The sequence below is a fragment of the Dermacentor albipictus genome, chromosome 8 (genome assembly GCF_038994185.2).
Source record: "Dermacentor albipictus isolate Rhodes 1998 colony chromosome 8, USDA_Dalb.pri_finalv2, whole genome shotgun sequence".
Taxonomy (NCBI): Eukaryota; Metazoa; Arthropoda; class Arachnida; order Ixodida; family Ixodidae; genus Dermacentor; species Dermacentor albipictus.
Window position 1 is genome coordinate 44,583,314 of NC_091828.1, and position 72,089 is coordinate 44,655,402.

General features: G+C 46.5%; 1 protein-coding gene across 1 annotated transcript; it reads left to right on the forward strand.

Annotated features, from left to right (window-relative positions):
- Positions 1-282: 282 nt before the first annotated feature.
- On the forward strand, positions 283-46,530 carry LOC139049237 (uncharacterized). The gene is made up of 5 exons (XM_070524606.1): positions 283-339; positions 7,104-7,361; positions 15,692-15,804; positions 21,192-21,430; positions 46,367-46,530. The coding sequence occupies exons 1-5, from the start codon at positions 283-285 to the stop codon at positions 46,528-46,530; spliced, it is 831 nt and encodes a 276-aa protein (XP_070380707.1).
- Positions 46,531-72,089: the final 25,559 nt, after the last annotated feature.

A 72,089-nucleotide genomic window follows, 5' to 3' on the forward strand; every position in this document is an offset into this window, starting at 1 on the left:
AATTTCTTAACAAAACGTCGTTTCATACTGAAGCAAACAACTGGAACGCCAATATATTTCTCCGAAAAGTTCGGGACTATATATCTCGAAACTGGTGTCGTCCTGAGAATGCTTTCCAAGGCGTACGGGTGTGGACTAAGTGGCTACACCTCGCGGACGTTTTCGAACCCGGCGCGCCAAATGGGCAAGGCAAAGTGTAGTCGCGACGCCCAGCGGATCATCGCGGGATTCACCCAACGTCCTAGGTAGAGAATCGCGGTAGTCCTACCTGACGTCCCGACCATGATCGCCATGCGTCGTCTGCAGGAGCTCGGCCGCGCCGTGCGGCTCTTCAGGCCGGTCCGTTGCACCTCGTCGGCGGGCGCAAGGCGTGAAATAAAGGAAAGTGCAGAGCGTTCAACTGAAACCCGGTGCACGTGTTCATGACTGCTCCCTCACATGGCTCCTCTTTCATCAGGAGGGCTATTTAGAGACCATGTATTCCGAGCAGACAAGTGAAAAGGCGTCGTGGTGGTCATACCAGACGTACCGACAATGATTGCCTCGCGTCGTCACAGGAGCTCGGCCGCGCCGTGCGGCTCTTCAGGCCGGTCCGTTGCACCTCGTCGGCGGGCGCAAGGCGCGAAATAAATGAAAGTGTAGAGAGTTGAACTGAAACCCGGTGCACGTGTTCATGACTGCTCCCTCACATGGCTCCTCTTTCATCAGGAGGGCTATTTAGAGACCATGTATTCCGAGCAGACAAGTGAAAAGGCGTCGTGGTGGTCATACCAGACGTACCGACAATGATTGCCTATCGTCGTCACAGGAGCTGGGCCGCGCCGTGCGGCTCTTCAGGCCGGTCCGTTGCACCTCGTCGGCGGGCGCAAGGCGCGAAATAAATGAAAGTGTAGAGAGTTGAACTGAAACCCGGTGCACGTGTTCATCCCTCTCATGGCTCCTCTTTCATCAGGAGTGCTATTTAGAGACCATGTATTCCGAGCAGACAAGTGAAAAGGCGTCGTGGTGGTCATACCAGACGTACCGACAATGATTGCCTCGCGTCGTCACAGGAGCTCGGCCGCGCCGTGCGGATCTTCAGACCAGTCCGTCGCACCTCGTCGGCGGGCGCAAGGCGCGAAATAAATGAAAGTGTAGAGAGTTGAACTGAAACCCGGTGCACGTGTTCATGACTGCTCCCTCACATGGCTCCTCTTTCATCAGGAGGGCTATTTAGAGACCATGTATTCCGAGCAGACAAGTGAAAAGGCGTCGTGGTGGTCATACCAGACGTACCGACAATGATTGCCTCGCGTCGTCACAGGAGCTCGGCCGCGCCGTGCGGCTCTTCAGGCCGGTCCGTTGCACCTCGTCGGCGGGCGCAAGGCGCGAAATAAATGAAAGTGTAGAGAGTTGAACTGAAACCCGGTGCACGTGTTCATGACTGCTCCCTCACATGGCTCCTCTTTCATCAGGAGTGCTATTTAGAGACCATGTATTCCGAGCAGACAAGTGAAAAGGCGTCGTGGTGGTCATACCAGACGTACCGACAATGATTGCCTCGCGTCGTCACAGGAGCTCGGCCGCGCCGTGCGGCTCTTCAGGCCGGTCCGTTGCACCTCGTCGGCGGGCGCAAGGCGCGAAATAAATGAAAGTGTAGAGAGTTGAACTGAAACCCGGTGCACGTGTTCATGACTGCTCCCTCACATGGCTCCTCTTTCATCAGGAGGGCTATTTAGAGACCATGTATTCCGAGCAGACAAGTGAAAAGGCGTCGTGGTGGTCATACCAGACGTACCGACAATGATTGCCTCGCGTCGTCACAGGAGCTCGGCCGCGCCGTGCGGCTCTCCAGGCCGGTCCGTTGCACCTCGTCGGCGGGCGCAAGGCGCGAAATAAATGAAAGTGTAGAGAGTTGAACTGAAACCCGGTGCACGTGTTCATGACTGCTCCCTCACATGGCTCCTCTTTCATCAGGGGTGCTATTTAGAGACCATGTATTCCGAGCAGACAAGTGAAAAGGCGTCGTGGTGGTCATACCAGACGTACCGACAATGATTGCCTCGCGTCGTCACAGGAGCTCGGCCGCGCCGTGCGGCTCTTCAGGCCGGTCCGTTGCACCTCGTCGGCGGGCGCAAGGCGCGAAATAAATGAAAGTGTAGAGAGTTGAACTGAAACCCGGTGCACGTGTTCATGACTGCTCCCTCACATGGCTCCTCTTTCATCAGGGGTGCTATTTAGAGACCATGTATTCCGAGCAGACAAGTGAAAAGGCGTCGTGGTGGTCATACCAGACGTACCGACAATGATTGCTTCGCGTCGTCACAGGAGCTCGGCCGCGCCGTGCGGCTCTTCAGGCCGGTCCGTTGCACCTCGTCGGCGGGCGCAAGGCGCGAAATAAAGGAAAGTGCAGAGCGTTCATCTGAAATCCGGTGCACGTGTTCATGACTGCTCCCTCACATGGTTCCTCTTTCATCAGGAGTGCTATTTAGAGACCATGTATTCCGAGCAGACAAGTGAAAAGGCGTCTGGTGGTCATACCAGACGTACCGACAATGATTGCCTCGCGTCGTCACAGGAGCTCGGCCGCGCCGTGCGGCTCTTCAGGCCGGTCCGTTGCACCTCGTCGGCGGGCGCAAGGCGCGAAATAAATGAAAGTGTAGAGCGTTGAACTGAAACCCGGTGCACGTTCTCATGACTGCTGCCTCACATGGCTCCTCTTTCATCAGGGGTGCTATTTAGGGACCATGTATTCCGAGGAGACAAACGAAAAGGCGTCGCGGTGGATCCCCAGGATCCACGTTTCCCCGGACACTCCTAAGCCGCGCACGGCTACACGCGGGATGTTCCAACCCTCGTGTGCTCGGGTACGTGGTGTCGCAACACACACTTGTTGATGTGTACTGAGGAACAGTTTGAGGAAGCATCTCCACAGTGGTGATAAAGTTACTTCCTGGAAGGACATCGCCCTACCGTAGACCCCTTTAAGATGCTTCCTGAAGCCACATTTAAACATTATATGAATCAAATCATCACCCGATACTAAAATACCAACGCAAACTGACTGATAAGCACGCATATAATAGTGCATGCGACATGAAAACTGACTGGACTGTTCAGGTGCTAGCAGCAGCGCATATCTAGCAGCAGAAACATAGCCTCTGACGTCCGTCCACCAGAAGCCGCTTGCAGTGCCGAGTTGGGCGGAAAATAATGGACCAATTGTTCGATTCATTAAATAGTTGCGCAGAGATTATAGAGCGAATAGTTAGGTCTACAATTAGTATTTCTACACAGTATAACATACTTCATAAATTCATGTATCGCCTCAATGAATCTTGCCAACTCCATGCACTGAGGCAGCGGATGATTAAATAAACAGCTTCGACAGAGCACATGTAGGCTTTAAATTGATTCTATCAACGAAATTTTGGAACTACCAAGCGGCAAGACAGTCCATAACAATACGATATCTCCAGGCAACATAGAAAGCGATTTGTATGTTGCGTACAGATCTGCAGGAACCCTTGAACTTCAAATTTGTTCTCAATAGTCCAAATAAGGCCCTTTACAGAACCTCTTTAGGATACTTAGGCAGCAGCATGGCACTAATGAGACTCCCAAATAATTTCAGTTCACTGCTGCTATCAAGAATATTTTCGGAGCGTTCTAACAATTTAGGTTGCAGCAATCGGGAAGCAGACAACGCCACTCTTTTAATTGAGCTAAAGAAAGTAAGACTTGACCAAAACCACCCTTCCGCGACGGAGCTTTACCGGAAACGTTTTAGATTATTTTTCTTTAAGCACCGGCAAACCAGCGGAAGCGGAAATCTTGAATCTTCACTAAGCCAAATATACATAATATCCAAAGCCCAGGGTGTGTAGAACCAGCCGGCAGAATTTAGCCCTTTGAGACGCTGTATACACAATTGTGTCGGAGAGTGCATAAATCACAAAAGCACTGATGAAAGTAATAGTATGTAAAATGTGTTTTCTACAGCTTGAAACACTTATTGAAGCTGTGCTGCAATGTTGGATAACGTGCTGAATGTTTTAGCAAAATGAGTGGGAAGGTAGACGGCTGGGTGTTTATAATATTTCAGTACGTTGTATGTAGCGGGTTCACTTCTTTCATTGGTTTTCACAATGTCATGGACCAGGCATAATTCTCAAGTGGCTGGATAGGTGCTTTGAAAGCTTTTCAAAACACGAGATAGTATAGTTTTCCCATGAAGTCGAAATTTTGTAATGACACAACTCGCTTAACAATTGAAAATGGTTAATCTTTTCTCCAGCTGTACACTTTCTATGATTCTGAAGATGCAAGAGATGTGGTGAAAGGAACGTTTCAATCAACGCGACAAAGTCTCGTATGAAAGGGTTGACAGTACCTACAGAAGCAGCTTAGAATTTTGTAAGAAAATCAGGAAAATTATCTTCTGCGCGTGTAGGTGCTATAGTACACTTTGAAAGGGTGTCAGATAAATGGCTTTACTTGGTGATAAAGGCGACAGATGGCCCATTTTACAGTGCAGATTGTCACAAATCGTCCCTGCGAATGTTTGCCCAGGTTAAGATTCCCTGGTATTGCAAATTTAAAAATAAAGAATTGCGAGTGAAGGACTTGGAAGTCTGCTGCAAAGAGAAAGCGACAAAAATTCTATTAACCGAACTGGTCTACGCTTTATTAGCTTCAATAATTCGATGATTTTGAGCGATAAGAATAAGGGATTCAGTTCTTGTTTCTGTGCTTTGTATCACGGTACTATTACTCTTGAATTTTTTTTCGTGCATGTTGGTTTAGGGCGTACTAACGCAGAGAAAGATTAAATCATATATTTCATTGTTGCCACTTGCCGCGCTGTCAAGCGGACTCTTTGCAAAACAAGATGGGACACTTCCTAGCCCATTTGTCTGGTTATAGTCTGCGGCGGTGCTCAGCAGTTGTGAAACACTGATTATCATCATTATCATCATCATCATCATCATCATCATCATCATCATCTGTACTTTATTTCTCGGCCGAGCGAGGGGAGACTGGGACTAAAGGCACGCAGGCCTGACAGAGGTCCCAGACCCCACGGCTACAACATTATGCAGATGTTCAGGAGCTAGCGCTGTCATTACAGCGGCGACAGTGTTTTCGAGCGCCTTTGCTGGCAACTGCTGACATTTTTAAGCAAAGGTTTACGTAAAAAATGATTTCAACTAAAACCATCAAATTCGGCGAGCGGCAAGCAAACGGCACATGCACTAGAAAGTAGCAGGATCTCCGTTGCCAGTAGCACTCAAACCTGCCACAAACCGAGAAACATATGGCGTCCTGTTCACCATGTGCGCATTTTGTACTATTCCACGAGTGCGAGCTCTTAGAGAATTGTGTAGTAGAAAGTGTGAAGGTGGCTTTTTGTCGCGTTCCCTTCTAATATTTGCTTTTCCTCCATACCTGAAAACAACACTAGTTGTGAAAGTCGCCACACTGTAGGGATGCAGACTTCATATTGATCATCTTAGCCTAGTTAGCGTGTGCATAAATCAAGGCATAGAAGTGCTTTTGCAGCCCATGTTGAATAGAAAGTCGCTGCTTTAGCAGTGAGTCGAACCCGCAACCTTGTGCTCTGCAACAAATCACAATAATCACGGTTGCAGGTTATGTTTCACCTTACTTCACTGCATACTCGTTGAGACGTGTTTGTACTTACGCTACACGGTGGCTTTTCCATTTGAGCGTTCATTCATTACTTTGTGGCCCTTCATTAGTATGCTAATGAGAAGAGTTTGTGAGAAAGTAGAGATGGGGCACAACCTGTAATCAAGCTGTGCTCTCTAAAGATGCCACCGTATTGGGGCACGGCCTAGCCTCGAACACTGCGCACATTTGGAGGATTTCGGAGGCTTAAAATGGATGGTTGCAGTCAAAATATGGTATTCCGCACTTTCTAACGAAACCCCATTTCTACGTCTGTTTCCTTCGCTTCATTGTCACTTGGCTTGAGAGAGATTGTTACTAAAATGTCTTACCCTCGCTCATTCATACAATCATGTATGACATAGCTTAATTACGACGAAGTAAAAGCACAGCGATCATCAGCTGAAGCAGTCCTCTGCAAAAAGTGAAAGAATGCTTGCAATGTAGAACTTCGCATACATGATGTGAAGAAGTTGTGGGTTCATCTCCCACCGGTTGCAAATTTGCTTTCTTCTGCTTGGATTTCGCTTCAATAATGCGATTTTATTTGTTTCATCGTCAAAATTAACCCACACTTGCGAATAAATATATAGACTAGTTTCAAAAATTCGGCAGAGAGACTTAAGACTGCTTAGGTGGGGGATGTGAAAGCACTATAGTCCTTTTGCTGTAATGTTTTTCTGCACTTCCCTTGTCCACGCAAGCTCTCGCCTGCGTTTTACCTGCTCCTCAGCAAGACCAGATAAAGCGTCTCAACGCGCTCGCTTGCCAGCGAGGAATTGCTAACTCGGAGCGCCTCTCAGCGGCATTCAACTGCACATCAATGCCTTTCATGTTGTAAACACATTCTATACAATCACGACGTGGTGCGACCTCGTAGCCATTGGCTGCACTGTTGCGTGCCCAACGACGCACGCACTAGCTCACACGTGTGAGCATCCAGATGGCAGCAACGTGACGTGCGCAAGGCTCTCGTTTAGGAAATCAGAACCGTAGAGCCGCCGTGGCGTCGGGAGTCGCGTGTGCATCTCGCACCCCAGAGACCTTTGCAATTATAGCAGAATGCGGTTAATTCGACTTGCGACTCGCACGAAGGAGAACAGTGCAGAAGAGCAGTTAAATCAGCATGTCAGGTTTATCAATGCCGGAGCTGTTTAACTGCAGGTATTATGTCACCACTGAATTCCTCTGAACAGGACGCTCGACTTTCGGCAATTCTTGTGGAGTTGAAACGCTTAAACAGTTCTGGCAAAAGTTATCTCGAGGCATAGCGAGACAGTGGGAACCTCTACGCTTGCTCCACCTGGGGCCGCCAGTTTCGGCAGAACACTGCTCTCTGGCGCCACCTGTGGAGGCACAACCTGGACACACCGAACCAGCGCTACCCTTACCCCCAGTGTGGCAAAGAATTTGCCAGACTCGACTACCTCTAGGAGTACCTGGCGTCGCAGAACGAGTCGCACAAAGGCCGCTTTGTGTTCGACATCTGCAGCGTTCTTCAGAACTCAGATCTCAGCCCCCACCGGCTTACGCACAACAGTGAGGGGTACTTCCGAGTGCAGCATCTGCAAGCGAGGGTCAATTTTTCAAGCCTGAAGCAGCACAAAAAAGAGCACGATGCAGGGCGGATGACATCCTCTCCCGAGTGCGGAGCAACGTTCAAGCGCCCCTGCCAGCTAAAGGAGCACTTAGTGATACACCATGTTGATGCGACGCTTTTCAAGCCGCTCGCACAGGAAGAGCCTAATTCAGAGTGCAAGGGCACTTGGAATGGACAGAACGCAACCACCAAAAGCACTGTTACATCATACCAGCGTACTACAAAAAAGGTCATGACACTATAGGTGGTGTGAAGAGTCGAGTCGAAGCTGAAAATGATTGTCTCCTGAGGGAAAGGTTGACAGCTCGCGTTGATGTAGCACCCGCAAGTGAGCCGCATATATGCGAGAGGCCAGAAATAAACGGAAACACAAGTTGGCTTCAAGAACAGCATATGATCTGTGGCAAGACGATGGTGTCTAGTTGTAGCGGTGTACCTCTGAGAGACGGTACAACACAATCCGCGAAGCCCACCGAACAGACGCCGACAGCTGTTGGAAGTAATCAAGCTAGCTTGCCAACGCTTCAAGACAACGGCTGTAGAAAAACAGGCTGTATACGAAGCAGACATCGTTCAGCGTTCACTCAGGGTACTGCCGATAGAATGCATAGAAGGTGATCTGATCAATGATCTAGGCACGAAGCCTGAAACGATTGTGAGCCACCCTGACTTTGGAAGCCAGGTTTACTATGAATGGCTGTCGGGATGCACGCCTGCCTGCAGCCTTCTTACGCTGTCGCTCGACACGGAGATGTTCACAGAAGTCACCAAGTACGCAAGACAATGAGTGAAGTTTTCACGACAGTGTGCCGCGAGTGTATGGAAGTCTTTCTTGACATTTTTGAGGGTTCTCAAAGAGCAGTTGAAAGGCATATCAACTTTGCGCTTGAAACACTGCAACCATCGTAGTGTACATAAGTGTCACCCATAGTGCTTGTGCATCGAAACTGGCAGAGTTGCGTTATTAAGGTCTGTATATGTGCATTTCAAAGGAGAATTTGCAATGGTGCTTAAAAAACTGTTCTTGGCTATTCATATTCACTGTTACAAGCAGGGCAGATCTAATGCTGCCTTTATTTTAAAGCGAAGCTTTCTTTGCTGTTCCTTAGACTTTCCCACTGCTGCTGCTGGGGCTGCTACTGTGGCTGTTGCTCTCCGGCACACGACTTGGGGGGGGGGGGTGTCCAGAGAGTGTATATACATAAAAAAAGCGTGGCAGCGAAGAGACGCAAGGAACTCCTCTGGACAGCACCACGTCGAATGTGCACAACGCCCTCTTGAGCTCCCGTGTCGTCGCACTTCAGGAGCTTGACAGCTGAAGTGTTCCGCAACACCCGCAAGCGCTTACCTCTTTACCAACGTGCTAGTCCAGAGGCAAGTTAGAAAGGAAGAAAGGAGGAGGAGGGGGGCATTGAATGGACAGAACTGACGCAGTCGCAAAACGAGTGAACAGCCTCGTCTTTCTTCGCTCAGTTGCCACACAAATACAAGGGGGGGGGGATATGGAAGAGGTTGCGTGAAAAGGCAAGGAAACGTTGGATAAACTGAAGTTCAAGGAAGGGTTAGGCGGATTTCTGCCACTTCTGGCAGAAACTTACGCAGGGCGTGCAGGAGAGCCGCATTATTTAAAGCGCACCGTGGGGTCTAGGCGACACAACGGAAGCGGTCGCACGTCAAATCAACACTTCAGTCCACACCGTGATAGCTTTGCGGCTATGGCTTTGCTCGAGGTCGCGGATTTGACCGATGCAGCCGCATTTTGATGGGGGCGAAAGAAAAAAAAACGGTTATGCACTTTATTTAGGGACACCGTAAAGAAACACCACGGTGCCATAGTTAATCCGCAGTGCGCCACTTCGGCCTGCCTAATAAACCGGTTTTAGTTTTTGCACGTAACGCCCAATACTCCAATTCAAGTGTAATGCTTCTGCCACGATGCCATGTCAGGCAATGACACTGACCCTCTCAGAGGTTATCAAATATGGCGCAGAAAAACGCATCAAGCAAACACCTCTCCCTTTGTGTACTACGCGAACAAACACTTATGGTGCGCGCAAGGTAACGTTTAACATCAACTCACCCCTCTTGTGTTGGAGAAAATGTTGCAGAAATTAAACATTCACCGTCAAAATCATCGCTAATTGTCGCAAGTCAAAGCAAACGGCACAAAGAGCTTCGCTTACATTGATTCCAACAGTGCGTGAGATACTCATTTTCCAAACGCTTACACTCATCCTATAAGCTGAAATCCCAACATGCGCCCTTCAAGCTTCGATTATGCCTTTGTATCTGTAAAATAGGTCTTCGCGCATCTACCGCTTTATCAATGCCACACAGAGCAAAATGTACAGACTTTGGAAGAGAGCTTTCATTCCTTTGACCTCATGATGCAAGCAAAAACGAAATCGAAAATTTATTAGTTGTGAGATGCCAACCTAGCAAGTGTGATCTGTCGTTCGTGTGGTAGCTATGCGCTGCTATAAATGGCATTGACAGCTCAGGAGTCTGCCGGTCTATTCATGTTCGTGTATGGTAAATTGTATATAATTGGCGAAAACGTGACATCATAGGACAGCTAATTTCTTAACAAAACGTCGTTTCATACTGAAGCAAACAACTGGAACGCCAATATATTTCTCCGAAACGTTCGGGACTATATATCTCGAAACTGGTGTCGTCCTGAGAATGCTTTCCAAGGCGTACGGGTGTGGACTAAGTGGCTACACCTCGCGGACGTTTTCGAACCCGGCGCGCCAAATGGGCAAGGCAAAGTGTAGTCGCGACGCCCAGCGGATCATCGCGGGATTCACCCAGCGTCCTAGGTAGAGAATCGCGGTAGTCCTACCTGACGTCCCGACCATGATCGCCATGCGTCGTCTGCAGGAGCTCGGCCGCGCCGTGCGGCTCTTCAGGCCGGTCCGTTGCACCTCGTCGGCGGGCGCAAGGCGCGAAATAAATGAAAGTGCAGAGAGTTGAACTGAAACCCGGTGCACGTGTTCATGACTGCTCCCTCACATGGCTCCTCTTTCATCAGGGGTGCTATTTAGAGACCATGTATTCCGAGCAGACAAGTGAAAAGGCGTCGTGGTGGTCATCCCAGACGTACCGACAATGATTGCCTCGCGTCGTCACAGGAGCTCGGCCGCGCCGTGCGGCTCTTCAGGCCGGTCCGTTGCACCTCGTCGGCGGGCGCAAGGCGCGAAATAAATGAAAGTGCAGAGAGTTGAACTGAAACCCGGTGCACGTGTTCATGACTGCTCCCTCACATGGCTCCTCTTTCATCAGGGGTGCTATTTAGAGACCATGTATTCCGAGCAGACAAGTGAAAAGGCGTCGTGGTGGTCATCCCAGACGTACCGACAATGATTGCCTCGCGTCGTCACAGGAGCTCGGCCGCGCCGTGCGGCTCTTCAGGCCGGTCCGTTGCACCTCGTCGGCGGGCGCAAGGCGCGAAATAAATGAAAGTGTAGAGCGTTGAAATGAAACCCGGTGCACGTGTTCATGACTGCTCCCTCACATGGCTCCTCTTTCATCAGGGGTGCTATTTAGAGACCATGTATTCCGAGCAGACAAGTGAAAAGGCGTCGTGGTGGTCATACCAGACGTACCGACAATGATTGCCTCGCGTCGTCACAGGAGCTCGGCCGCGCCGTGCGGCTCTTCAGGCCGGTCCGTTGCACCTCGTCGGCGGGCGCAAGGCGCGAAATAAATGAAAGTGTAGAGCGTTGAAATGAAACCCGGTGCACGTGTTCATGACTGCTCCCTCACATGGCTCCTCTTTCATCAGGGGTGCTATTTAGAGACCATGTATTCCGAGCAGACAAGTGAAAAGGCGTCGTGGTGGTCATCCCAGACGTACCGACAATGATTGCCTCGCGTCGTCACAGGAGCTCGGCCGCGCCGTGCGGCTCTTCAGGCCGGTCCGTTGCACCTCGTCGGCGGGCGCAAGGCGCGAAATAAATGAAAGTGTAGAGCGTTGAACTGAAACCCGGTGCACGTGTTCATGACTGCTCCCTCACATGGCTCCTCTTTCATCAGGGGTGCTATTTAGGGACCATGTATTCCGAGGAGACAAACGAAAAGGCGTCGCGGTGGATCCCCAGGATCCACGTTTCCCCGGACACTCCTAAGCCGCGCACGGCTACACGCGGGATGTTCCAACCCTCGTGTGCTCGGGTACATGGTGTCGCAACACACACTTGTTGATGTGTACTGAGGAACAGTTTGAGGAAGCATCTCCACAGTGGTGATAAAGTTACTTCCTGGAAGGACATCGCCCTACCGTAGATCCCTTTAAGATGCTTCCTGAAGCCACATTTAAACATTATATGAATCAAATCATCACCCGATACTAAAATACCAACGCAAACTGACTGATAAGCACGCATATAATAGTGCATGCGACATGAAAACTGACTGGACTGTTCAGGTGCTAGCAGCAGCGCATATCTAGCAGCAGAAACATAGCCTCTGACGTCCGTCCACCAGAAGCCGCTTGCAGTGCCGAGTTGGGTGGAAAATAATGGACCAATTGTTCGATTCATTAAATAGTTGCGCAGAGATTATAGAGCGAATAGTTAGGTCTACAATTAGTATTTCTACACAGTATAACATACTTCATAAATTCATGTATCGCCTCAATGAATCTTGCCAACTCCATGCACTGAGGCAGCGGATGATTAAATAAACAGCTTCGACAGAGCACATGTAGGCTTTAAATTGATTCTATCAACGAAATTTTGGAACTACCAAGCGGCAAGACAGTCCATAACAATACGATATCTCCAGGCAACATAGAAAGCGATTTGTATGTTGCGTACAGATCTGCAGGAACCCTTGAACTTCAAATTTGTTCTCAATAGTCCAAATAAGGCCCTTTACAGAACCTCTTTAGGATACTTAGGCAGCAGCATGGCACTAATGAGACTCCCAAATAATTTCAGTTCACTGCTGCTATCAAGAATATTTTCGGAGCGTTCTAACAATTTAGGTTGCAGCAATCGGGAAGCAGACAACGCCACTCTTTTAATTGAGCTAAAGAAAGTAAGACTTGACCAAAACCACCCTTCCGCGACGGAGCTTTACCGGAAACGTTTTAGATTATTTTTCTTTAAGCACCGGCAAACCAGCGGAAGCGGAAATCTTGAATCTTCACTAAGCCAAATATACATAATATCCAAAGCCCAGGGTGTGTAGAACCAGCCGGCAGAATTTAGCCCTTTGAGACGCTGTATACACAATTGTGTCGGAGAGTGCATAAATCACAAAAGCACTGATGAAAGTAATAGTATGTAAAATGTGTTTTCTACAGCTTGAAACACTTATTGAAGCTGTGCTGCAATGTTGGATAACGTGCTGAATGTTTTAGCAAAATGAGTGGGAAGGTAGACGGCTGGGTGTTTATAATATTTCAGTACGTTGTATGTAGCGGGTTCACTTCTTTCATTGGTTTTCACAATGTCATGGACCAGGCATAATTCTCAAGTGGCTGGATAGGTGCTTTGAAAGCTTTTCAAAACACGAGATAGTATAGTTTTCCCATGAAGTCGAAATTTTGTAATGACACAACTCGCTTAACAATTGAAAATGGTTAATCTTTTCTCCAGCTGTACACTTTCTATGATTCTGAAGATGCAAGAGATGTGGTGAAAGGAACGTTTCAATCAACGCGACAAAGTCTCGTATGAAAGGGTTGACAGTACCTACAGAAGCAGCTTAGAATTTTGTAAGAAAATCAGGAAAATTATCTTCTGCGCGTATAGGTGCTATAGTACACTTTGAAAGGGTGTCAGATAAATGGCTTTACATGGTGATAAAGACGACAGATGGCCCATTTTACAGTGCAGATTGTCACAAATTGTCCCTGCGAATGTTTGCCCAGGTTAAGATTCCCTGGTATTGCAAATTTAAAAATAAAGAATTGCGAGTGAAGGACTTGGAAGTCTGCTGCAAAGCGAAAGCGACAAAAATTCTATTAACCGAACTGGTCTACGCTTTATTAGCTTCAATAATTCAATGATTTTGAGCGATAAGAATAAGGGATTCAGTTCTTGTTTCTGTGCTTTGTATCACGGTACTATTACTCTTGAATTTTTTTTCGTGCATGTTGGTTTAGGGCGTACTAACGCAGAGAAAGATTAAATCATATATTTCATTGTTGCCACTTGCCGCGCTGTCAAGCGGACTCTTTGCAAAACAAGATGGGACACTTCCTAGCCCATTTGTCTGGTTATAGTCTGCGGCGGTGCTCAGCAGTTGTGAAACACTGATTATCATCATTATCATCATCATCATCATCATCATCTGTACTTTATTTCTCGTCCGAGCGAGGGGAGACTGGGACTAAAGGCACGCAGGCCTGACAGAGGTCCCAGACCCCACGGCTACAACATTATGCAGATGTTCAGGAGCTAGCGCTGTCATTACAGCGGCGACAGTGTTTTCGAGCGCCTTTGCTGGCAACTGCTGACATTTTTAAGCAAAGGTTTACGTAAAAAATGATTTCAACTAAAACCATCAAATTCGGCGAGCGGCAAGCAAACGGCACATGCACTAGAAAGTAGCAGGATCTCCGTTGCCAGTAGCACTCAAACCTGCCACAAACCGAGAAACATATGGCGTCCTGTTCACCATGTGCGCATTTTGTACTATTCCACGAGTGCGAGCTCTTAGAGAATTGTGTAGTAGAAAGTGTGAAGGTGGCTTTTTGTCGCGTTCCCTTCTAATATTTGCTTTTCCTCCATACCTGAAAACAACACTAGTTGTGAAAGTCGCCACACTGTAGGGATGCAGACTTCATATTGATCATCTTAGCCTAGTTAGCGTGTGCATAAATCAAGGCATAGAAGTGCTTTTGCAGCCCATGTTGAATAGAAAGTCGCTGCTTTAGCAGTGAGTCGAACCCGCAACCTTGTGCTCTGCAACAAATCACAATAATCACGGTTGCAGGTTATGTTTCACCTTACTTCACTGCATACTCGTTGAGACGTGTTTGTACTTACGTTACACGGTGGCTTTTCCATTTGAGCGTTCATTCATTACTTTGTGGCCCTTCATTAGTATGCTAATGAGAAGAGTTTGTGAGAAAGTAGAGATGGGGCACAACCTGTAATCAAGCTGTGCTCTCTAAAGATGCCACCGTATTGGGGCACGGCCTAGCCTCGAACACTGCGCACATTTGGAGGATTTCGGAGGCTTAAAATGGATGGTTGCAGTCAAAATATGGTATTCCGCACTTTCTAACGAAACCCCATTTCTACGTCTGTTTCCTTCGCTTCATTGTCACTTGGCTTGAGAGAGATTGTTACTAAAATGTCTTACCCTCGCTCATTCATACAATCATGTATGACATAGCTTAATTACGACGAAGTAAAAGCACAGCGATCATCAGCTGAAGCAGTCCTCTGCAAAAAGTGAAAGAATGCTTGCAATGTAGAACTTCGCATACATGATGTGAAGAAGTTGTGGGTTCATCTCCCACCGGTTGCAAATTTGCTTTCTTCTGCTTGGATTTCGCTTCAATAATGCGATTTTATTTGTTTCATCGTCAAAATTAACCCACACTTGCGAATAAATATATAGACTAGTTTCAAAAATTCGGCAGAGAGACTTAAGACTGCTTAGGTGGGGGATGTGAAAGCACTATAGTCCTTTTGCTGTAATGTTTTTCTGCACTTCCCTTGTCCACGCAAGCTCTCGCCTGCGTTTTACCTGCTCCTCAGCAAGACCAGATAAAGCGTCTCAACGCGCTCGCTTGCCAGCGAGGAATTGCTAACTCGGAGCGCCTCTCAGCGGCATTCAACTGCACATCAATGCCTTTCATGTTGTAAACACATTCTATACAATCACGACGTGGTGCGACCTCGTAGCCATTGGCTGCACTGTTGCGTGCCCAACGACGCACGCACTAGCTCACACGTGTGAGCATCCAGATGGCAGCAACGTGACGTGCGCAAGGCTCTCGTTTAGGAAATCAGAACCGTAGAGCCGCCGTGGCGTCGGGAGTCGCGTGTGCATCTCGCACCCCAGAGACCTTTGCAATTATAGCAGAATGCGGTTAATTCGACTTGCGACTCGCACGAAGGAGAACAGTGCAGAAGAGCAGTTAAATCAGCATGTCAGGTTTATCAATGCCGGAGCTGTTTAACTGCAGGTATTATGTCACCACTGAATTCCTCTGAACAGGACGCTCGACTTTCGGCAATTCTTGTGGAGTTGAAACGCTTAAACAGTTCTGGCAAAAGTTATCTCGAGGCATAGCGAGACAGTGGGAACCTCTACGCTTGCTCCACCTGGGGCCGCCAGTTTCGGCAGAACACTGCTCTCTGGCGCCACCTGTGGAGGCACAACCTGGACACACCGAACCAGCGCTACCCTTACCCCCAGTGTGGCAAAGAATTTGCCAGACTCGACTACCTCTAGGAGTACCTGGCGTCGCAGAACGAGTCGCACAAAGGCCGCTTTGTGTTCGACATCTGCAGCGTTCTTCAGAACTCAGATCTCAGCCCCCACCGGCTTACGCACAACAGTGAGGGGTACTTCCGAGTGCAGCATCTGCAAGCGAGGGTCAATTTTTCAAGCCTGAAGCAGCACAAAAAAGAGCACGATGCAGGGCGGATGACATCCTCTCCCGAGTGCGGAGCAACGTTCAAGCGCCCCTGCCAGCTAAAGGAGCACTTAGTGATACACCATGTTGATGCGACGCTTTTCAAGCCGCTCGCACAGGAAGAGCCTAATTCAGAGTGCAAGGGCACTTGGAATGGACAGAACGCAAGCATCAAAAGCACTGTTACATCATACCAGCGTACTACAAAAAAGGTCATGACACTATAGGTGGTGTGAAGAGTCGAGTCGAAGCTGAAAATGATTGTCTCCTGAGGGAAAGGTTGACAGCTCGCGTTGATGTAGCACCCGCAAGTGAGCCGCATATATGCGAGAGGCCAGAAATAAACGGAAACACAAGTTGGCTTCAAGAACAGCATATGATCTGTGGCAAGACGATGGTGTCTAGTTGTAGCGGTGTACCTCTGAGAGACGGTACAACACAATCTGCGAAGCCCACCGAACAGACGCCGACAGCTGTTGGAAGTAATCAAGCTAGCTTGCCAACGCTTCAAGACAACGGCTGTAGAAAAACAGGCTGTATACGAAGCAGACATCGTTCAGCGTTCACTCAGGGTACTGCCGATAGAATGCATAGAAGGTGATCTGATCAATGATCTAGGCACGAAGCCTGAAACGATTGTGAGCCACCCTGACTTTGGAAGCCAGGTTTACTATGAATGGCTGTCGGGATGCACGCCTGCCTGCAGCCTTCTTACGCTGTCGCTCGACACGGAGATGTTCACAGAAGTCACCAAGTACGCAAGACAATGAGTGAAGTTTTCACGACAGTGTGCCGCGAGTGTATGGAAGTCTTTCTTGACATTTTTGAGGGTTCTCAAAGAGCAGTTGAAAGGCATATCAACTTTGCGCTTGAAACACTGCAACCATCGTAGTGTACATAAGTGTCACCCATAGTGCTTGTGCATCGAAACTGGCAGAGTTGCGTTATTAAGGTCTGTATATGTGCATTTCAAAGGAGAATTTGCAATGGTGCTTAAAAAACTGTTCTTGGCTATTCATATTCACTGTTACAAGCAGGGCAGATCTAATGCTGCCTTTATTTTAAAGCGAAGCTTTCTTTGCTGTTCCTTAGACTTTCCCACTGCTGCTGCTGGGGCTGCTACTGTGGCTGTTGCTCTCCGGCACACGACTTGGGGGGGGGGGGGGGTGTCCAGAGAGTGTATATACATAAAAAAAGCGTGGCAGCGAAGAGACGCAAGGAACTCCTCTGGACAGCACCACGTCGAATGTGCACAACGCCCTCTTGAGCTCCCGTGTCGTCGCACTTCAGGAGCTTGACAGCTGAAGTGTTCCGCAACACCCGCAAGCGCTTACCTCTTTACCAACGTGCTAGTCCAGAGGCAAGTTAGAAAGGAAGGAAGGAGGAGGAGGGGGGCATTGAATGGACAGAACTGACGCAGTCGCAAAACGAGTGAACAGCCTCGCCTTTCTTCGCTCAGTTGCCACACAAATACAAGGGGGGGGGGATATGGAAGAGGTTGCGTGAAAAGGCAAGGAAACGTTGGATAAACTGAAGTTCAAGGAAGGGTTAGGCGGATTTCTGCCACTTCTGGCAGAAACTTACGCAGGGCGTGCAGGAGAGCCGCATTATTTAAAGCGCACCGTGGGGTCTAGGCGACACAACGGAAGCGGTCGCACGTCAAATCAACTCTTCAGTCCACACCGTGATAGCTTTGCGGCTATGGCTTTGCTCGAGGCCGCGGATTTGACCGATGCAGCCGCATTTTGATGGGGGCGAAAGAAAAAAAAACGGTTATGCACTTTATTTAGGGACACCGTAAAGAAACACCACGGTGCCATAGTTAATCCGCAGTGCGCCACTTCGGCCTGCCTAATAAACCGGTTTTAGTTTTTGCACGTAACGCCCAATACTCCAATTCAAGTGTAATGCTTCTGCCACGATGCCATGTCAGGCAATGACACTGACCCTCTCAGAGGTTATCAAATATGGCGCAGAAAAACGCATCAAGCAAACACCTCTCCCTTTGTATACTACGCGAACAAACACTTATGGTGCACGCAAGGTAACGTTTAACATCAACTCACCCCTCTTGTGTTGGACAAAATGTTGCAGAAATTAAACATTCACCGTCAAAATCATCGCTAATTGTCGCAAGTCAAAGCAAACGGCACAAAGAGCTTCGCTTACATCGATTCCAACAGTGCGTGAGATACTCATTTTCCAAACGCTTACACTCATCCTATAAGCTGAAATCCCAACATGCGCCCTTCAAGCTTCGATTATGCCTTTGTATCTGTAAAATAGGTCTTCGCGCATCTACCGCTTTATCAATGCCACACAGAGCAAAATGTACAGACTTTGGAAGAGAGCTTTCATTCCTTTGACCTCATGATGCAAGCAAAAATGAAATCGAAAATTTATTAGCTGTGAGATGCCAACCTAGCAAGTGTGATCTGTCGTTCGTGTGGTAGCTATGCGCTGCTATAAATGGCATTGACAGCTCAGGAGTCTGCCGGTCTATTCATGTTCGTGTATGGTAAATTGTATATAATTGGCGAAATCGTGACATCATAGGACAGCTAATTTCTTAACAAAACGTCGTTTCATACTGAAGCAAACAACTGGAACGCCAATATATTTCTCCGAAAAGTTCGGGACTATATATCTCGAAACTGGTGTCGTCCTGAGAATGCTTTCCAAGGCGTACGGGTGTGGACTAAGTGGCTACACCTCGCGGACGTTTTCGAACCCGGCGCGCCAAATGGGCAAGGCAAAGTGTAGTCGCGACGCCCAGCGGATCATCGCGGGATTCACCCAACGTCCTAGGTAGAGAATCGCGGTAGTCCTACCAGACGTACCGACAATGATTGCCTCGCGTCGTCACAGGAGCTCGGCCGCGCCGTGCGGCTCTTCAGGCCGGTCCGTTGCACCTCGTCGGCGGGCGCAAGGCGTGAAATAAAGGAAAGTGCAGAGAGTTGAACTGAAACCCGGTGCACGTGTTCATGACTGCTCCCTCACATGGCTCCTCTTTCATCAGGAGGGCTATTTAGAGACCATGTATTCCGAGCAGACAAGTGAAAAGGCGTCGTGGTGGTCATACCAGACGTACCGACAATGATTGCCTCGCGTCGTCACAGGAGCTCGGCCGCGCCGTGCGGCTCTTCAGGCCGGTCCGTTGCACCTCGTCGGCGGGCGCAAGGCGCGAAATAAATGAAAGTGTAGAGAGTTGAACTGAAACCCGGTGCACGTGTTCATGACTGCTCCCTCACATGGCTCCTCTTTCATCAGGAGGGCTATTTAGAGACCATGTATTCCGAGCAGACAAGTGAAAAGGCGTCGTGGTGGTCATACCAGACGTACCGACAATGATTGCCTCGCGTCGTCACAGGAGCTCGGCCGCGCCGTGCGGCTCTTCAGGCCGGTCCGTTGCACCTCGTCGGCGGGCGCAAGGCGTGAAATAAAGGAAAGTGCAGAGCGTTGAACTGAAACCCGGTGCACGTGTTCATGACTGCTCCCTCACATGGCTCCTCTTTCATCAGGAGGGCTATTTAGAGACCATGTATTCCGAGCAGACAAGTGAAAAGGCGTCGTGGTGGTCATCCCAGACGTACCGACAATGATTGCTTCGCGTCGTCACAGGAGCTCGGCCGCGCCGTGCGGCTCTTCAGGCCGGTCCGTTGCACCTCGTCGGCGGGCGCAAGGCGCGAAATAAATGAAAGTGTAGAGCGTTGAACTGAAACCCGGTGCACGTGTTCATGACTGCTCCCTCACATGGCTCCTCTTTCATCAGGGGTGCTATTTAGGGACCATGTATTCCGAGGAGACAAACGAAAAGGCGTCGCGGTGGTCATACCGGCAATCATTGCCGTGCGTCGTCTGCAGGAGCTCTGCCGCGCCGTGCGGTACTTCAGGCCGGTTCGTCGTCTGGTCCGTCGTTGCCGCCCAAATAACGTGGTCGGGCTAGTTCCCGCGCGGGAAAGTGGCATTTACGCCGTTTTCCTAATTCACCCTTTCTTTTTATCCTTTCGTTCTATGTATAGCTAGCACACAGACTGGGTGCAACACCGCCTGAGTGCTTGCAGTCTTGTCCGTTCTTGTCAGCGCACTTATATTGTGAAAAATGCTCGCTTGCGGCCGCCACTCCGGCTCAACAGCCTACATCTTGAAATACGCAACAAAGTGTCCACGAGTTTGCGTGAGTTAGAATTATTATAGGCGAAAAAACAAGTGGAAAGTCGGCGCTGGTGGCCACCGTCTTCGATGTGGGATGAACGCGGATACACACAAGCGTTGATCTTACAATGTTGAGTGTATTATGGTGAGTGCAATGGGAGTGAATTATGAAACCACGCATTAAGTTGTTGGTTTTACAAGGAAGGTTATTTGGAAAGGCTAAATTTCAATATATTCTTGCCTTATAATTATATCTAGTTGCTCAACGCTTTTTTTTCTCTTTTCAGTTCCATGATTTGTGTGTATATTACTGTTGAAATTGTAACATTTTTAATGGTCTCGCTGCGTCGTTAACGCTGAATTTTTTCCGATTCATGCTCAGCAATGCATGAATTTTGGACAGCATAAAGAACAATGCGTGGTGGTGATTGCAACTTTATATTGCGCTAGATCGTTGTCGAGGTCCCTCTAGTGACGGAACGCAATTATTCAATAATATCAGGAATAAGCAGGCAATCTAAAATGATATAGTGGCCTTCACAGCTGGACAATGCTGCTATCGCAGCAAGTTAGCGCACAGCCGAAAGAATCACTGAAATATGCTTTGCACATATTTGCTTTGCACAAATTATGCACATTGTTCAGTATTTAACTTCTCATAATCTACTGTCACACTGTCAGCACGGCTTCCGATCTGGTTTTTCCATTGTCACTCAGCTCACTGAATTTACTCTCGACATCGCTCCCGTCTTATATAGCCTCAATCATCGATGCAATATTTATAGATTATTGCAACGCATTTGACATGGTCTGTCATATGCAGCTTCATAAATTGCATATTATATTTAACAGCAATAAGTTACTTCACTGGATAACCTACTACTTATACTTAAGATCCGAGTTCGTCAGTTTCAACCATGCCCAGTCATCGTCAGCCTATAACTTCAGGTATGCCCCAAGGATCGGTGCTTGGGCCTCTATTATTTATAATTTTTTTAATGATGTAGAAAATGTTATTGTCCCCGCAGCGACGTTACGCCTATATGCTGATGACTGCGTGCTTTATCGTAACGGTGGCATTCGCTCCACCTGGATAACGGGGGCCAGCGTGTGGGTGTTGCGTTTTAGCCTTTTCACCCCCCTGCTGTGCCTCCCTGACAGTGAGGACCAAGATGGAGCCTTTGCTGTTGACGACGGGCACCCGGCAAGACCGCTCGAGTGTCGCAGGGCGGAAGACGATAACGTTGAATACGACGATGAGGACGACGATGACAAGGAGCTGTGCCCCGACGACTTCCCTACACCCGTCGGGTGGAGCACGCACGTGTCAGCAGTGTGGTCACCCCTACCAAAGGTGTCGATGCTCCCATGCCGCTGCTCCAAGTGCTTTCGCAGAGCCTGTGGGTTTGTGACTTGGTTACATATTTCACACACAACTAAATAGAAATCATCCCACGCTAGACAAAATCCGAAAAGTCCCATATCATTTTCTTAATTTCATGGCATCGCTTTCTCTTTTCGCTATCTCTGCCTCTGTATCGGTTTCTTCCTTTTCTGGACTCTCGAAGCAGATAGTTTCGGCCCAAAAATTCCACGACTGTCCTTGGGTAGCCGACACACTATTGGTGGCTGCCAGTCTGAAGATCTTTCAATAGATTGGCAGTAGAAGGGTATTTGTCTTCTACTAGTTGGAAGCGGTGTCGCAGAGTTGCAGCAAGGAGAAAGACTGCTGCAGGCACCAAAAGGAACCCTTGTGATACGCAGTTCTCCAATATTGGAAGATCCTTCAAACCAGAAGTAACGAAACGCGTCTCGGTCTTGTTCAGCCAGCGATATTTGAAGAAACGCTTTTTCGATATCGGCGGAAATTATAATCTTGAAGCTGCGAAACTTCAGCCGTAAGTCGATGATGTTGGGTTTCAAATTCGGTCCTGTCCACAAGACGTCGTTGAGTGAAGGTGACTCCGGAGCATGAGAAGAGGCGTCGGATACCACCCGTACTTCAGTCGTAGTTCTGTCGCGTCGCACTACTGCTCGGTGTGGCATATAGTACGTGACATGTTCACTCGTACTGTCCATTGGGACCTTCTCAGCGTAGTCTTTGTTATAGTAGCTCCTAATGGCAAAGTCATATTCCTTCTGAAACTCTGGTTCTCGATGTAGTGTTCTCTCCAAGGACTCTAGCCTCTTTAACGTGATATCCCGGTTATTTTTAGGCTGGGAACAATTGCTGCGCCACGGCAGTTCAACTTTATCGCAACCATTGTTTCTAATAGTTGTTTCCACAAAGTTCTTCAGGACGTGTTCGTCATCTTTCGAAAGTCTGCCTTCGTTGTGTCAGTCCCAGATGTTCTATTTCCCAGAAAGACCTCAGTTGCTGGGAAACATTGTCTTCCGTTAGGCATATGTTGAAGTTCCTTGCGGTTTCCGGCTTGTAGAACTTAGGTGGACTTCTGGTATCTCCATGAATTGTCCATCCTATGACAGTTTCGATGGCGGTCAAGGAGTCGTCCAGTCGATGAATTCTTCCGCTGACAAGTAGCCAGTAATAGTCGGCACCTATAAGGATGCTTATTCCAGGCTCAGGCGATACCTGAACTGCGTTGGCGTCAGCCAAACGTAAGTTCTTGCTTTTCAACTTTGCAAGTACATTTGTATCTGGCAATGCTGACAAGGCATTGCATATTTCGGGAACTTCTATCGCCTCTACTTCAAGTGTGTTTGAGTCGTACTGGCTATGCAGCGTGACTCGTACTCTCCAATAATATTTACATGGTGCTGAAACGTTTCCAAATCCCGAGACTGTGAGCTGCTCTTCAGCTAACACAGTGGCTTTCAGCTGCCTAGATAATTCTTCCGTGATGAAGCTGCGTTGACTGCCACCATCAATCAACATTCTTACAAAGAATTTGCTTCCAGTGCCCAGAGCCCAAACTTGGGCGGTCTGCAGAAGAACTGTGCACTTTGGCGAATCTATTGACGAGCTGGAAACAGTTGTCTGTGTTTCCGTTTTCTTCTGCTTCCATTTCGGGTCGCACATTGTGGTGATATGTCGCCCCTTGCATTTCGCACAGCTTAGTCTCTTCCAGTTTCGGCATTCCTTAGCTTTGTGAAATTGTCTAGCGCAGCGGGAACAGCATCCTAATTTCCGTAGTTTCTGCTTTTTCTCGTCTAATGTTAGTTCCGTTGGGCAGACATCCGCCGAGTGATCTTTGTCTCCGCATAATATACAACTCTCTGGAGTCAGTTTCACGGTTAGCATAGATGCAGAACCTTGGAAATGCTCATTAGATTGTCGTTTTGCTGTTGAGGCTTGTTCTCTCTTGTCAGAAGTCATCATTACAGTCTGTTCCCGGCTTCTTACTTCAAGACTGAAGAAGTCTAGAAGAACAGACATTTCATTTAGCCTGTCACTAGTAACGCCTGTATTTGTCGAAGACAGGATGCGCTGATTATAACGGAGTACCATTTCTTGCGGAAGATTTTGTATTATAGCAGTTTTCAGAAGCACTCCATATTCTTTTTCTTCGACGGAACTAACAGTGAACAGGAACTAACGGAACTAACAGGAACTAACAGGAACTAACAGGAACTAACGGGAACTAACGGGAACTAACGGGAACTAACGGGAACTAAACAGTGTTTTCACTGTTTCGTGAATGGAGTAACACATGGCAAATGAAAAGTAATTTCACTAAAACAGTTGCAATGACCTACGGTAATAAAAAGAATCTGCTGCATTTCTCTTACAGTAATAACAGTAACTACTTGACCCATGTCAGCAAGTCAGATACCTGGGGTTATTTTTTCATATAACTTAAGATGGAATGCCCATAATAATAACATTTCTGGGAAAGCACTTCGCAAACTTGGCTATCTCAAATCAACCTTAAAGAATGCCATGAACTGCTTATAAATCACTAGCTCGACCGATCATGGTGTACGCCGAAATTGCTTGGTCCCCTCATCAAGCGCGCGGCATTGAACGTTTAGAATCAGCCCTCCGAAAAAAGCAGTACGATTCATCTTCAGCCGGTACGATCGCAAGTTTTCGAGTTCTTCACATATGCACACTTTATCTTCGCAAATGTTATAACATATGCAGCATGAAGATACGTTCATGTGTGTGCCTAAGATCGTTCAAACGTCATCTTGTCAAACGTCATTTTTTTGTCCAATTCATTGGACAAGAAAGACACTAACCTGGCAAAGCATTGCAGTATTTGTAAATCCGTACCTTTCTTTGACGATACACTATTGTTATTGTTTCATAGTGACAAGACTACCAGAGAAGTCGCTGAAGCATGCCGTAACATCAGAAAATCTAATGGTGGCGTTAGCAAAACATCGTTGATCTTGTCAGCGAAAGAAATGGCATTGCTGCATAAAGGGTAGATTGCAAGACAGGTACATCGCGTGCGTACATTGACTGTCCGGAGTTTGTATCTGATTGTCGATGTATGACCAGGCGCATACGTGCCCAGTTTTGTACGTCTAAGTTGACTTCTTAGTTCAAATAAATCAGTTGTAAGTTCAGCGCCATGTTTGTCTCCTCTTTCTGGTCCTGTGGTCTAGCGCTGTTTGAATTTTATTGTTACCATGGAACACCAACTCGCCCAATACGCTGCCCTTCTGTTATCTGGCATTCAGGCACCCTACTCCCTTGTGCCCTCAAGCGCACGCGCAACCCGATGGAACCACCCATTAAACATTGTTCCTTTCAAACCACCATATTGACTGCCTTAAATTTTCTTTTTTCCCGCTAACCGTTGAAAGTTGGGATCGATTGGACGGCACATTTAGCGCATTGCCAATTGAAAAGTTCGTTGTTCAGTTGCCTAACAATTTCATCTGTTGATCTGTTTTTAATACTTCTGTGTTATCTATTTCTATGCTGCCCATGTTTGTGTTTAATAATGCATGTACCCACTCCTGCAATGTCTCCCTTAAGAGACAGCAGTATTTGTAAATGAAATAAAATATAGGGAAATTCGAGAATGCGAGCCATCGCCGTCAGTTTCAAGAGCTGCCACCCAATGACATCGAGGGCTGCGGAGTTGCATTGCATTTCGTCTCGTCAGCCAAGAAGAATCTCAAAGATTGTCAATTTTCAGTGACTCGAAGATAGCACTTCAGCCGTTGCAATCAGGCCTGAGGCGCGAAGCACAGGAACAACTATTCCAGATCAGAGAACTAATTCATACCTTCACCATAAAAGGAAACGACGTCGCATTTCAGGGGCTTCTAAGTCATTGCGGCGTCATAGGTAACGAACACGCTAATAACGCTCCTCGGTCCGCTCTTCAGGGCCACAGAGTGGATACCATTGTCAAAGACGCATGCTGTCAGAAACTGGCGAATGCTGCTATGAGATGTCGCGTTCTAATGGGGCCCACTGAGTTTTCTAGGCAACGGGCTGGACCACGTGGACTGTTATGTCCGCCTTTACGTCAAGCCACGATTCTGCCGACGAGTGGTTACCTTGCCTTATTGGGTAGGACTGCTGGCAATACACAAGTCACGTACCATTCTGCAACATTTAGGAATTCGTTTGCTTTCCGAATAAAATCGGCCAAATGCGCATCGGGTATGAGGACTGTGGTAGCGAGGAGACAAACATGTTCTGCGTGACCATCCTTGTTACAATTTACAGAAACAAGGCGGGATCCCGTCGGATGACTGCGAAAATGCATGCTGCTGGCAAAGCGCTGCCGATGAGATTAAGAAAAACGTCCCGCAGCTTCCTCGTCGCCAGTTAACATGCAGCCGACCTTGCTCACCGAACGCACGCTTGAGAGCAGCACAGTACCACTGCGAAAACGCTGCGTCCTGTGGAGTGTTTCATATTTCGCCGACTTTCTTTGCAACCCGGAAAAAAACACTACGTGAGACCTATCATAAAGGTAAAGTCGATCGGTGGTTTCTGAAAGTTCTCTACAAATGAAGGTGCTCTACAGTCAAGGACGGCACAAAACTAGGGGGGGGGGGGTTATTAAATTAGGAAATTCGCAGGCATAAGTGAGAATTGGTTGGCACAGGACAGGGGTTTTTTGGAGATCGCAGGGAGAGGCCTTCATCCTGCAGTCAACATAAAATGGGCTGCTACTGCTGATGAATATAGTGCGCTCTTAAGTGTGGTGTCGTTAGCTTTGCGAGAGGTAGGAGCCATTATATTCACAAAGAAAACGTAATTTCCAGCTCCCAAAATATTATAAAATTATTCGCACAATTCTCATAAATTTGAGGGTATGTGAATGGTGCCCTGGCAACATTCTCATGCTTCGATGTGAGAGAGAGACATAGCAAAGAGAGTAAAGGCATGGAGGTCAACCAGACAAGCGTCCGGTTTGCTACCCTACATTGGGGGAAGGGAAAGGGGGAACAGAAAGAGGAAAGCGGTATAGAGGGAACACTGCCTGTGCACGGGCAAATTACTTGGAAATTAGTCAAATCAAAGCAAGTGCTCCGTCGATACGTTAGGCTGCCGTCAATCTTGGTGGTTCATAGCTGGTGATGCACGTTGAAGTTACCAGTGAAGACCAATGATCCGGTGGGCGTCAGCAGTACGTCGCAGTGCATGGCAGTATATTTTTAAGCTAAACCTAAGCCGTTCTGACTTCAGTGCCAATATAATGAGGCGGGTGAGCCATGATGCTTACTCGATAGTTGCAAGTACTGAATTGAGAGCACCCAGCACTTGCATTGCACTTGACGCTGACGCAGTGTGCAGACTATTTAAGAGCATTCGAGGGGTATTCATCAGAGACCGGAGCATCATAACGACTTGCCGGCCTTCTTCGGGTAATTTGTCAGGAACCCGCGCTGTTCGCTCTACAGCCGTGCGCAGCTGTATCACTTGACGTGGCTCCGGCATCAGCTGTGGCATCGCCTCCGGTTGTGGCATCGGCTGCGGTATCACCTCCGGCTATGACATCTCCTGCGGCTGTGGCATCGGCTGTACCAACGACTGTGGCACCAGCTGCGGCATCAGCTGTGGCTTCGGTTGCGACTTCCGCTGTTCTGGCTTTGGCTGTTGCTTTAGTAGTGAGGACCAAGTTTTATTGTTCTCCACCATGGCCTTGTCAGATTTAGATTGAATTGCGCCCGGCCTAGGGGGCAGAGGAGGAGGTGTATTCTTCATAGAGGTATCAGCGTTCCTTGAAGTCCGGTGGCGACGGGAGCGTCATTTTCTAACGGCCGCAACAGCTTCCCGACGACACGAATGGTCTCTCGCCATCTGCTTCAAGATCGCCTTTTCCTTCTTCATTTTGGGGTAGTCCTTCGAGAAAGAGTCATGGGACCAAGGAAATTGGTGCATTTGAGAACCGTGGGTACAGAAGAGTCTGCAGCGTGGGGCTCGCTGCAGCGTGAGCAAACTCTCGTGTTCTCGCACACGGCACTCAGATGCCCCAGCCTCATACAATTGCGGCATTGCAGTGGCCTTGGGATGAATGGTCGCACAGGGTGCCTAAAGTGGCCCACCTTGACGTGCGAAGGGAGAGTCTCGCACTTGAATATAATTTTCACACAGCGGGATATGCCGAGGCGATACACATGTGTTATGGCGACGCCATCAACGAATGGCTGGCTTCACTAGAATTGGCAAGTCAGCGCTGGAGATGTCCACTTCGTAGATGACACCAGTAATTGAACCACTGTTCTGGGAGGTGCGTACCAGCGGAGCTTAATGCCACCTAGTTCTGTAACTTTAGTCAAATTTCTTAGCGCTGTTTCATGTGTGACGTCGATAGCCAACACATTTTTTTCATGTGTTGTCTAACGTGTGCTATCTGATTTGGCACCACCGCTCCAAGTTGCACTGATACGGACTGTTTGTTGAGTCGCCTCAGGTTGTCGGTAGCAAGTTCTGGTACAAATAGAATTGTACAGACTGAAGTATTTGGAGTTGGTCCTACCGTTGGCGTGCTCGAATACATGGATGCCCTGGTGGTGTGTATTCATTTCGCCTTGCGGCTCCGCACAAGCTCGAAGGCGTCATCGGAGCAGTCCTCACTGCTGAGCGAGTAGACGCTGGTGTCATAGCCGTCGGTGTCGCTCTGGAGGCCGGTGCACTTCCTAGACGCAGCCGCCGCTGGAGTCGCCATTCCCAGCAGAAGCACGGGGACGTCAACTTGCATCCGGGCCTCGAACCATGCCGGCTCTCCAAAGATGTACGCAGAAATAAGGAAAAAAAACTGTTCAGCTAGAGAAATAGCGTTGTGGCTCGCAGACACTTCGTCTTCGTTTTCCAATGCTTTGATGTAATGTAATCATGCAAGACACCCTTGTGATAAAATGCTGTTCTTTCTGTTTCCATGAAAAAAGAAAGCGCGTGTGTAACCACACGGCAATCCTGCCCCTTGGTTGTCATTCATAGTTGCGTACCTTGTTTTACTGAAATTAGTCACTAGCTTGCATTTGACAGACAATCGAAGAAGAAGCAGAAAGCTCATATGTATGCGTTCAATCGGTGAAGCCACACGCATCACAAGCTACAACAACAAGAACAACAACAACAATCGGTGAATTAGCGTCATAATAACTAGCTGCTTTAAGTTCACTGGACCGCCACACACGCACTTTTGTATCCAGTTCTAGAACCGCCGCTGCGTACATGTGAAGGTGCGCCGCCTACCGGCTATCCACATTTACACGGCGACGCAGCTGCCAGATATAGCGCGATGTGACGGCCCATATTACAACCAGCGGTAATGGCACCAATGTTTCGCGTTGGCATGGAGGATGGCTGTTGCTATGCAAACACGTGAAGCATGCCCGGAGAGCAGTGGTGGCGGATGTGCTTTTGCTCGTTCCCGTGCCGCAACAGGGCTCTCTTTTCGTGTGCACTGCCACCGTGCGATCTGCTGTCAGCTGCTTCTCTACTAAGGGCTTCACCACGGGCTTCGCTTCATGCGCAATTCTGTTTCTGAGGAATGCTGCTGAAATTGCCGTATTTGCATGCAATTCAACCAAGTTTGTAGAGCGATAGCATCGTTTTGATTGGTCTGGGAAAAGTCAGATGCTGTTAGGCGCTGTCAGTTGCACTACAACAATTGCACTATGACACACAGATGCTGGTTGTCGTGGCTGGAGCCGCGGGAGAACAACTTCATGCTGTGTCTCGCTTGAACATGAACTAAGCATCGAAAGCACAGCTCATACGAAGCTACTCGCACTCAGCACATTTTCTACACTTCGCACATCGCTTTGAAGACGTGGGCGCCCACGCCACGCACGCCGCAGCCGCCGGTAGTGGCTGGCTAAATCCCAGTTTGACGTTGACCCAGCTTGAAGGTCATTTACGAAACCAGGCGTTTTGTGGGTTTTGTACCTGGAGTAGTAGCATTGTTTCTATACCGCCTTCGGTGGAAACGGAGGAGAACTATGTACATCAGGGAAATCTTGGATAAAGGCCACACTTTGGCGAGTACCACCATCTCGTGCAGGAGCATGGAGAGACGAATCCCGAGTACCACTTCTAGTACTGCAGGTAACATCACATTCCCTGGTTTCAGTTTCTGCGACTTATGTATGGCCATCAGCTGATGTGAAGCAGCTCAATTAATGGGCAACCGCGAGCTGCTACTCCCGTAGAATCAAGTGAGCCCAATGACGAACAATTGCGGTTTGCACCATCATAGTTTTCTCCCACGGGCAAGCTCCAGAAGGATGGTAATTGAGACGAAAATTCAGTCGGGAAAGCGCCCGATCCCGATAGGAAGGGCCACATGTAATAAGTTATTGCAGCTGAAGAAGGCGATGTACCTTAAGCGGTTTAACTGCGCCCGGGGCTCGTACAGGAGCATTAGGTATTTTACCCGTCCTGACAGCCTGTAAGGTGTCGCAAAATGAAGTCAGAAATACATTTTACTTTTCGTATGGCACCTTCTCAGCCGAAGAGACTTCAGGTAACAGCGGTAGACATCTATATTTTACTTTTCTTTCCCAAAAATATGTGATCGCGTGATACATACACTTAAATTGCGGTGTACATTACTTTGTACATTTCTTTATCTTAATCCGAAAGTATTTATAGTTGGCAGAACATTGCGTGCCGAAGTTATCCTATTCGTTGGCAAATATGCTGGCGCTTTTCTTTCGGGCAAAGGAGATGAAGGTGAAAAACTAACTCTGTGAGCTCTTATGCTGCCCAGTTGTGAACAGAATGGAAAAGATGCTGTAATCTCTTATTTAGGAATTATTTTTATGCAGAGTGACCACAGCGCTCTTTAGCCTATTCCTAAGCATTGTGTGCGACCACATTCTCCATGCACCTGCGCACTACAGGCCATGCTACCTAGCAGAAAGGCTTGCAGTCACACTGAGGGAACACACAAACCAACTTTCAGAATTTCTTGTGTTTCTACTAAAGGATTCAGTTCTTTTCGAGTCAGCCGAAGGTAGATTTGAAGCAGTACTATCTACGGTTCTCAAAAATTATCATACCAGATTCCTGACTTCTTGAGTAGACAAAAAACAGTTATGACCATTGTCACAGACAGCGTCTGAGCGCAAGCATTTAAAAAGAGCATAAGCAGATACCTTCTTGGTAAACAATTTTGAAATGTTTTTTTTTTCTCTTGGTGTGACAAGTGAGCACTAAATGGTGGTTTAAGTTGCGAGTTTTGTTTTTGTGGTTCCTGTTTCATTGCTTTGGTCGATTTTCATGTACTTGATGTCACAAATATCATTCGTTCTTAGTAGCGCATTTCTCGCGATACAGAACACTCTTGTTACAAACGTTTTCATTTTTATGCACTGTTACCAATGATTTCCACTGATTTATATTGAAAGGTTTGTAGACAGGCATCGTAGGAATTATTACAGTGATGTTGGGTGATATGTTTGGGGAGTGAGGGGAAGGGGGTTGACACACTGTCGGGCATTAATTGCCTTCATGTCTGCCTCCTAGGCAACCGTTTTCTGATGCCTAAATGAAATACTGACTTTGAAAGTAGCATGATCGCATGAGTCCTGAAACATACATGCAACGCCTTGTATGTTTCATCCACGTTATGTGGAAGTTGCAGTCTTTGCAGATTTTACCGCACTTATACAATTGGGCTGTATGGAGAGAACATGTACACCTGCGATGCATGTTCCCTTTAATTTGTAGACTCCTGGCACCTGGAGGCTCTATGCACGAAATTGCGATGAGCTACCGCATACATGCATCAACAGTGTCATGCATCTTAAACGAGACGCTACCAGCCATTTGGAACTGCCTCTCTCCAGTTGTTTTCAGCTCTGCCACCAAATCCCAGTGGCACAAAATAAGGAAATAATTTACCTAAATGGAACTTCCCATATGCCATAGGGGATATCAATAGAAAACATTTGCTATAATGTTCCCCATTAATAATAGATCAGCATTTTCTAATTACAAATGTTTTTTGCTCCCTAGTTTACTCACAGTAGTAGATCCTAACTATAGGTTCATTCTTTTCGACATTGGGACCGCAAAGCTGAATTTCAGATAGTTCATTTGTTGGATAGTTCATTTGTTGTTCATCAAAGGCTTTTTAGATTGCACAAACTCAAGGGCTACCTTAGCATGTCTCTAAATGCCGAGTGTGCTTATTAGGTGGTGCAGCTTTTCCACTAAAGCCATTTCTGAAACATGCTTAGCCAGGAAAGAATTGGATGAAAAAAACAATCGCCTCTCGAGGGGACGTCGTTACATGGAGAATGCTTTTACAATCTTTTTGTCCCGGTGGCGCTGTTTTCTTAGGATAATAGATGGTGATTCTGAGCTTCTCACTAACCTCCTAAAGGCATCAGCATGCCTCCAAATCTTTAAATGTCACATCATGCATACACATGCTCTGTGCATAAAAAATGAAATAGCAGATTACATCACTCAATCGCAGGGCTTCTTTCCATAACAACTAAGTGCCATCAGACGTAATTGAAGCAGTGTTTAAAACATTGAAGACTGGCCACTTGGCAGCATGTGTAGTGATGGACAATTAAAATCCAAGCGAGTTCCACAATCTTGCATGGTTTCAGCTCAGATTAATATCAGGTATATACTATTTTTAGCAATCAGCTATCACTTGCATGCATCACAACTATGTCGCAGCGCACTTTCATGAGATTCTATAACCGAGACACAGGAACAGGTGACCTGCTGTTTAATTTTGGTTCACGTTTTATTTGTCCAAGACTGTCGCTGACATGATACCTATGTAATGTTATGAGGCACTATCCATATCATATCAGATAATGGGACCCGATGTGTTCTTCGGTGACACTGCATTCGGCTCATAACACCTTTTCTAGTGTGCATACAGGTAGCGTCCGTTCCATGTTCTGTTGAGCTCTTACGTGCAAGCAACAAGCTAGCCACATACTTTGAATAAACACACGCAATTTTGACACGCGTACTTAGACGATGAAAAGCGGTTACCCGAAAAGTATAACAAATGTTTTCGCTCGGCACGGGACGCGCCGGCATGTACCGGAAGTTTCTAGAAAGTTATGGTTCTGTTGTCACGGAAGCTAGTGTAAGCTGATGGCATGTGCGACACGAATAGTGTAGAAATTTGTGAAAGACGTGCGGGCACCAGCAATTACTGTGGAACCTTCGAGGAGTCGTGTATGAAAGCCGATGCGCTTGATCGGCAGATCAGATTTTCGACGATTACCGACCGTGTTCGCCGCTATCGTTTTTTGAGTACAGCCTGTTTTTGAGGGCACAGGTTCACCCAATAAAAGATTAGTTTCGCCATTCAGCTTTGCTCCTTTCTTCACCTTCACTGCAACGCGACAATATTGTAAACAACTGTCAGGTGTGACAGTAATAAAACGTATTTTATCAGCTTCATACGTCTTCACCACATGTCACAGTCTTGTGAATGCAGCTTCTGTTTTTAACAGAGCAATAGATATGTAAATGCGTTACGAGTGACAATCAAGTTCCACCGAGACAAGAGAGTTCCACCGAGACAATCGGAGAATATCGCATTGAAAAATTGAATTTAACATAGAGTGCGAAAAATTGGCTTCAGTTGGAGCATCGCCATTTCAGGAGAGGGTATTGATGTATGCTGGAGGCATGTTTCTGAATTGTGCTGCTTACCCGCTAGATATTAACCACAAGGCACTTTGCCAGTACGAAGCACAGGAAAAACTGAAGCCTCACTTCAAAACGAATAAATTAGCGTGAAGTAACGTGAAATGTGCTTCAGGTAGATTACTAAAGTGTGCGGCTCGCACACTATAGATGAACAAGGCAGTTTTCAATATGAAGCGAAGAAAGAGAACTTCACAAATTAAATGAATAACAAATAAAATCAGCTTGATACAACATTAAATGTGTTGCTTCTGCGTTAAATAAGAACTGGCTACTATACCAAAGCAGAAACGAAATAGGAACTTTCTACAGCAGCACACTGAGGAAAATGACAACATGGTAGAATGAATTCAGGTGAGATACTATGGCTTTAGTACCTCACTTGAGCTACTAAAGACAGGCTGGTTCATAACTTATCAGCCTTTTCCTGGTGTTTTTCTCAAAATGAAGTGGAATCGCAGGTTACTTAAAATCGCAATACACGATAATGCGGTGTCTAAGGATACAGTTAAACATGGCACACAATATAATACTGTAATTGGCTGCACCAGAAAAAAATATTATAAAGATAAAAAAAGATTCGTTAGGGTACCTGCTGAGATAATGCTCTGCAGCACCAAACACGCGAAAGTCATGTGCAAGGACTGCACATCAGTAGAGCACTGTGGCTGGCTAGAGTGGGCTTGGCGGCAGCGCACCGGAAGCGATGGTCACCAACCCATTGTGCTTTGTTATCTGGGACCTCACCGGCCTGATGCAAGTGCAACCGCCTGTTTTCTGCGAGTTCCCCGGAGTGCCTGCCAATCTCAACGGTGATGCCAGCACACAGCTACAAGCACGTGCCGCCTGCACCAAAATCAGCGTAGCCATCCGGCTGTCTGCCCAAATTTCTGCGCATGCCCCTACTACCGGAACGACAGAACACGAGGAACATCAGGCGTATATAAGGAGCACTACACCGCCGATCACATGCAGTGGGCTTGGCAGCAGCACATGGGACACGATGGTCATCAACCCATCGGTGTGTTATGCAGGTGTGTTCTTACAGGCCTACTGAATGCTTTCGCAGCGATAACTGCTTTTTGGTACTGCTGCCTTGCGCAATGTGCATTGCGAACCGTCTATCAGATGTTTGTTTGTTTCCGATGAATTTTCTAATGTGCGGTGACGTTCAACCCAACCCAGGTCCAACGCAGTTCGAAATGTTGCTTCAGCTTCTTTCGTGTCAAAGCGCTGCGACTGCCCCGATGAACACATTACTAATAGAGTGCTCTCGAGTATAACATTTCCGGTTTTACTGAATGCATTAGTAACCTGGAAGCCAAATTATCATGCCTTACGACCCTAAATATTGAAGTGAGTAATCTAAAAGCAGCTGCATCTGAGCTTCAAAAAGACAAGTCATACATGCGTAAAAAGATTGATGGTCTAGAAAACAGAAGCCGCAGAAATCACTTGCTTGTTTACGGTTTGAAGGAGAAGGAAAATGAAGCGACCTTCAGTCTTCATAGTAAGGTAAAGGAACTCGTCGATGGAAAAATAACTTGAAATTATTAGTATAGAAAGGCGTCAGAGACTAGGAAAAAATAGCGAAGGACCATATAGCCCTCTAATTGTGAAATTTCAGGACTACAGAGACAAAACTGCAGTTCTACAGGCATGTTCGAAGCTTAAAGAAACTGAATTTTCGGTGCCAGAAGATTTTTCGAGCCAAATTCGTGAGATAAGGAAAAGCGCTGGCAAAGTTGTTCACATGAGAAAGCTGAAAGCGCTAAGGTTAGAATAATATTTCATAAGATGGTTGTTCTTGATGCTATGTTCGGGTGGTACGAACATAAGGAAGAGCGCTACAGTGTCATTTAGAAGAGTGAACGACCCAGTAAAGTTGCGAAGCAAATGCTCACACTGTTTAATTCCAATTGTCCAAGTCTTATGAACAAAGTTACACAACTTGAGTGTTTGCTTATGGCGCATGACGTAGAAATAGGTGCCCATATCGAAACGTGGACATCTTTGACAGTGCAGTTGTACCAGAAAACTACTGAGTGTTTCGTAAAGACCGAGAGGTAAGGGGAGCAGGAGTAGCCACGCTATTTAAATCGTTATTGACGACTTTCGAAATGCCTCACATAGACAGCGTAGAGGGCGTATTGTGTATATTTTACAAAAACAATATTCGTTACATCCTTGAAGCCGTTTATAGGCCACCTAACTCGTCCATTGAGCCGCTAATCTGAAAAATTCATGGCACCATGTGAAACTGAATGATAGGTTAATTTTGACTGGAGCTTTTGGTCTACCCAACATAGATTGGACAACTGTTTCGCATCATAACGTCATTGAACAAACTATGCTTGATATTTCCACTGCATTTGACCTAATGCAAGTAATTAAAGACTAAAAGAAGTCACAATGGATAAGGTGCAATTCGAGATTCTTTTTTTCTAAATGGTGCTACTCAAGAAAGTGGAAAGTGGTGTAACCAAAGGGATCGCTGATCACCAAGCTGTAATACTGAATAACCAATGCTGACTTTGATCGCAATGACACTATCCAGTTCTTTCCTAACTTCTCTTGCGCTCACCATAAATCCATTATTGACATGCTAGAAATTCGTTACGATACATTCAGAAAATGTAATTGCAAAGTGAATCATTTTTGGCTCCTTTTCTAAAGTATTGTTTGTGAGCGCATTAAACGCTTTGTACCTAAAATTTCTAGAGACTGCAAGATGTAATCCGTGTATCACACGACAGACGCTGCGGTCAGAGCGGTATCTAAAAAAAATGAGACAACGATTAAGAGTAGGAAGCACTTCGCGAGCTGGCATTGATGTACATTCCGAAAAACTGAAGCAGCAGATTGCCCGTGACAAAGAAAAGTGATATTCTAGGGAATTGCCCTCCTACATCAAATCATCCTCAGAGAAATTCTGCAGGCAAATAACACCACGAGCATGAACAACTGAGCCATTCACCATGGCAAATCTGAGCGGGATGATGCTTTGGTGTGCACGGCTTTTAACAATTATTTCAGATGAGTATTTACGCGAGACGACGGCTCTCTTCTGCACTATTCCACGAATCTGCCTTCAGTCCATGATGTCATTTCCGAGGCAGGTGTTCTCAATCTACTCCTGAAGATTGATGTAAACAATCTCCTGGTCCAGATGACATTCCGAATGCCTTCCTCAAATATTCTGCAGAGTGGTGTTTCAAATATTTATGCATCTTATTACATAGGTCATTAAATGAAGGCTTATTACCGGATGACTGGCGAACGGCCAGAATTAAGCCTATTCATAAAAATGAAGACAGAACATGTATTCAAAATTACCGTCCAATATCTTTCCCGTCAACCGCATGCAATATTTTGGAACGGTTTTTTAAACATATAGTTGATTTCCTTGACCAAAATAACTTTCTAACTGATGCACAGCATGGCTATAGACGTGGATGTTCTAGCAACACCCAGCTAGTTCATACCATAGACGATTTTGCAGAGGCAATAATCGAAGGAAAGCAGACTGACGCTATAGTTATAGTCTTTAAAAAGGCATTTGATCTGGTTTCGCATATAAACTTCACAACATAGGCAATGAATTACATGATAAACTACTTACACGGATAGAAGATTATCTAAAAAACCGCTGCCAGTTTGTGGCATTAAATTATGCCTCTTCTACTCTACTCTCCGTTGACTCTGGCTTGCCCCAGGGATCAGTTCTCTGGCTGCTCCTTTCCTTAATTTTTACGAAGGACATTCTCAAGTATATCAGTTTGTCAGATTGTACGCTTATCATTGTGTGTTGTATCAAAATAATAGTAATAAAGGGTCAAGTAAAGGCAAGTAACGATTTTACGAAAGGAATATCTTGGTGTGACCAATGACAAATGCCTGTTAAGTACGATAAAACTGTCCATGCGTAAAGCACAGAAAAGGAAGCGTTTCCTCTAACTATACCGCTAGCAAAACATCACCTCTTCGAAGCGAACAACTACAAGTACCTAAGGCTTTGCACTTGCAATAACCTGGTCGATAGCTTCGTGTACATTTAGTCGTTTGCATTTGCACAGAGTTTCTTCTTTTGGCTGTTTGTCCCACGTAAACCAGTCGGCAGCGAAATGAGCCAGCGCTGCAATTCACGCCTGCAGATATCGACGGCCTGGTGGAATCAAGCGGCATCTGCTGGACTAACGTAATCTGCCGATTCACGTCACAACTCACGCCCGCTATTATCTGCATTCTCGTGAAGTCAAGCGACATCTACCGGATCGCCTACAGAAGGGTGTCCGTGAGCCAGCACGTCACTTGGCAGCAAGGGTTGCGGCAGAGGGCAAGCAACTAATTCCATCCCGATACTTCCTGCAAGTCTGTCTCCTATAAACTTGTGCATTTCCTAATCGATGTTTGCCGCTGCTTTGTTGCCCACAAGTGCCTGTTGTGTTTATTTGAAGATACCGTCGTGTGCCGAGATAGCGAAAGAAATAGCAACACTACATGCCGAAATGAAAGCAATGTAATGAAGCCTTAGCATGTTTAATGGACTGTATGAATCCGTGAAAGTACAGAATGAGACTATTTTGAAAGAAAATAAGTTGATGGATGAAAATGCAAAGCTGTCTCATGTCCCTAGAGCAGTATTCTCGCCTAAACAACGTTGAAGTAAAAGGCATTCCGTCATGGAAGGTGACAACTGCCTGGCTGTAATGCTAACCATTGGTGAAAAGATTGGCTGTCCTTTCGTCCCCTCCGGCATAAACATTTCTCATTTCATCACATCAGCCATTAGATATTCGCGAAACAGTGATTCTGCCCGCTTTTCTTGAATGATCACCTCATGCCAGAGAACAAGCGACTTTTCGCGCAAGCTCACGAATTGAAAAAGACTAAAGGATGGCGATTCCTCTGGACTGATAACTGCGCGATCAAAGCCAGAAAGACCGAGAGTAGCCGCGTTTATCGCATTTCAGGCGTAAGCGATTTGGCTATCTTTACATAATCATTGCGCGTGCACTCCCGTTTTTCCAAAGTAAATCCTCACCATGAACAGAGGCAGGTTTTCATGTGATAAGACGAAAACGTTACACGACAAATCAAGCTAATTTTCGTTCATTCACTGCAATATTCGAAGTCTGCGCAAATATCACGATGACCTTTTGAAGTTTCTTTACTTAACCGTAATCGATGGCAATCTATTTGATCTGCCAGGATATATCAGTGAATATAGTTACTGTGGGGTTCTGCGAAGTGGTGGATCTGCCATTCGTGTTAATTTGTCGATTGCGGACACTCGTCGTCATGATCTTTTGTTCCGCAATTTTTTGTACGAGTCTGTGGCTGGAATTTGACCGGAATGTCTTGTCACTCAATAACAGGAAAACAATCCTGGTATTCGTTTATTGTTCCCATCACCGACGTATTCGGACTTTTGTTCAGAGCTAGAAGAAATACTCAGCGTCTTAACCAATGAAAACAAGAACATCATTTGTGGTGACAATAAAATGAATATATTTAAGCCCAACTGTCAGTCATGCTCCAATTATACCAACTGCTAAATTTAATGAATTTAATAAATCCATTAAAAACAATGATTGTACTACTTCTTGACCGTCAAACAGCGATTGCTTTTTCCACAGCTGTCTCCTTAATTACTTGTGTTATACCGACATCTCATACTGTTAAATTGCGGTGTGTTACTCTCGAGAAACACCTTAAGTTCAATAGCCATGCCAACTCACTAATAAAAAAAAGTTTGATTTGGCATCCGCATTATTAAAACATGTGCATTATTCAAACCTCATGTGATTAGATTGTTGTATTATGCTTATATTAAGTCATTTATGATACTGTTTACCTTCATGGGGTAATACATATGCAATTCATCTCAAGCCACTAGTACGTCTTAAAAATCGGGCAGTAAAATTAATGTACCTTAGCTCAGTCCGTTGCCATTCTTTATCTATATATCAACATCTTAACGTGGTACCCATTCAACAGCTGTTCTATCACTAGTTGTCACTCATTTCACGATAAGATGAAATGGAATAGCACAGTCTTCCTTTTGAAAGCCTCATGACCAAAAATACTAGATTTTCAGAACGCAATAGTCATCTATTATATAATATCAGTTCCAACTATGTAAAATTTACACTTCGTTTCTGTGGTATTTCACTTTGGAATCTCTTTCGTTTGCAGTTTCTTAAACGCAATAAGTAAAGGATACTGCTAGCAGAACCATCTTTTTATTTTTGTCATAAATATAATTTCATAATTATTGCATTTTCTTTACATTACTTTTATTATTGTATCATTAGGCTTTATATTTCTCTAAAACATTTTGAATTTTTTTGTTAGTAATATGCAGAATAGCAAAATTTTTTCTTACAGATAAGTACGTATTCCTGCTTATGAATATTTTGATATTGTATAGCGCTGTTTTTAGCACATATCTAATTGTTGTCTAATTATCGTAACTTGTTCCATACGAATTATATTTCTTGACGCGTTTTTTTTCCTTGTTTTCTTTTGTGTGTTCTCCCTCTACTCTGCTCTAATGCTCTTATGCACCCAGTAGTGATAGGAGGCCCTCCTGGCAGTTTCTCACTTTGGGACCTCCTGATGCTGCATATAGTATGTAAGCCCGTTCCTTGCACAAGCAATATCAACGAACTTGAACTAGAACTGAACAAATTGATGTCACTACTAACGCCCTGCGCAAACTTTCCTGTGACGTGCCCTGAAACTCACGCCCCGCAGTGTACGTTTTGTAGGATATAAAAACATTACTCGTCCCATGTGCGAATATGCTGGTATAATCTGGGATCCCTTTACAAAAACTAGTACTGCTTAACTAGAATGAGTGCAAAAGAAAGTAGTAGGGTTTATTTAGAACTCGTATGGTCTTACATCTATCACTAATTAATTAATCAAAGTGGCTTTTTTCCAGTCTGAAAGAAACGGAATCTGTTTAAAATTCTTTCAAATCATCAAAGGGGAATGCAATAATTAGACGTCCAATATTATATCGTACTGCTCCGGATAGGACACAAGACTACGACACAGTCTTACAGTGAGCCGATTAAACGCAAGAAATTGATAAATATTCTTATTTCCCCAGAACAATCACAAGACTGGGATAGTCTAATTATGCAGTATTACGAACTCAACTGAAAATCTTTGAAACCTATCTGATTACCTTACATTTCTTTGGAACTGTAATATACCCACGTGCTGTGCCTGCCTTTTCCTGCATCTCTTTACTTTGTGTTCCTTGATTGTTTGATTCTTGAAATTTACCGATAATTGTCACTCATTTGAAACTGTTTTCACCAATATTTGCATTTGTATCGTATGCCCACCATACGAAGGTCCTGTAGAAAATTTCAGTATTAATAAATAAATAACTGAATACAAACGGCAGAAGTTCAACGAGATAAAAAGTAGAAAACGCGCCATCACATTTAAAATCACAAATTGCCCGGCAGTGCCCATCGGAAATTCTGGAAGCGTTTGACTTGCATTTAAATGAAATTATATGATGTGGCTGTGGTGGATGCTTGTGGCAGAATGAAATCTAGGCTGTGATACTGGCCTATTGTACGATAGTATAGATGCGGTAACCATATGGAATAAAACTTCAGTAGTTCGGTGTCTTGGTTCCTTTCTGTTGTGCTTTTTTTTTTACGCTTTACCTCATGGCCATGCCCATTTGGCTCCCTGATGTATGGGCATTCCGACTCCCCCTTTCTTTCCGATTTAGTTCTCTTGCACCCTTCCCAAACAATTTTCAAGCCCTGCAGGCTCTTCCGAGGCTCTAAGCTGCGCTTCTGCAACCGCATATACCTTTATTTGTTCTCTTTTCAACTGCCCCTCAATCTGTACGCACTTTTCCTTTGTTCTGCTGCCCTGCCCGTTTATGTAGCTTATTGCATGGCGAGTTTTCTTTCTTGTTTTCTTCCTTTTTGTGTTATTAACGGCGATGCTCTTCTGAGGTTCCCCTAGGGGAAATTCTTCCTTACTACCTACTTTTGCCTCCTGAGCGCCCATGGGCCCCCTGAAAAAGTAGCCGCGCGACCATCAAGTCGCCAGCCCACTTCCCGTCCAAGCTTGTAATCGAAGTGGATCCTGTCTCGCTCAAAACCGCCACGCCTCACTTCTCTGCTTACTTCGACAACCTCGAAACCTTTCTCTCGGATTACTTTCCATATAGGCTCCTGAGAGGTCACTACGGCTCTCTGTACGTTACTGGCGCGTAGCGGTGTGGCGTTGTACTGCTCCTTGGGTGGTCACTGCCGGAGGCTTGTGACGAGCTTCTGTAACCTATTGCCTGGGGGCAAGGTATTGATCAACGCACACACGAATGAAGTCGGATGAATCATAGTACAACCCGCTTACATCCAAGGAAGGTGTACCATCATCAGGGACAAGATCCAATCAAATGGTGAAGACCGCTACCAGAATGAGGCAGGTGTAAGCGTGGACAATTTCATTTCCTTATTAGAGTTCTACCTGAACTCAACCGCCATTTTGTTTGAGGGCAAGTTTTATGTGCAGAAGAAAGGGATATGCATCGGTTCTTCTGTAGCTCCTGTCCTTTGCGATATCTTCCTATCTGTTGTAGGAACTGACATCAGTAATAATCTTTGTGATCCTCATGTGGTGTCCATTTACAGATATGTTGATGATTTCTTGGTCATGTTGAAGGACGTGCCTGAGCACGAATTAGTTTCTACCGTTGAGAGAACCATGACTATCTTCTCGAACCACAGTCAGGGTCTCAGGTTTACCAAGGAAGTTCCGAGCTGCGGTCAACTCCAGTTCTTGGATATCAGGCTAGTGTTTCCAAAGGAAGGCCTTTGTTGGATGTACAATCCGCGTTCTTTGAAAGGCCTGCTTCCGTTTGAGAGCGCCCATTCCAAGATTGTAAAGCGTGCAATTGCTACAAATTCTCTGCAAGCGGCTTTAACTAAGTCTTGCATCCATTTGGTGTCAAGTAGCTTTAGCGCTCAAGTGCAACGATTACAACAGGCAGGCTTCCCGCCATGTCTGATTTCAGCTGTCTGCGAAACGATGCTCCAAAAACTAAAGCACCCGCCTCTTATCAGGGAGCCAGTTTCACGCAGTTCTGTTGCGGTGATTCCGTACCTTCATAAGGTATCGCACAACATTAAGAAAGTGGCAAGTAGGCATAACGTTCAGGTTGTTTTCTCGGCGCCTTGCAAGCTGTCTAAGCTTTGTGCCATGAACGGAGAGAAACGCCCGACTTGTTCAACCCAGCATCAGAAGAAGTTCACTGAATGCAGGACACGTGTAGTCTACCAAATACCCCTAGGCTGTGGTCGCAGCTATATCGGACAAACAGGTCGATGTTTCAATGAGCGTGCAATGGAACATTGTCGTAATCTGCGCAACAAGGAAGGGAGTTTCCTTGCAGAGCATTGCAGAGACTGCTCTAATTGCCGCCCTCAGTTTGACAAAACTAAATTTTAAAGTATGGAAAAGACAGGTATGAGCGGGAAATTGTGGAAGCCTTTTTCACCAAAAAAGAGGGGAACGCATGCGTCAGCAGGCCGTCCATTATGCTTAGTGACAAGGAGACGACATTTAGGCCTCTTGTTAGAGTCATTTTATTTGTTTTACCGTCTGTCTTCCTTTTATTTAACTAGTTTTTATTTTGCTGACGATTTTCTAGTGGCTCTTAGGCTTTTGTTGTTTTTTTGACGCAGACGCTGTTCTTAGACCTTTATCGTTCATCACTTCTGTCCATTTCATTGTTTGTCGCGTGGTTCTTTTTTTTCGCGTGGTTACATATTTTATCAATTTTTAGGTGAGTGACTATTAGAGATTTTAGTTTTGACGCAGACACTGTACATAGACGCATTTTTCATGTTATTTCCGTGTTATTCGTTGGTCATTATTCCCATTGTCGTGCGGGTTTTATCACTGACTGCGCCTTAGGTGTTTGAAGTGTGTTATGTTGTGGTTAGATTTGTTGGTAGTGAAGTGTAGACGGTACTTTTTATGTATGGTTTTTCGTCCCCGTTGGCTTGGAAAAAGGCTGTACTAGATCAGTTGGCTCCTGTGCTGATGCACGTGTGGTTCTTGTTTGCTCTTTCGATAGCTGTACAGATGACATTCCTGAATGGTCGATAGATTGCTGTGTTTTTTTTCTAAAGTTTTGTGCGTGACTCGGCGTGAATTGACCTACATAAGGCAGGCTTGTTGCGAAAATAAACTTAGTTGAGTGGCGCCCGTCTTGTCGTTTGTGTTCTTCCTAAGTCCTGGTCTTCTGCGCCTTGCCTTTACCTACTTCAAGATCTGCAGGAATCCTTCAACCTTAAATTTGTTATGAATCGTTTAAATCAAGGCCTTTTACAGAAGCTCTTTGGAATAATTCGGCAGCAGCATGGCTGTAATGAGACTATCAAGGAATTTTAGTTCCCTGCTGGTATCGAGAATATTGCTTTCGGAACGTTTTAAGAATTCAGGTTGCAGCAATCGGGAAGCCGACAAAGCCATTCCTTTAACTGAGCTAAAGAATGTAAGACTTGACCAAAACCACACTGCCGCGACAGCTTTTCCTCAAGCATTCTAGATTTTTCTACGAGCACTGACGAACCAGCAGATGCGGTAGTATCGAACATTTTTTTTAATTGTCAGGAGAACTAGCAAAAGCATTTCTTAAATGGGTACCATGGTCGCAGTACAATGATCTCTGGGAGACGGCCCTGAGAGATGGTTGCCATTGGAACCGCACCTACGCCGATTGGAATTGGTTAGCCGTGCAACACGCGAACTTCCTACGGAGGATGAAACTTCCGGAGCTTCAACAAAGTAAGAGGAAACACCTCTCTAATAATTCAGCATCAAATAACGTACTAGTTCTTACCGATAGAACCGATACCGATAGAAAAACCTCTGCTTTAGGTACTAAGCACTGTTTTAAGCCTAACGTAAAACCCGTGGACGTATTAAGCATACCGCGCTGCATGACCAGGTTCGTCCCGGAAGAAGAACGCTCGCGCTGTATTTCAGATTGCATTGCTAGCATTAAACAATCAAATTCTCATTTTAAGACGCCTGACCCTGTCCTATCTTTAGTTATCTTGTGGAGTATAAACTTAGACGAGTAATATCTGACAAGGAAGGTTACTTTCTGATTATGCTAGATGACAGGCTTTCAGAAAACGATTTCAGCCATAGAAAAGAATTTGCAGCCCGTAAAACTCGGTTTCGGCAGTTAAGCAACGTGCGGTTGACCTCCTGTCGAGACATAATCTTGATAGGGTTGTCTCTAAGTACAAAAAAGCAAAATCCCTCACCTTAGAACTGCTTTTCTCGGCGAAGAACCATAAGCAAGAAATTCCCTTTCGTGCTATAGCATCAGAGAAAGGGACGTGGCAGGTCTGTGTCACTAGTTACCTAGACAACTGCTTAGCTTCACTAGTTTATTCAGACTCCTTTTGCTAGCGTAATTCTCAGGCACTAGTTCAGTATATGAGAGAGGGAGATCCTGGTGGTCGTACAGCTTTTAGTATGGATATTGAAGGCCTGTATTATTCCTTGTCGCATGATGGGTTGCTAAATTCCGTAAATGAGGGCATTAAAGAAGTGCAAGAGTCGGCTTTTATTCACAGATGCGGTGTTCCCACGGGAGCTTCTCTAGAAATTATTTCACTGTACTTGAAATCGACACTGATTGGGTGGAGAGATGGTGTTTTTCTGCAGAAATCAGGAATTTGCATTGGCTCAAAGGTTGCCCCTATGCTTAGCAATATTTACCAGAGTAAGGTTGACAGCAGCTTAGAGAAAGCCTTAGGTGATAGCATTATCAAGATATTTCGTTACGTTGATGATTACCTGATTTTCTGCAATAGAGAGGAATTCGATTCCACTGCTACCTCAGTAAGTGAGCAATTTAAACTTTAAGGAGGAGGATCAAAGTTTACCAAGGAATTTCCTCACCGATGCGTAATTCAGTTTCTTGATATTTCCTTGGTCTTCGAACAAAATCACGTTTATTGGCAGTACTCCCCAAGATCTTCAAAGTCTTTGCTAAACTTTCAATCCAAGCATTCCAAAGTAGTAAAAAAACGGAAATGCCATGTCGTGACATATCTTCTCACCAAATCCTGCATGTACAAAATGAGCACCAGATTTATTGGGCAGGTCCGGCGCCTATTAGAAGCAGGTTATCGTAGTGTAGCAATGGCCACTGTGGCTGAGCGCCTAAAGAAGTCGGTTTCGAGAGTGACGGGCGTGATTACAGAAAGCAGTAATAGCAATAAAAAGAGTGGCTATTTCGTACATTCATTCAGTGTCGCACAGGCTTAAAATGGTCCAAGTAGATATGTTAATGTTGCTTTCACTGCTCCCAATAAGCTAGGTAAGATATGCGCTGCCGTACAGAGGAAAAAGGAACAGGTAGAAGGCAAAAAATAAAAGATTTGTCAGTGAAGCACAATAAGAACAACAGTTTTACTGACTGTCGTATGGGTGTGGTTTATAACATTCCCCTTAGCTGTGGCCAGTTCTACGTAGGGCAAACAGGATGGTGCATAATTCGGATGATGATAGAACATAAAAGTTCGTTAACCAGTTGATCGCCTTCTAATCTTTCCCTACATTGCCAAGATTGTAACTGCACGCCAGATTTAGATGAATGAGCGATGTTGTACAGGCACAACAATGAAGTTACGCGCCTTATGGTAGAGGCATGGCATATCTATAATGGTGAAAGTGCGTGCGTGAGTCAGCTTTCGATTACCTTTCATAAGGAAGAGATTAGGTGCGCTAATAGTTATCGCTCACGTAGACCGGCACATGTACCCGACTGACACGTGGTGATACCATTCCTGAGCTTGCGCAGAATAGTTGTGTCTTTTTTCGCCTCAGTTCTCCCTTCAGTTGATAGTCGGCGTTGGTGTTGTCCACTTCTCTGCTCTTGTGCCCTGTATGCACGCCTCATCTCTTTGCATACAGAACCGTAGAGCCCCGTGGCGTAGGGGGACGCATGCTGATCTCGCACCCCAGAGACCTTTGCAATAATAGCAGAATGCGGTTAATCCGGACTTGCGACTCGCACCAAGGAGAGAAGTGCAGAAGAGCAGTTAAATCAGCATGTCAGGTTTATCATTGCAAGAGCTGTTTAGCTGCAGGCATAATGTCACCACTGAATTCCATTGAACGTGACGCTCGACTTTCGGCAATTATTGTGGAGTTGAAACGCTTAAACAGTTCTGGCAAAATTTGTTTCCAGGCATGGCGCGACACCCGGAGCCTCTACGCGCTACCTGGCGCCACCAGTTTCGGCAGAACACTGCTCTCTGGCACCACCTGTGGAGGCACAACCCGGACACACCTAACCAGCGCTACCCTTTCCCCCCATGTCGCAAGGAATTTGCCAGACTCGACTACCTCTAGGAGCACCTGGCATCCCACAAAAAGTTGCACAAGGACCGCTTTGTGTTCAACATCTGCAGCGTTTTTCAGAGCTCAGATTTGAGCCCCCACCGGCTTACGCACAACAGCGAGAGGTACTTCCGAGTGCAGCATCTGCAAGCAAGGGTCAATTTTTAAGCATGAAGCGGCACAAAAAAAGAGCATGACCCAGCGCAGATGACATCCTCGCCCGTGTGGGGAGCCACGTTCAAGCGCCCGTGCCAGCTGAAGGAGCACTTAGTGAGATACCACGTTGATGCGGCGCTTTTGAAGCTGCCCACACAAGAAAAACCCAATTCAGAGTGCAAGGGCACTTGGAGTTGAAAGAAAGCGAGCATCGAAAGCACTGTTACAACTTCACCACAACAGCGTACTACAAAAATGGTCATGACACCATAGGTGGTGCGCAGAGTCGACTCGAAACTGAAAATGATCGTCTCCTGAGGGAAAGGTTGACAGCTCGCGTTGATGTAGTGCCCGCAAGCGACTTACTTATATGCGAGAGGCCAAAAATGAACGGAAACACAAATCGGCATGAACAGCATACGACCTGTGGCAAGACGACGGTATCTGGTTCTTGCGGTGTACCTCGGGGACGCGGTACAACGCTATCTGAGAAGCCCACCGAACATGCGCCGACAGCTGTTGGAAGTGATCAAGCTGGCTTGCCAACGCTTCAAGACAACGATTGTACAGAAACAGAGGCTGTATACGAAGCAGACATCGTTCAGTGTTCACTCAGGGTACTGCCGATACAATGCATAGAAGGCGATCTGATCAATGGTCCAGGCACGAAGCCTGAAATGATTGTGAGCCATCCTGACTTTGGAAGCCAGGTTTGCTATGACTGGCTATCGGGATGCACGCCTGCCTGCAGCCTTCTTACGCTATCCCTCAACACGGAGATGTTCACAGAAGTGACCCAAATACTTAAGACCATCAGTGAAATTTTCACGACAGTGTGTCGCGAGTGTATGGAAGTCTTTCTTGACATTTTAAAGGGCTCCCAAAAAGCAGTTCAACGCCATATCTACTTAGCGCTTGAAACATTGCAGCCATCGTAGCGTACAGAAGAGTCGCCCATAGTGCTTTTGCATCGCAACTGGCAGAGTAGCGGTATTAAGATCTGTATATGTGCATTTCAGTTCAGACTTTGCAATGGGGCTTAAAAGAACTGTTCTGTACCATTTATATTCACTGTTGTAAGCAAGGCTGAAATAAGGCTGTGTTTACTTTAAATCCAAGCTTTCTTTGCTGTTCCTTAGACTTTCCCACTGCTGCTGCTGTAGCTCCGGCACACGACGTCGGGGGTGGTCCAGAGCGTTTATATACATGGAAGAAGCGTGGCAGCGAAGAGACGCAAGGAAATCGCTTGGACCGCACCGCGTCGAATGTAGCTCCCGGAGAACCCGGGTCGTCGCACTTTAGCTACTTGACAGCTGTAGCGTTCCGCAACCCTCGCAAGCGCTTACCTTTCTACCAACATGCAAGTCCAGAGGCATGCTAGATAGAATGCAAGAAATGAGCGGGAGGGGGGCAGGGAATGGGCAGAACTGACGCAGTCGCGAAACGAGGGAGTAGCCTTGCCTCTATTCGCTCACAGTTCCCACACAAATACAAGGGGGAGGGGGGGGGGTAGGGATAAAGGTTCCGTGAGAAGGCAAGAAAACGCTGGATAAACTGAAGTTCAAGGAAGGGTAAGGCGGATTTCTGCTATTTCTGAGAAATAAAATCGCAGAAATACGTCTAGCGGACAACTTACGCAGGGCGTGCAGAAGCATAACCGCATTATTAAAAGCTCACCGTGGGGTCTAGGCGCCACTACGGAAGCGGTGGCACGTCAAATAATCACATCAGTGCCTACCGTGACAGGTTTGCGGCAATGGCTTTGCTCTAGGTCGCGGATTTAACCGAGGTAGCCGCATTTTGATGGGGGCAAAAAAAAAAAAACGGTCATGCGCTTTATTTAGGGACACGGTAAAGAACACCATGGTGCCAAAATAAATCCGCAGTGAGCCACAACGGCCTGGCTAATAAAACGATTGCAGTTTTACACTCATTGCCCAATACTCCAATTCAAGTTTAATGCTTCTGCCACGATACGATTTGAGGCAATGACAATGCTCAACTTTCTCAGAGGTCATCAAATATGACGCCAAAAAGCGCGTCAAGCAATCACCTCCCCCTTTGTGTTTTGTGTACAACGCGAACAAACAGCAGTGGCGCGTGCAAGGCAACGTTTAACATCAACTCACCACTCGTTTTTTGGACAAAACTTTGTATAAATTAAATATTTACCGTCAACATCACCGCTAATCATCGTCAACCAAAGCAAACAGTACAAAGAGCTTCGCTTACATCGATTCCGACAGGGCCTGAGATACGAATAATTTTTCCATAGGCTTATACTCATCTCATAAGCTGAAATCACAGCAGGCGTCCTCCAAGCTGCGATTATGCCTTTGGACTTGTAAAATGGCAATTCCCGCATCTACCCCTTTCACAATGCCCCACACAGCAAAATGTACATACTTGGGAAGAGAGCTTTCATTCTTCGATCCCAAGATGTAAGAAAAATGAAATCGAAAATTTATTCTGTGAGATGCCACCTTAGCAAGTGTGCGATCTGTCGTTCGTGTGGCGGCCACACGCTACTATAAATGGCATTGGCAGCTGAGGAGTGTGCCGGTCTATTCTTGTACGTGTATGTTAAATTCTCTCACGTTATCACCAATTACATAATTATTACACGTATATATAATTGGACAGTTAGTCCGGAGCCAATATATTTCTCCGCAAACCGGAACAACCGGAACGCCAATATATTTCTCCGCAAAGTTCGGGAATTTATATCTCAAAACTGGTGTCGTCGTGAGAATGCTTTCAAGCCTATACATGTGTAGACAAGGCGGCTACGCCTCGCGGACGGTTTCGAACCTGGCGCGCCACATGGGCAAGGCAAAGTAGTCGGGCCGCCCATCGGTTCTCCACGCGACTCAGCGAGCGACCCCAGGCGGAACGCGTCGCAGTGGTCATAACTAACGTCCCGACCACGATTGCCGTGCGTGGTCTCCAGGAGCTCGGCCGCGACGTGCGGATCTTCAGGCCGGTCCGTTGCGAAATTCGGCGGGCGCAAGACGTGAAAAAAAGGAAGGTATAGAGCGTTCTTCTGAAACCAGGAGCACGTGCTTCGCGACTTCTCCCAAACGTGGTTACTCATTCTTCAGGGGTGCCACTTAGGGACCACGTATTCAGCGTAGACAAACGAAATGGCGTAACGGTGGACATTCCTAGCGTCCCGACCATGATTGCCGTGCGTGGTCGGCAGGAGCTCGGCCGCGACGTGCGGTTCTTCAGGCCGGTCCGTTGCGACATTCGGCGGGCGCAAGACGTGAAAAAAGGAAGGTATAGAGCGTTCTTCTGAAACCAGGAGCACGTGCTTCGCGACTTCTCCCAAACGTGGTTACTCATTCTTCAGGGGTGCCACTTAGGGACCACGTATTCAGCGTAGACAAACGAAATGGCGTAACGGTGGACATTCCTAGCGTCCCGACCATGATTGCCGTGCGTGGTCGGCAGGAGCTCGGCCGCGACGTGCGGTTCTTCAGGCCGGTCCGTTGCGACATTCGGCGGGCGCAAGACGTGAAAAAAGGAAGGTATAGAGCGTTCTTCTGAAACCAGGAGCACGTGCTTCGCGACTTCTCCCAAACGTGGTTACTCTTTCTTCAGGGGTGCCATTTAGGGACCACGTATTCAGCGTAGACAAACGAAATGGCGTAACGGTGGTCATTCCTAGCGTCCCGACCATGATTGCCGTGCGTGGTCTGCAGGAGCTCGGCCGCGACGTGCGGTTCTTCAGGCCGGTCCGTTGCGACATTCGGCGGGTGCAAGACGTGAAAAAAAGGAAGGTATAGAGCGTTCTTCTGAAACCAGGAGCACGTGCTTCGCGACTTCTCCCAAACGTGGTTACTCTTTCTTCAGGGGTGCCATTTAGGGACCACGTATTCAGCGTAGACAAACGAAATGGCGTAACGGTGGTCATTCCTAGCGTCCCGACCATGATTGCCGTGCGTGGTCGGCAGGAGCTCGGCCGCGACGTGCGGTTCTTCAGGCCGGCCCGTTGCGACATTCGGCGGGCGCAAGACGTGAAAAAAAGGAAGGTATAGAGCGTTCTTCTGAAACCAGGAGCACGTGCTTCGCGACTTCTCCCAAACGTGGTTACTCATTCTTCAGGGGTGCCACTTAGGGACCACGTATTCAGCGTAGACAAACGAAATGGCGTAACGGTGGACATTCCTAGCGTCCCGACCATGATTGCCGTGCGTGGTCGGCAGGAGCTCGGCCGCGACGTGCGGTTCTTCAGGCCGGTCCGTTGCGACATTCGGCGGGCGCAAGACGTGAAAAAAGGAAGGTATAGAGCGGTCTTCTGAAACCAGGAGCACGTGCTTCGCGACCTCTCCCAAACGTGGTTACTCTTTCTTCAGGGGTGCCATTTAGGGACCACGTATTCAGCGTAGACAAACGAAATGGCGTAACGGTGGTCGTTCCTACCGTCCCGACCATGATTGCCGTGCGTGGACTGCAGGAGCTCGGCCGCGACGTGCGGTTCTTCAGGCCGGTCCCTTGCGACATTCGGCGGGCGCAAGACGTGAGAAAAAGGAAGGTATAGAGCGTTCTTCTGAAACCAGGAGCACGTGCTTCGCGACTTCTCCCAAACGTGGTTACTCTTTCTTCAGGGGTGCCATTTAGGGACCACGTATTCAGCGTAGACAAACGAAATGGCGTAACGGTGGTCGTTCCTACCGTCCCGACCATGATTGCCGTGCGTGGTCTGCAGGAGCTCGGCCGCGACGTGCGGTTCTTCAGGCCGGTCCCTTGCGACATTCGGCGGGCGCAAGACGTGAGAAAAAGGAAGGTATAGAGCGTTCTTCTGAAACCAAGAGCACGTGCTTCGCGACTTCTCCCAAACGTGGTTACTCTTTCTTCAGGGGTGCCATTTAGGGACCACGTATTCAGCGTAGACAAACGAAATGGCGTAACGGTGGTCATTCCTAGCGTCCCGAACATGATTGCCGTGCGTGGTCTGCAGGAGCTCCGCCGCGACGTGCGGTTCTTCAGGCCGGTCCTTGCGACATTCGGCGGGCGCAAGACGTGAAAAAAAGGAAGGTATAGAGCGTTCTTCTGAAACCAGGAGCACGTGTTCGCGACTTCTCCCAAACGTGGTTACTCTTTCTTCAGGGGTGCCATTTAGGGACTACGTATTCCGCGTAGACATACGAAATGGCGTAACGGTGGTCATTCCTAGCGTGCCGACCGTGATTGCCGTGCGTGGTCTGCAGGAGCTCGGCCGCGACGTGCGGTTCTTCAGGCCGGTCCCTTGCGACATTCGGCGGGTGCAAGACGTGAAAAAAAGGAAGGTATAGAGCGTTCTTCTGAAACCAGGAGCACGTGCTTCGCGACTTCTCCCAAACGTGGTTACTCTTTCTTCAATGGTGCTATTTAGGGACCACGTATTCAGCGTAGACAAACGAAATGGCGTAACGGTGGTCATTCCTAGCCTCCCGACCATGATTGCCGTGCGTGGTTTGCAGGAGCTCGGCCGCGACGTGCGGTTCTTCAGGCCGGTCCCTTGCGACATTCGGCGGGCGCAAGACGTGAAAAAAAGGAAGGTATAGAGCGTTCTTCTGAAACCAGGAGCACGTGCTTCGCGACTTCTCCCAAACGTGGTTACTCTTTCTTCAGGGGTGCCATTTAGGGACCACGTATTCAGCGTAGACAAACGAAATGGCGTAACGCTGGTCATTCCTAGCGTCCCGACCATGATTGCCGTGCGTGGTCTGCAGGACCTCGGCCGCGACGTGCGGTTCTTCAGGCCGGTCCCTTGCGACATTCGGCGGGCGCAAGACGTGAAAAAAAGGAAGGTATAGAGCGTTCTTCTGAAACCAGGAGCACGTGCTTCGCGACTTCTCCCAAACGTGGTTACTCTTTCTTCAGGGGTGCCATTTAGGGACCACGTATTCAGCGTAGACAAACGAAATGGCGTAACGGTGGTCATTCCTAGCGTCCCGACCATGATTGCCGTGCGTGGTCTGCAGGAGCTCGGCCGCGACGTGCGGATCTTCAGGCCGGTCCGTTGCGACATTCGGCGGGCGCAAGACGTGAAAAAAAGGAAGGTATAGAGCGTTCTTCTGAAACCAGGAGCACGTGCTTCGCGACTTCTCCCAAACGTGGTTACTCTTTCTTCAGGGGTGCCATTTAGGGACCACGTATTCGGCGTAGACATACGAAATGGCGTAAGGGTGGTCATTCCTAGCGTCGCGACCATGATTGCCGTGCGTGGTCTGCAGGAGCTCGGCCGCGACGTGCGGTTCTTCAGGCCGGTCCCTTGCGACATTCGGCGGGTGGAAGACGTGAAAAAAAGGAAGGTATAGAGCGTTCTTCTGAAACCAGGAGCACGTGCTTCGCGACTTCTCCCAAACGTGGTTACTCTTTCTTCAGGGGTGCCATTTAGGGACCACGTATTCAGCGCAGACATACGAAATGGCGTAACGGTGGTCATTCCTAGCGTCGCGACCATGATTGCCGTGCGTGGTCTGCAGGAGCTCGGCCGCGACGTGCGGTTCTTCAGGCCGGTCCCTTGCGACATTCGGCGGGTGGAAGACGTGAAAAAAAGGAAGGTATAGAGCGTTCTTCTGAAACCAGGAGCACGTGCTTCGCGACTTCTCCCAAACGTGGTTACTCTTTCTTCAGGGGTGCCATTTAGGGACCACGTATTCAGCGCAGACAAACGAAATGGCGTAACGGTGGTCGTTCCTAGCGTCCCGACCATGATTGCCGTGCGTGGTTTCCAGGAGCTCGGGCACGACGTGCGGATCTCCAGGCCGGTCCGTTGCGACATTCGGCGGGTGCAAGACGTGAAAAAAAGGAAGGTGTAGAGCGTTCTTCTGAAACCAGGAGCACGTCCTTCGTGATTTCTCCCTCACGTGGTTCCTCTTTCATCAGGGGTGCTATTTAGGGACCCTGTATTCAGCGGAGACAAACGAAAAGGCGTCGCGGTGGTCATACCTAACGTCCCGACTATGATTGCCGTGTGTGGTCTCCAGGAGCTCGGCCGTGACGTGCGGATCTTCAGGCCGGTCCCTTACGCCCGTCGGCGGGTGCAATACGCGAAGAAAAAAGGATGGTGTAGAGCGTTCTTCTAAAACCAGGTGCACGTGTTTGTGACTTCTGCCTTACGTGGTTCCTCTTTCATCAGGGGTGCTATTTAGGGACCATGTATTCAGCGGAGACAAACGAAAAACTATCCGCCTTGCGAACTTCACTGCGAGAACTTGTAAATTGCATTATGGGTAAAAATAGTTAGCTAAAAAGTCAATTAGTGAAGTCTTGTTAATTAGTCAATTTATATCTGAATTTTTTGTGCAAGCAATGTCCGCCGCTTCGAGGAGACCAGCTCATCCACTAGAAATTTCGCTGAAGCACTCGGCTCGCAGCAGCAAAAGCACTCGGCTCGGAGGAGTAAAAACACTCGGTCTGGGGGAGTACTATTACCCGTGAGGGGAGAGTATTAGCACTATGCCGAAGAGTACTAGCACTTTCTTGTAGCGGAGTAACAAAACCCTGTCAGGAGGATTTTTCCTGCTCTCTCTCAAATAGGGTTGATCTACTCTAGAAAACAAACTGAAATATGTCACAAGCAGATACTACCTCACAGAGAGTGCCCGGAACTCTGTATTTAGAAGGCAGTATGCGCCATCAAAGTAGCTGTAGAAATGCACTGTCCCGCTAACTTTTTAAACTCTGCGCTCGGTAATACATCCAAACGGAAAAGGAAGTGAAACGCCCATGTATTTTGTCCCTCGCTTTGGGATATAAACTCTGTATATTGTCCTAAAACTACTTCGTTCGCCTGGCTCGTATTTCTTCAGCTTGCGGTCCATATGCACTACAGCTACCCCCTCCCCCCAATAAAACATAAAACGCAGCCCAGTCGTGGACGCTGATGCTATCTCTGGTCGGCCATAAAAACGGCCACCGACTTTGCCGTGGTAGGGACTGTGTCCGGCTTGTTTGAACAGCCTAGTGGACGACACTTGTGTGCGGGGGCGATCGTACACCGCATGCACTTATCCTGGCTGATCTAGTCATTTGGCGCTGTTATAAGGCGCACAGACGCCTGCCGGTTGACGCGGCACCGTTAAAGAATTGGCAGGTTTCATTCCTGTGTGCAGCACCAGTAAGCGCTCTGCGCCCAGGTGAAAAATTCAAGCAGGTGATGCGGTTCGCTACGTTAGCAAATGTAAGTTTTGACAGGCGCAAGAAGAGATCATTGTAAAAGTACTTGAAGAAAGCGGAATTGAGTCCACGTAGATTTGCCGCATCCAGTGCACAAACTGCAAGGAAGTTCCGTACAGCTAAGAATCTTGTATGTTATTTCGGGAAAATTTGCCAAGATCGACACTTCTGTCACGACGTGGCAGACTTTCGATACTATTACATTCTTTAGAAAAGATTCGGCGCCCATCTTCCGGATGTTCCAACATGGTTTCCTCTAATCTTAGCACTTTCCTCCATGTGCAGTAGTTAATACAAAAGCAAAGTATAAGCGTGCTGACGTCTTCTGTGATTACGTCTTCAACCAGGAGGCTCTGTTTTTGGCATAATTTTCACTGCGACATCGTTTCAGGTTGAGTCGTGTGACTTTTCTATTTGACTATATAAAACGAGTTTAGAAACGACATAAAAAGATATTTGCTGGAAATATTTGGAGGCGAAGCACCGATTGCAATCCGAAATTAGACAGCTACACGAAGTAACTGTAGTAGTTTTATCGGCAGTATAAACTTTTAAACATGCGTTTAATATACTGTGTAAGAGCGACTGAACGAGGACGTAGAAAAAAGCAGACACAGAGACAGCGCTCCGTCGGTGTGTCTTTCTACGTCGTCGTTCAGTCGCGCTTGCACATTCTATCATGGATTCAAACTAATTAGCCCGCCATTGTGTTTTAACTAAATTACGAGAGCGATTCCCAAAGTCATGCCTCCAAGCCCGCTGCTTTGCCAATAGTGCTGCAAACATTTTCAAGTCCAACAATATTGCACTAGTGCTTAAGCTATAGAATGTCATTTTCTCCACCTTCCCATCTCTTCGCTTTTTTATCGAGCAAGCCATGGCATCCAGTGGTGACGTCCGGTTGAAACTGCGGGCATGGAAACAGTCTTTGTACCGCTCTAAGCCACTAATTCACCATGCAGGTCCTGCTTACGATTGCCCTGCATTGGTTATCGCTACCCTCAACTGCCTTGGCGCATATGAGTGCGTCGCTGCCAACAACGAGCCTCGTCGGTGTACGGGATTAACACACACCGAGTATTGACGCTCCCTGGGTACTCGTCAAAAACCGACCAGGCCTATTGCCAACAACAGCAACTGCCGCCAACAGTTTTAACCACGAACGCCTGGACATCGGGTTCAGTGGGCATGGGAACAGTGGTCTTTGTACCGCTGTAAGCCACTAGTTCACCATGCTGGTGTGTACACAACCTTCAATATATGTTAAAAAATCTAACAACCGCAGTCAACTGCTGTTCCCGTGCCCACGGGTGCTGTATGGTAATTTCAGCGAATGTTTTCAATGGCATATCTATTGCTTTTCCGGTGACACTGAAGCTAACCCTGGACCTATCACCCGTAACACAGTGCCACAAGAACTTCATTTGCCCGAAAATCCTGCCGAACCAATGAACGTATTATTCAACGTGTTGAAAGACGTACACTCGCAGTCCTTACAGATCTCTAAAAGGGAGTTTGACCTAGCCACTAATGTTAAAGCAATCGAAAGTGGACAAAAACCATTCACATGGGAATTACTGGTATCCGGAAGGGCTTGACGAAGTAGAAGAAAAATATAAACAGCTAGATCACATGACAGAAGAACTAAGAAGTATGTGAAAACCCGCGGAAGAATGCACCGATGGGAACAATCAGGTGGAATCCAGACTAACCGATCTAGAGGACAGATCGCGACGGGCCAACACAATCTTTCACGGAATTTCCGATTCGAAAAAAAACCTGGCAGGAAACCAGTAAAATTATATTCAATTTGTGCTGTCTTTGAAAGGATACCCTGTGAGTTATTTCAAAGCGTGCACCGTCTAGGTAACCTTCCCCCTTCTATGTCGCCCTATTGTCGCTAAGCTTACTAATTTCAAAATAAAAGAAACTTATGTCGCTACGTAAGCAACTAAAGGATGAGAACACCACAGTCAGCGAAGACTTTTCAACATGGCAGTCTCGTTAAAACTCACTGACTTTGGGTAAGCTCAGCCCAGTTCACCACAACTTAAGTTACGTTACAGCTAGCTGCTCATTAATAACATACGTTACATGTATTTTCCAGACCGCGATCAAATTCAAGAGGTTAATAAACGCATCGAGCATGGCAGTCATGCCCATACTTCGGCTAGCACGTCTACATAGGGACGCGTGAGGGGAGTTGGCCGCAAATCACATCTTCAGGTATCAGTTATTTTTTCTAACGCTAGAAGTGCACTAAACAAGTATAATTTTTTTATCATCAGTTATTGACACGTGCAGCGCAAAGGTTGTCACCTCAACTGAAACATGGCTTCACGCGCATGTCCGTGGTCATGAAATTTTTGATGACGCAAACCGCTTTGACATGTACCGTTGGGATCGGACAATGCGTAGGGGAGGCGGAGTTCGTATCGCTTCAAAGGACGTTTCTTCTGCATATATTCATATTAACATTGAATTCGAATTAGTCTGGGCTATAGTAACCATAGGCTACGACAAGAATATGTTAGGTATACACTATCGCTCTCCCTCTTCACCTACAACATTTATCGATCAGCTGCATGACGCATTTAATATAATTACCACAAGATTTCAGTCACATCCTTTGTTTATACAAAGAGATTTCAACTTTCGAGTATAGTCTGGAACGCAAACTCACCTTATTCATTGCCGCCTTCAATTCCTTAACCTATGTTCAGTATTTTCTCTAAAGGCTCAACCATACGTACGCGTTCCAATGCGCCCGCACGCGCCGCACCACGCCTGGGCGCGTACGGCGTCAGGCGCGGAGGCTGTTTCGCGTGTCGGCGCGCGGCGGCGTTGAGACCTACAACCGCTAGGATTTTTGCGCCCGCGCCGGAAGCTGCCGCTCGCGTCAGTAGCATGACGCACCTCACATGACCACGGCGAGCCAACGTCACTTCCGGGACGACTGTTCGCGCGACGTTCAGGCAAGCCTGGGCAAGCTGCTTCAGCACCTCCTTGTTGGCTGTGCGCGTTGAGATCGACGTTCTTCATGGCAGGTGCGGAAATCTTCAGCCGTGACGGCTGCATTAACAATGAAACTTTGATCGCCGAAGTGCAACGTCGCCAACCATTGGTACTGCTGGTACCAACGTCGCCTTCTCTTCAGCATTAGCAGCAACGTCATCATTTTAATGACAACCAACACTTTCTTTTTTCTGGACAACGGTCTCATGATTCAACAGTTAGCACAAAGGTCGAAAGCTTGCAGCGCAGTTCGAGGTCTGACACACCGTACAACACGCGAGGCGCGTAGCACACGAGTGATGCTATGCCGATGCTGCTGCAGGTTTCGCCGGGCTCACAATACTCATATTAGGTAGCAGTTGAGCTGAATGACCCACAAGGAGTCGTAAAATATGTTTCTGAAATATAAAAACAAATTTTCAGCTAAAATTATTGTGTTTTCTTGCAATATGTAACACATTGCTTAACGTGGCCGTTAAGCGAAGGCTAGACTGCCTTGAACATGGCAAGTTTGCAACATTGCGCCGCCGCGACGAGACGCGCGGCAACTCGTGCATCGTTTGGGTGCGCGCCCTCTTCCTCCGTCGGGCGCGGCGCGACGTCGAGTCAGCGCGGCGTGTGCGGACGCATTGGAACGCGCACGTCTGGTTGAGCCTTAATTCAACTAGTAACGTTGCCGACCAGGACATCCAATAAATGTGCTAGTATCCTCGATCTACTACTAACGACTAGACCAGACTTCGCTACCACTATAGTCTGTACACTGGTAATCTGATCATCCATTACTTTCGTTTCATTTAATACGCTCTCTCCTAATGCAAAAAAATAAGCAATACGGGACTACAGGAAAGCAAACTTTGACATGAATAATAGTGAACTGGTAGATTTCTTAGGCACGTTTTTAAGCAATATTGATAACCGTTCAATGAAGTTGAACTGCGATATGTTTGTAGCTGAAGTCGAACGTCTAATAAAGAAATATATCACTAGTCGCTTTATCACTTCAAACGCACATGCACCATGGCGCAATGCTTATATCAAACATCTAACCGAAAGAAACGTCTCTATCGTGCCGTCAGATGTTTGCCTACTAATCACCGCAGCTGGGCTGCTTGCACATCTGCACCGACCATCTACAAAGGTGCGCTCAAATCCGCCAAAGATAACTTTCTTACTAACGTTTTGCCGTCTCTATTAGAAACTAACGCAAAAAATGTTCGAGTCATTACTGCAATATCCGGCAACCATGCTTCCTTGATTGACTCAAGCGGTAACCAGATTAGTGAAAACTATTGCGCCACTGTTCTTACCGAATCTTTCATTAAAATGTTTCTCTGGATAGCCATAATGGATTATCTACTGTGAGCTCACAATTATTTACCGATGTCACCAGTGATTGTTGATCCACTTGGCGTCGTACGACTGATTGAATCTCTTAACAATGATTCTTCTCCTGGTTATGATGCTAATAGCACAAAATTAAAAAAAATATTAGTGCTTACAGTTTGATTATACTAAATAGCATTTTCCATGTCACTGGATACGTCTATACTTCCCAGAGAATCAAAATTGGGAAGGTCGTGCCCCTGCATAAATCTGGTAATAAAACTGCTCAAATAATTACCGCCCTATTTCTTGAGCTGGCATTTGTTGTAAACTGCTCGAGCGCATAATGTTTACTTAGTTAATTATTTTAGAATTTATTTTTTTCACGTCAGTACAGCATTGCTTCCGGAAAACATTCATGTGGAACAGTTATTACACTTTACTTATCACTTACATCATATTCTTGGTCAATCAGCGCTTACCAGCTGCATTTTCCTCGACTTTCCAATAGCATTTGATAAGACTTGCCATAGTCTTGCTTTAAACTCTGCACCAAATAAATGTTCATAGTTACGCCGTAAAGTGGATTGCATGTTTCCGCAGTAAGAAGTCACAATTTGTTGCTGCAAACGGCCATACTTCCTCTTTTCGAGAAGTCCATTCCGCCGTTCTGCAAGGTTCTATCTTAGGCCTCCTGTTATTTCTCATTCATAATAAAACTTCACATTAGTCACATCATCGAACATGCATCTTTTTGCCGACGACTTTTTCGAGAAATTAGGATGACGACATTGAAGTTGTGTAATTTGACCTTCACGCTATATTTAACTGGTGTGCTACATGGTTAATTGACCTAAATACGAAAAAGTGCAAAATCATGCATTTATCTAGAATTTCCACTATCTGACTTCTTTATTACCTTAATAACATTCCTTTGGATTCTGTTCACTATTACAAGCACCTAGTAGTTCACATCACGACTAACCTGACTTGGTCGCCACATATTGCGTACAATATTAATGCTAACCGCATGCTTGGCTATTTACGTCGAAACTTTTCTACTGCTCTATGTGGCTTGAAGTTGCAGCTTTATAAGACAGAGCGCCCTAAGCTGGAATGTGCTGCATCCGTGTGGGACACCAGCTATGAAAATCTAATTTCCACTGAACTTGTTAAGAATAACTCCGTTTTATATTGTATAATTACAACAGAAGTGTGAGCATCTCCACCCTGAAAACTTCCCTAGAACTTCCTTGTTTAGCATCTCGCAGAAATGTTTCTCGTTTAACACTGTTTCACAAGGTGTACCCCCATTCTTTCCTATATGACCAACTACTCCTTCGCCGACAGTACATATCCCGCCGCATCGATCATCATCACTAAGTATGTATTCCATTATGGAACACAAAGACCTTGAACTCATTTTTGCCTCGTACGTCAAGAGAGTGGAACCAACTTCCCGTTGACATTGTAACTATTAATGATAACCACATGTTTCATGATGCATTAGCTAGCATTGTATAATGGCGAGCTTTATTTGTACGAACTGTACCAACTGCCTTTTTTCATTCAACTAATTTCGTTCAATTTCTGTGTACATATATATTTACGAGGTTCATTTTATGAATAAACTGTACTGACTACTTTTTCTTCAACAGTTTTTTTATAACAACCCACTCCCCTCTGCAGAGCCCATTGGCCCCGAGGGTAAAATAAATAATCTTTGCACTTTCCTCTATATGCAATTCAAGATCAGCCAAAACCAAATATAAGCGTGCTCATGCTCCTGTGACAACGATTCAAACAGGATGCATTGTTTTTAGCTTAATTTAGCAGCGTTTCCGCTTTATTCTTGCGACTTTTCTATTTGACTCTTAAAACGAGTTTAGAAACAAAGAAACAAAAGAAACTATTTGCAGGATATTTGCATCACAAACAAAAAAGTCAGTTTCGCCCAAAAGGCGAAGCGCCGATCGCGATCGGAAATTTGCAGGTAACTATACGAAGTAACGATAGTAGCTTTATTGGCATTTCAATCTTTTAAACATGAGCTTAACATACTGTGCGAGTTCGACGGAACGAGGACGTAGAAAAAACAGACACCCAGAGACAGCGCTCTCTCGGTGGCTCTTTCTACGTCGTCGTTCAGACGCGCTTAACATTCTATCCTGGATTCAAACTAACTAGCCTAACAACGTGTTTTAACTAAATTACGAGAGCGAATCAAAGTAATGCCTCCAAGCATACTATTTTGCCGGTAGTACTGCAAACATTTTCAAATCTACTATAATGCACTGGTGCTTAAGCAATAGAATGCGACTTGCCCCTACGTTCCCATCTTTTCGCGTTCCAATCGAGCAATCCATGGCAACCGGTGGTGACACCCGGTTTAATCACCGGGCTGTAATTGAGTTTCTGTGTGCGAAAGGTTGTGCGCCCATCAACATAAATCGCCGTCCTACTGCAGTTTACGAGGAGGCCTGCATTTACGTCAGAGTGTGCAGAGGCGGGCAAGGACTGTGAAAGACCAAAATCCAAGCTCATCAAATCTCCCGGATCAGCAACGAAGTGGGCGACCCGCTACGGCCTCTGGTGAGGATTATCAACATCAGATGAGCGAGTTCATTTGCGGGCAATTGTTCATCAAGCAAGACGACATCGCAGCACTCGTCATTTCCATTGGTTGAGTGAACCACATCATTAAGGACTCCCTGCGTTACATGACTTGCGCTCCTTTGGGTAACGACAAGTGAGGACTGACACGAAAAAGTCGAGGAAGAGAATCTCATCAGCTACTCCTGCGATATAAACAGGAAGCTCACAACTTTCTTCGCAGAATCGTTACCAGCGAAGAGTCGTGGTCACGCCATTACAATCCGGAAACAAAGGGTCAGTCGACAGACTAGCGCCACACGTCTCCTCCGCCAAAATGCAAAGTTATCCCATCTGCTGGGAAAGTGTTGACCTTGTGCGAAACGGTCAGACAAACTCGGACCGCTACGTTGACACAAATTTATTCTTTAACCGCAATATGTGTCCGACCACACTGGTCATGGCCGTAAAGCAGTCATTCAATTTTGTAAAACGAAAACATTTTCCGAATATTTTCTTCCGCGCACAGCTATCAAAGGAACCCACGTCTTGTTTACATAGCATGAATAATTGTTAACCAAAGTTTTCGCGAGGCACTAACTACCATTGTTAAAGTACATGCCTGTGACATTTTTATTGTTATAGCTCACTCTATCTTGCTGTTCTCTTTATGATTTTATTTTTCTCCACTGCCCTCTGTAATGCTTTCTGGCTTGAGGGTATATAAATAAATAAAATAAATAAATAAAGATATAAATAAATAAATAAATAAATAAATAAATAAATAAATAAATACAAAAGCGACTGCGGGCCAGATTTCAAAAGACTCACAAAGGCACTCGTAAACAGACCATTCTGCACCACCACAATGCTCGTCCGCACTAAGCCACAAATCTCGTGAAGCATTGCAGTGCCTGAGGTTCACGGACATCCTGCCTCATCCTGCCTATATAGTCCGGATCTTACGTCCTGCGTCTTTTCGCTCTTTCCCAAGCTTGAGCATCACCTTAAGGGGCAACACTACATTTGTGACGCGGAGGTGGAAGCAGCAGTTCGACAATGGTGTCGCCATCTGCCACCACAATTCTTCGCCGCTGCCACGAAATACCTTGTTTTGAGCTGGCGCAAGTTGGCCGTACACTTTAAAAACAGTTGCACCCATTGGAGTCTATATCTGCCACACAACATTCATCGTGATCTGTCTTGCTTCCGTTTCCTTTCTTGAAAACGCTGCGCTCGATACTTTCTTGTCGAGAATGCTCTCATGTTTACAACGCGCATGTCGTTCGTGACCTGTTAAAGGAAGGAAATAAGGTCAAAACAGTTGATGAATATTGTGTGGCAAAAGGGTGTAGTTTCGCTTAAGAGTATTTTTAAAAATGATGTCACCATTTGCAGCTGACATTGCAAGCTTTCCACTGATAGCACCGATACAGGTACACATCTGTGAAACAAAAATAAAGGCATCACCTTGGGGGCTTTACTTTCTGCATCTCCCTCGTAACAAGCATGGCGTCACGCGCTAACAGGTAAACTAGAACACGTCTCGTTCGATGAGCGTGGAAACTCGCTGTGAAAATGCTGCAGTGAGGAATTGCCGCAGCAGCAGCAGACTCAAACTCTGCAAACTGGCGCACAGTGCAACAACTGCAAACTCACGCCAGCATATCAAAAGCAAAGCATACGCTTCGCGTTAAAATTCCCGTGCTGACATGGGAATTTTAATATATATGACACCTTGGGCATTGAAGGGTTAAGCGACGAAGCAGCAGAATGCTCCGTAAACCGAAAACGGCGAGTCGTTGCGAGGCTACGCTTTTCTCGCAGACATATCAAGTCATCTTGGTGCACCAATAGCATCCTGCAGGAAAAGGTGATCGCATTACGGACAGGGTTACCACTATGTTTTCTTTTGAAAAGAAACTGCGCTGCCTTGCCTAGCCAGCACATTCGCGGGAACATCCCTAATGACTTTCCTAGCTGGCGAGAAGGAGAAGTCAGGAAGCACCACATTCGCTCCACACGTCAAAAACGTTCAAAAAGGGTTGGAAGCAGGAAGAGAACAGCCACTACTTCCCCGATCTGTTCATGATGAAGCAAGAATACTGCGACTCCCCCGCTCAGCTCGCGCTCCTAGAGCTGCAGCAATTGCTTGCAGGGGGAACGGAGGCTCCTGCGTCTCAACACGAGCCTAGATAACAGGTTTAGAAAGAGCGTAGGTTAGGGCGTGTTGGGAAGGCGCGTAAATGCATGGTTGGTATGGGAAGGTGCGTAAATTACAGGTTGCATGAACACGCAAATAATGGGCGAACTGGAGGAGTGGGGCATCTGGCTTTTCACTACAGAAAGCATGGGTGCAATCCCATTTATAAACAGTGCACGGTGATAGGAAGAAGCCCAGCGCAAACATGTGAGATTATTGAAGCGTCGAAGATAGCTAGCTTGGGGAGCGCTTGTGTTAGCGCGCCTTCAATCAATCTTTCAAGAAAAGAATTCGATTTTTTAAACGTGACAGAGGGTGGCCTGATGGAGATTACATGTTAATCTTGCAATTAAAAAAAATGTTTTTTTGCTATGCATTGTTGCTTTTTCATTCTTTGATATCATCTTAACTTTCCCTTACACATGTCTCGTCGCTGTCTCATATGATTAGAAATCAGTAGATATGCGCATGCGTACGGTGGTGTGTGTTACCTATATATATGTGTATCGCTTCGTGGAATAAAATTGTTGGAAGTTAGCGCTGTGTCCGCGTCTTGCCACTGTCTTTCGTCCCTTTTCGTGTGCTAAAAAAACTCAGTTAAGGTTTAGAAACACACAGATGCATAGTTAACAGTCCCTTGAAACGTTCCAACCAGCTCGTTTCTTTGCTGGCTGAACAAGAGCTGCCTTCAGTCATCAGTGATCGACGTGACATCGCAAGGCCTGCTGATGGCGAGTGCTCTGAGGACAAATATAAGATGCCTTTCCACGAGGAAAAGAAGCAACGTTTCCGTATAAAATGCGGCCCCATGAGGCCTTCAGAGAAGTTATTGGCTCTTGCTGTTTGAGTTGTGTAGCCTTGCTCCAGGGTATGGATGCATCGTTCGCGGCTCCGCCCAGCAGCGCCTGCTAGTCATTGTAATACGACTCAAGCGTTGACTGTGGCCACACGCTGAAAACAGTTGCACCGTTTGGGGTGTATATTTGCCACAAATAATCGTCATCTGTCTTGCCCGCATTTCCTTTCTTTAACGCTGCCAGCCCGGTATTACCAAGACAACGGCATGCGCCTTATCAGCATGACAGAGCATTCTCGACAGGAGACTAACGAGCACAGCGTTTTCAAGAAAGGAAATGCGGGCGAGACGTGATTATTGTTGTGTGGCAAATGTACAATCCACAGAGTGTAAACATTTTTTAGAGTGCAGTGGAAGCGACTACATTTAGGTACAGCGCATGCCGCACCACCTTGTGTAGGGTGGGCTGTTAAAATAATTCTGTCTGAAAATGGCGCGCGACTAGCGACCACACTTCACGAACAAACTACCCTCGAAAAATACCCTTCGCCATTCAAGCAGTTCGAGACAAGGTGGTGGTCAGCTTGTGTTAGCTTCAGCAACAGACTGTCGCAGTGGGTTTTACCAAGCGGCCAGCTACTGCTCACTACGCAGCGAGCACCGCTGCTACTCACAGATATCCCTTGTTGGCACGCTGAATTCCAGGCGAGCTGTCGTGGGACCCTCGCTGCGATGCCGGGCGGACGGCTCTTCCGGACAAGTAGCGGTCAGTTCACTGGTCGCCGGCAGTACGATATTAGGTGCGGAGCCGCAGTTCCCCCACAAACGCTCACGTTGTCCCGGCCAGTCTGTCACTGGTGAGTGCTCGCCTTGTGCTTGCTTCGTGTTTACCGGTGGCGCTTGAGCGCCGCAGTCACGAGCATTATCTGGCCGCTTACCAGGAGGGGCAAGCCAGGCATGCGCAGTACACCTTTCGGGCTCAGCCGGGCGCGTTTTTATCGTGGGCGCCCCGATTTCTCGGAGGGAGCAGGCGCAGGCGTGCACTACGTGGGTGTTGGTAGTGGCCGATAAAACACCAAGGTTTGATTACTATTTCATCATTGAATTTGATAAGTGAAAGTGCAGATTCAAAGAAGAAGTTCTGGGTAGTACGTGTCACAAAAACTAATAACTTAAGAGACAAGCCATTGTGGTGCACTCCGCATTATATTTGACAGCCTGGGGATTTAAGGGTTACGCAAATGCGCTGCACGCAAGCATATTCGTATTTCTCCTCCAAAGGAATGCAGCCGCCGCGGCCGGGATTCAACGCGCACTGCAGCACAAGGCTGTAGCCAGGGAGCTTCCGTATAAATGAGAACTGATTAGAGCCGGAAAAAACTTACCGCAAAGCCCATTGTAGCATTTTCAGTTGCGGGTAGTTGAGCCAATTATTTAAATAAAAATAACTCTACAAATTAGGTTATGCAACTTAATAAGCAACAGTCTTTGTACGAATGTATACTCGCCATGATCTATAAATGGAAGTTAACAAGCTATTTTATATTTTTCTTGATACAGACTCGTGTTTGGGCTTTACGCAATAATTTTTGCAAGCAGAAAAACGTATAATCTGTAAAGACAAAACTGAAGAACGGCTCGATGAAAACAATATTCTTTTCGAGTTTTCGAAGTGGTGCAGGGTGCACAACGCTGAAGAGGGAGTTAGAGGATGAAATTTCATAGAAACTATTCGAATACGGACCCATCTTCGTAGTCACAAAGAGCTTTGCGTACATGGTCTTTGCGTCTCGCGTGAGGAACTAGTTTTAACGCGAGAGTGCTAAGGGACCTTGTCCCAGAAACAATAGCCAAGAATTCTAGACAACCACCGTAGTTGCTTAGTGACTATGGCGTTGGGCTTCTAAGCCCGAGGTCTCGGGATGGAATCCCGGCAACGACGACTTCATTTCGATGGGAGTGAAATGCAAAACCCCAGGTGGTCCAAATTTGCTGAGTCCCTCACTACGGCGTCCTTTATTATCAGTTCGGGGTTTTGGAGCGTAACACCCGATAGCTTAATTTTCTAATTCTTCGCATACGTTCAGTTTCTTTTTTTGCCACCACGTAGCGCATCGACCTTAAAGATGAGAAATTCACGCCGTGACGTGTGCCATGACTCACAATTAAAGAAAACACAATAAAAAGAAACACAGACTGAGACTGAGCCTTCACCTCGGTGTTTCGAAACGAGTGCGCTTATGTATCAGCCTTATCTCGAAGACGACTTGCTACTTGCTCGACTGCCAAGGAATCGATGATTTTCCTAGAGACTTTGCCAGACAGCTTGTCGGTATTCCGAATGTCTGGCCGAGATAACGGCTCCCGTGAAGCTTCCTGTGAGTTTTCTTCATTATTTTTTCTTGTTATTTGTGCACCACTGCTACTGCGGGCTTGCCTATAGGCAGCGCTGTTACGTGTGATTGCTATAGAACCGGTATGTGATGCATTAGGAGGAAGCTTTAGCTCGGGCCGATCTTTGATGCCAGATCCTCAAATATTTGAAAAACGCATAAATTATTTTATGAAAAAACCGGTCGATCGATCTGAATGAGAATTGTTGCGTTGTCTCCTGGGTTGTGGATGCCAGTTTCCTTAGCGATTCAGTGCCCGCGCGATTAACTCGAGATGCACTCAGTTGTCACTATCTATTCAACGGTCACGCGCATCGCTGTTGCTTCGCTAGTTCAACCCTCTTTGTTTAGACTGATCCAGGGACTAGGAAGGCGATTCGGTTAGTTGCAAGCTTGTCTGCATGCTCGTGGAACGTGTTGCGGGTTGAAATAACGCCGGAATAGCGTTTAACTTTTCCTTTTGCTACATTATTTTCTCGAGTGACGGCTCGCCGCGACTCTGGCAGATCCTCGGAACAATATACTCGCTATGTAGGTTAGATAAGGTGGAAAATAAAAGAATGCGAAACAGTGTCCGTCATTGAACCCTACAATAACACTTAAACCCACAATCAATATGACTGTCACCCGTTACTTCGTCGGATTTTTCCTTGAATGTACAGCACTTCTCGTGCAAAATTTGCAACTGGAAACAAGAGTCGCAAAGAGTTGAGAAATTAGGCGATCCACTAAAGGAGAGAGCCAAGGGAACAGCCGAACAGGAAGGAGAAGCGAAACTTAACAAATTGAACCGTTATTTGTGAAAATATTTATAAATCAACATGTTTTTATTTTAAAAGGAAGTACTCAAAACGCCGACGGAAGAGGATAACAATTGCGTTTGTTTGGAATGACGCTTTTCAAGTTATCAGTCGAGCCGCCTGACGTAGCCGCTTCTTTGCTATGTTTATGTGGGTGTTTTTCTAACATTCCGCGGTGGGCGCAGTACGTCTAGAACCGCAGCGTCCTGCGCTCCAGGCGATTGTACGGGAGTGGCGGCCACGCATCGTTACGCAATTTTCCAAATAACAATGCGAGTGGGTTTTGGCATTTAACTTGGTAGAGCAGTAAATGAGGAATCCAAAAGAGCTTTGTTCCGCAAATATATGCTTCTCTAGAATTTTTACAGAGTTAATTAAAAACAAAGGCTACTAGAAATCTTTCTTTTACAGTTTCACTTGGTTACGTGCTCTTGGAAGTGTTCATCCTGCGCTCCTTTCTTGCGCGAGTCCATTGGATGTGGTTCCATGTTTGATAAGTAAACGAGAGGTGTATCTCACAGTTACGCCTGTGAGGTGTATCGTCGCGTCCAGGTCTGAGCCATTGTTTAAGGGGTGTGAGCCATTGCATTCGTCTTGCATGATGGACGGAGACATTTCGTGTTGGGTAGACATAGAAATGCTTATGCATCTCAAACATACATTTATCTGCGTATTATTGCAGGGAAGGGACACAGAGAGGGATGGGGTTAAGACAAGATCATGATGTCATTATTATCTCGCAGCGAAGGTGTGGTGGGCCATTGGCTAGACCGATAGTGACGTCGTTTCTCTCTAGCAGCAGAGTGCGCATGCAGCAGTCTCTCTCCGACTTCCCAAGAGGTTCCAAAATGTGTCCCTGTATTTAATTAAATGAAATGTGCAGCCCCGGTGTGTCACTTCGTAACTACAGTGCATAACTGAGTCATAAACATTATGATTAACGCATTACAAAACAAAAGTGCGTAACATAATCCAGAAAGACTTTGATGGACCCGCTGGATTAACACAATGAACCACTCATTGCACTTTCCATGATGGTGATCTTGCAAAGTGCAATGTGTGGCATTCCAAATAATGTGATAAACCCAAGCCAAACATGTGCATAACCTCATTAAGAAACACAGACATAACCAATAATATAGAAAGACTTGAATAAACCATTGGAATTAACTCAGTGATAAACACCGGGGCCGCACATTTCAGCTTCGCAGGTTTACCGTCTGTACAGGGTGCATGGGCAGTAACTGTTTCTGTTATTGTTTGTTAAGTATTGTATAATGTTGTGCCAGTAAAACATGTTGGGCTAGTTGGTGCAATGTATTGGTACTGCTTTTTTTCTTAATGTTGTGCCCTTCTTCCTTTTGTAACAGCTTTTTTATTCCTCCTTGCATAATACTCCAACCTTGCAGCCTGTGAGGTATATAAATAAATAAGTACATAAGCACGTCATTCATTCATCTGCATACACCTCGCACCATTCCTTGCTCAACAAATGTCACTGTGTTGATGTCTCGTAGCATGCATCTACATTAACTGTCATTTGCGTCTCGGTATGGTTTGTGAACAGTGTAATGCATAAAGATTACATGACATTAAGGTTGTGACTTATGCGGTGCATAAGCAAACCTTGCAAAAGATGATATGTTGGATTGTTGAAAGTAAGACAAATTGTGTATATCGCAGTTACTTTAACCCCATTTAATTGACCACTTGACAAAAACTTCACTTCGCATAGATTCCAACACGTACACTGAATCTGCAGTTTTTTTTTGCTTATTAATGTAGTTGTTACTGCATGGCCACATTGTAGATTTGAAAAGAAAGTTAAATAAATTTGTTTGTTGCAACATAACAATATGTGTAGATCAGTGCGATTGTAACACCAGAACTTGATACAAACATGCACACTATAGGATGCAAGCAAATGCTCAGAACAAACTCCAGAATGTTTGCATCCTGATACTTATGAAAGTGAACGGTTTCATTCCATGGCTGTCAAAAGAGGGAGAGAGAAAACTTGTGTTCGTGGAACAAAAACGCATTGATAAGCTTAGACATATAGTCATTGCTTAACACTTTCGAAATGAATAATTATAGCTTGCTATCGACATTGAAGCAGCCTTTCGATAGCAAGGAAAGGAATCAGTTTTTCCAGCTCTGAACATTGAATTGCAGGAAATGCAAGCAGGCACAAAATTCTGCCAATATAATCTGTTTAGGAATACCAAATTCGAATAAACATTGAGACTTGCATTAATTTGTACTTTCTCTGACTGAGCAATCTAGTTTGAAATTACTCCCATAAGCATGTCGTAACAATGTGTATCTAATACAGGTTAAATGCATGCCTAGCTTAAGAAATCTGGATGATTGCTATAAATTACAGTGAAGAAACTATAATATCTAATAACATTAATAATATAAGAATAATATTTATTTCCACAAAACAGGCTAACCCTGACAGAAGTGCGAGGCTGAGCAGAAAGCTGAAAAATTTTACGGCAAGTGCGAATGCCGCAGGCCTACGATCCTGCTTTATGAATAGCGCGTATTGATATGGTCTTCTTGTTAGAAGTTCCGAATATAGTGCCAGCGCGAGACACAGCACAACAAAGTGGACGAGAAGCGTGTCCTTTAGAATTATGTTACAACGTACAGGTTTCTACAAAAGTGACGGTAACTGCTCGAAACATTTGATGCGTCGGCTTTTGCGCCTTTAGAAATATTTAGAGAGGGCTCCCATAAATATATTCGCAGCGCAAGCACGGCGATGGACGAACCAGGATAGCGCTAAGGTTGAATTTCACAACACAATTTTCATTCCACGTCGTAATCACACAGATCATTTGAGGCTTCGTTCAGTGGCACACGCGTGCTTTCGGGTTGGTGCTTCTTGTTGCGTTTGGCGTAAGAATATGGCTAGTAGCAGGCACCACATATGCGCAATCACGGGTAATATACACGCATCATTTCTTAAGAAGCTGGCGCTGAGCACAGGTAGCGCGACGATCTTGTTGGGCTGACACGACGACTTCGTGGCAGCCCAATTCCGAATACTGCATATGCGGTGAGGGTAGCAATATGAACTGGTTTTCATCGCAAACGACGGAAATCGCACTTCCGGTGCGACGAAAATCGCATCATGTGAAACAGGCTTGACACAGACATCCACTGGGCGGCACATCCTGGACTCCCTCGGGATCCGGATACCGCCCAACGACCCTACACTACTCGCCAACCTACGCCACATCCAACGGGAGCTGCTTATTAAGCTGCTCCCGAGGAACATGCATCCACAACATCACGAGGAGCGCAGCCGAGCTCGAGCTAAGGCGCTCCATCGCTATTACGGCCCCGAAGCGGACGCCGTATGGGTGGACGCCGCATGCATCGGAGAGCAAGCGGTTGCCGCCGTGGTGGACTCCTTCCTCTCCCCACTCATCACTCTACCCCTCCCCCATACACTTCCACAGAAGCTGCAGAGGAAGCTGTGATTGCCATTGCCATCACCCATATGGAAGCCCGGTACATATTAACAGATTCAAAAACAGCTATTCTAAATTTTGCACGAGGCTGAGTCCATGTTCCTGCTTTTTGCATGCTGGACTCGCCCGTTGCACTCCACCCTGCCATGTGGAGCTGATATGGGTGCCTGCGCACTTCGGGAATCCCGGAAATGAGGCTGCCAACCTTTTAGCCCGAGGTTCTATTAACCGGGCTCAGGTGGCCTCCGATCCGGGATTCACGAAGGAGCGCATGCACTCTTTCAGCGATCTCACGCAGGCTTATAGAGCCGCACGTCAGATCTACCCCCCACCTCACCCATCCCTAGACAACAGACATGCAACACTTTGCAGGCGACTCCAGACCCACACCCTCCCCTCCCCTGTCACCCTATCCCATTACCATCCCTGTTTCCCCACCCCCGCCTGTGCCCTCTGTCCCGAACCGTTCACAACCACTATCCACATCCTCTCGCTTTGCCCGGCAGACCCTCCCTCGCGGGGTCTGGAGCACCTGACATCGTGGGAGGACTGAGAGACCGTGCTCCACTCTGAGGATCCGGTAACGCAGACCATCGCGACCAGTCGGGCTGCCAGTGTTATGGACCTACGGAACAT

Excerpts from the sequence above, each read along its gene's own strand:
- LOC139049237 (XM_070524606.1), top strand. The coding sequence starts at position 283 with ATGATCGCCATGCGTCGTCTGCAGGAGCTCGGCCGCGCCGTGCGGCTC. Across the intron at positions 340-7,103 it reads CCGTGCGGCTCTTCAGGCCG|GAGTACCTGGCGTCGCAGAA; the intron begins GTCCGTTGCACC and ends GACTACCTCTAG. Across the intron at positions 21,431-46,366 it reads CAAGTGCTTTCGCAGAGCCT|GCATGGCGCGACACCCGGAG; the intron begins GTGGGTTTGTGA and ends ATTTGTTTCCAG.